This window comes from Lepisosteus oculatus, chromosome 14 (genome assembly GCF_040954835.1).
Source record: "Lepisosteus oculatus isolate fLepOcu1 chromosome 14, fLepOcu1.hap2, whole genome shotgun sequence".
In the NCBI taxonomy this organism is placed as follows: Eukaryota; Metazoa; Chordata; class Actinopteri; order Semionotiformes; family Lepisosteidae; genus Lepisosteus; species Lepisosteus oculatus.
Window position 1 is genome coordinate 42,879,808 of NC_090709.1, and position 66,835 is coordinate 42,946,642.

Consider the following 66,835-nt stretch of genomic DNA (forward strand, 5'->3'; position numbering starts at 1 on the left):
TAAACTGCACAACTGCGACATGCTAAGACTGTATGCCCAGAAAGTCACACCGTCTCTGCAGTAATAAGTTGGCTTTGCAGTTGATTGAGTTGGAAATGTTTTAAACCAAACATGACTGAGCAAAACCTGTCACGGTTGTTATAACGAGCGAATCCATTTCACCCTGCTAGCCATTTATACAGCACCCCTGGGAGCAGTTGGGGTTCAGGGCCTTGCTCAGGGGCCCCAACAGCCACAGGATTTGAACCGGCAACCTTCCAGCCACAGGCACAAATCCTGAGCCACATACTGTACTTTAGTAATCTGTTCAAACTGTTTTTCTTACATACATACGCCATAATCTGGACAATAAATAATATGATGATCCAAATGCATTATTGTCTTAGTTGAAGTTTTTTTTTATGTAGCGTACGATACATAATCCTGTTCCTATACAGTAACATGCTCTCCTCACCTGGTAAAATGAATTAGCTGTCTTCTGTAATACAGAGCAGAGCCCCGATAGAGTTAGACTCCTCACCTGTGAAATCTATGATATTTGTTCTGCGATTGAGACCTCTGCTGAAGACCAGAGCCCTGAGTTATGAGAGGGTGAATGTATGAATGGCCATTCAGTGTGGTCAGGCAGGACTGAGAGAAAACGTGTTACCGTTTCATGCAAAAACATCAGAAATGCACTACGAAAAGTCTCAAATGAAAAACACAGACAACCACACAACACAGATCTGCGACTCAGGTACTGTGACATGGTAAAACTTTACAAACACACGCTGAAAAAGAAAAGAAACACATACATAGACAAACAACTTGCAGAAATTGAGGAGTCACTAAATCAGAATTGTTTCTGGGAGAAGTGGAACAACTTAAACAAATCAAAACCAGAAGAATTGGCCATCCAAAATGGAACAATCTGGCAAACATACTTTGAAAATCTCTATGAAAAGCTCCCAAATACAAATCAATCAGACCAAAACACCATTTATGAAAAACTCAAAATTTTGGAATTGGCTATCAAAGACAACCAAAACCCCTTAGACTCCCCAATCACTGAGCAGGAGCTACTGGACAAACTCCAGGCCCTCAGACCACGCAAAGCCTGTGGCCATGATGGAGTCATAAATGAGATGCTGAGACACAGCAACCCAAAGTTGCAACAAGCCCTGCTCAAACTCCTCAATCTCATCATGACAGCTGGATGTTTCCCCGAGGCCTGGAACCAAGGACTGATCACGCCCATCTATAAGAGTGGAGATAAACTCGATCCCAACAACTACCGGGGCATCTGTGTGAACAGTAACCTGGGGAAGGTATTCTGCAGTATCCTAAATACACGAATACTGGCCTTCCTTACCGAACACAATGTCCTGAGTAAAAGTCAGATTGGCTTCTTGCCAGATCACCGCACATCTGATCACATTTACACCCTACACACACTGATAGACAAACACGTCCACCAAAAACACAAAGGAAAAATTTTTGCCTGCTTTGTCGATTTCAAAAAAGCATTTGACTCGATTTGGCATGAGAGATTGTTTTATAAACTACTCCAAAGTGGCATAGGGGGCAAAGTGTACGACATAATTAAATCAATGTATTCAGAGAGCAAATGTGCAGTGAAAATTGGAAACAAAAGGACTAAATTCTTCACCCAAGGCCGCGGGGTGAGACAGGGCTGCAGCCTGAGCCCAACACTGTTCAATATCTATATCAATGAATTAGCAGGAATGTTGGAGCAGTCTGCAGCTCCTGGTCTTACACTACACGACACAGAAATTAAGTTCCTGCTCTACGCAGATGACCTGGTCCTGCTGTCGCCCACAGAACAGGGGCTGCAGCAGAACCTGGCACTGCTGGAGCAGTACTGTCAGACCTGGGCACTGACAGTCAATCTGGACAAGACCAGAGTTATGGTTTTCCAGAAGAAAGCCAGACCTCAGGGAAACAGGTACAAATTCACACTGAACAACAACACATTGGAGCACACATCCAGCTACACATATCTCGGTCTCACCATCAGCTCTTCCGGGAGTTTTGACCTGGCAGTGAAGGCACTGAGGGAGAAGGCACTCAGGGCTTTCTACGCAATAAGAAGGAGGCTCTTCAACATCAACCCACCAACAAGAACCTGGCTCCAAATATTTGAAAGTGTAATCCAACCCATTGCCCTATACGGCAGTGAAGTTTGGGGTCCCCTCACAGACCAGGATTACACCCAATGGGACAAACACCCCACAGAAACTCTGCACATGGAGATCTGTAGAATCATCCTCCGTGTGCAGAGAAAAACTCCTAACAACGGGTGCAGGGCCGAATTAGGCCAGTACCCACTATTGATAAACATACAGAAAAGAAAATTAAAGTATTGGCTACACCTAAAAAACAGTGACCAAAATTCCTACCACCACAAAGCCCTGCTGAGCCAAGAGCTGAGCCCAAAACAGAGCCCCCTGAGCCAGCTGGTCCTGAGGCTCACCGACCTGAGCCACACCAACACTAACCAGCCTCAGGACAGCACTGCTAGAGCACCACAACCCAGACTCAACCACATCACAGCACAGATCAAACAGCAATATCTCACACACTGGGACACACACACACAAACACAACATAAACTGGAATGCTACAGAACCTTAAACAGACAATACACACTAGCTGAATATTTGACCAAAATAAAAAATAACAAACAGAAACAGACCCTGACGAAGTACAGGCTCAGTGACCACAACCTGGCCATAGAAACTGGGCGACACAGGCAGACCTGGCTGCCCAGAGAGGACAGGCTGTGCTCCCACTGCCAGCGGGGAGAAATAGAGACAGAGGTGCACTTCCTACTGCACTGTGACAGATACTCTGGGATTAGAGAAACATTCTTCCCGAAATTCAGAAATCTAATCCCAGAGTTCCCACACCTGCCAAAACCACAACAGGTCCCAATCCTACTGGGAGAGGGAGGAGGGAACTCAGTTGATCTGGCAGCCCAGTATGTGATCTCCTGTCACAGCCTGAGGAACAGTGAGTCTGTCTCCCAATAATGCTCCAGCCGCCTACAGTATATGTCGATATTATATAATATGTCTTTGTTGTAAATGTCTGTAACATGTCTGTAGATTTTATTTTACTTCTATTTTTTGTTTTGTTCTATGTTAATTTTATTATTTTTATTTGCTTTGGCAACACTGATTGTACCTATCGGTCATGCTAATAAAGCACCTTGAATTGAATTGAAAATTGAAAACGTGTTTGTGATTCATTCTTATGAAGTGGCTGGGGGTAGTATGTAAATCTATTGTGAACAAACTGCAGTAGGCCCACAATTCAGCAGCCAGAATCCTGACCAGGTCTAGTGCAACTGTTGACATTACTCCTATTCTGGAGTCCCTGCACTGGCTTCCGGTCAAATTCCATTTGGACTTTAAAATCCTCCTGCTCACCTATAAGGCTCTGCATGGCTGGGCGCCTCAGTACCTGTCTGAGCTATCATCGCCCTACTCCCCACCTCGCAACCTTCGCTCTTCGAATTCTGCCCTCCTTACTGTACCCCCAAGCCCATCTACACTCTAGGGGTGACAGGGCCTTCTCCTGTTATTCCCCCAAGCTCTGGAACTCTCTGCCCAAGGATATCAGAGAGTCACCTTCTCTAAACTCCTGCCAATCCAGACTCAAAACCTTCTTCTTCAGAAGAGCCTTTACTGAACTGGTTCTGTTCTTCACCCCTCTGCTTCTCCTAGTACCACCATCCACAGTCTCCTCTGTGTATTGTCATTGTGTTTTATCTGGTGTAGTCTTCTTATTTATCAATGTTGTCATCCTGTAAAGCGCTTTGAGAAGCCACCTTTAAAGGCGCTATATAAAATAAAGTTTATTATTATTAGTGCTACAACCGCAGAATGTCCAGCTCGTTTCACACCTGCGGTTTACTTACTTCCTCTTGTCTATAGACCAGATGAAATTACTTCTTAAGAAGGACGTGGTCAATGACAAAGACATCTTTTGTGGAGAGAAAAAACAACTCCTCGTATGGAAATTCAGAATGGGCTTTCCTGTGTGTGTTTACTGTATAAAACTCATTGCATTTGCCATCTCTTTGGAGAGGTTGCTCACAGATCAGTATGAGAGGTTACTCTCAGATCAGTATGAGAGGTTACTCTCAGATCAGTATGAGAGGTTACACTCAGATCAGTATGAGAGGTTACACTCAGATCAGTATGAGAGGCTGCTCTCAGATCAGTATGAGAGGTTACTCTCAGATCAGTATGAGAAGTTACACTCAGATCAGTATGAGAGGTTACTCACAGATCAGTATGAGAGGTTACTCTCAGATCAGTATGAGAGGTTACTCACAGATCAGTATGAGAGGCTGCTCTCAGATCAGTATGAGAGGCTGCTCTCAGATCAGTATGAGAGGTTACTCACAGATCAGTATGAGAGGTTACTCACAGATCAGTATGAGAGGCTGCTCTCAGATCAGTATGAGAGGTTACTCACAGATCAGTATGAGAGGTTACTCTCAGATCAGTATGAGAGGTTACTCTCAGATCAGTATGAGAGGTTACACTCAGATCAGTATGAGAGGTTACTCTCAGATCAGTATGAGAGGTTACTCTCAGATCAGTATGAGAAGTTACACTCAGATCAGTATGAGAGGTTACTCACAGATCAGTATGAGAGGTTACTCTCAGATCAGTATGAGAGGTTACTCACAGATCAGTATGAGAGGCTGCTCTCAGATCAGTATGAGAGGCTGCTCTCAGATCAGTATGAGAGGTTACTCACAGATCAGTATGAGAGGTTACTCACAGATCAGTATGAGAGGCTGCTCTCAGATCAGTATGAGAGGTTACTCACAGATCAGTATGAGAGGTTACTCTCAGATCAGTATGAGAGGTTACACTCAGATCAGTATGAGAGGTTACACTCAGATCAGTATGAGAGGTTACTCTCAGATCAGTATGAGAGGTTACTCTCAGATCAGTATGAGAGGCTGCTCTCAGATCAGTATGAGAGGCTACACTCAGATCAGTATGAGAGGTTACTCACAGATCAGTATGAGAGGTTACTCTCAGATCAGTATGAGAGGTTACTCTCAGATCAGTATGAGAGGTTACTCACAGATCAGTATGAGAGGTTACTCACAGATCAGTATGAGAGGCTGCTCTCAGATCAGTATGAGAGGTTACTCTCAGATCAGTATGAGAGGCTGCTCTCAGATCAGTATGAAAGGTTCCTCTCAGATCAGTATGAGAGGTTACACTCAGATCAGTATGAGAGGTTACTCTCAGATCAGTACGAGAGGTTACACTCAGATCAGTATGAGAGGTTACTCTCAGATCAGTATGAGAGGCTGCTCTCAGATCTGCATGATTTTATCCTCCCCCTGCGCATGAATACAGGACTCTGCTTGACCACCCCTAACCCGAGTGAAGACTTTTCTTCAACACAAGCAGGCGGGAAAAAAAACAACAACATGTGATGTATACTGTGCTCTGATACAGACTTGTTGTTGTGTTGTTGTAGTGTTTCTAACAATATCTTTTTTTTTTAAACAAAAGGGGATTTTGTGATAGAGACCGACAGACGGTTTAATATTATGGCCCCTCTGCCTGTAGGCGATAAAACATGATTTTTCCTGTACTTCCCCAGTCTGCTTCCTGTCCGCTGGGATGAAAGGGGGTCACGCTGTTCGGCGGTGCTTCACAGAAGCGGATGAGACTGGACGGACTGGGCTCTGTCCGTTTAACAGGGGCGCCAGACAGGTAGGTTTTGTGAGGTAGGTCTTCCCTCTGATTTTGAGCTGTACTTTCTCACTTAAACCCAAATTTTGAAAACGGGCCTGATCTACACAATTATCTGTTCCACAACACACTCCTGGACTCTAAAATTTTAAAAAAGCTCTAATTAAATGTTTATAATAATAATAATAATTGCTTACACTTATATAGCGCTTTTCTGGACACTCCACTCAAAGCGCTTTACAGGTCAGGGGGAATCCCACTACCGCCACCAGTGTGCAGCCCCCACCTGGATGATGCGACGGCAGCCATAGTGCGCCAGAACGCTCCCCACACAGCAGCTATGTGGTGACCACAGAGACCACAGAGAGTCAGGACCTCGGTTTGACGTCTCATCCGCAGGACGGCGCCTGTTTACAGTCCAGTGTCCCCCGTCACTATACTGGGGCATTAGGACCCACACGGACCGCAGGGTGAGAGCGCCCCCTGCTGGCCCCACTAACACCTCTCCCAGCAGCAGCCTTAATTTTTCCCAGGAGGTCTCCCCTCCAGGTACTGACCAGGCTCACACCTGCTGGGCTCCAGTGGGGGGGGCTGCCAGCTGGGAGCTGCAGGGTGAGAGGGCTGCTGCTGTAAACAATATGTTGTTTACAGAGTGTTGGCTTCAATGGATGGATGAGACTTGTGTGTCACAGTCCCCACAAAACAAACCCTCTCTCCATTTCCTTACTGCTTTATCCAGTACAGAGTCACGGGGCAACAAAAGCCAGACAGGACACATCCTGGATAAGACGCCAGTCGGTCATGTTGCTCCTCCAGGCCCCCAGCGCTGCGTGAACAACAATGTGATAATGTTTCTTTATTGGCCCGATACAATTTCTTGCACGAGGAATTGGTCTTGTCGCAGACCCCAGCTGGCTCTCCAGGAGACACACAGACAGGGAGAGAGAGAGAAGCTGGGGGTCAGAGCGCAGGGTCGGCCATTGTACAGCGCCACCTGGAGGAGCTGGGGTTCAGGGCCTCGCTCAGGGGGGGCCCCAACGGAGTAGGATTCCTCTGCCGGCCGCGGGATTTGAACCGGCAAACCCTTCCAGCCACAGACACAGATCCTGAGCCACAAAGATTTCGGAACCAATGCCAACTCCTGGGCCACCCCTCTCCCTACCCTCCTGTCCTCTGTTTTAAAACACCCTTCCCGGCGGAATCCATTTATGACTTCTGCTTCGTGTCCCACTGTAATTAGGGAAACAAACTTGGAATTAGGTCATTCCTAATAGGTAATTACCTAATTGGTAATTAGGGAAACAAACGTGGAATTAGGTCATTCCTAATAGGTAATTACCTAATTGGTAATTAGGTAAACAAACGTGGAATTAGGTCATTCCTAATAGGTAATTACCTTATTGGTAATTAGGTAAACAAACTTGGAATTAAGTCATTCCTAATAGGTAATTACCTAATTGGTAATAAGGGAAACAAACGTGGAATTAGGTCATTCCTAATAGGTAATTACCTTATTGGTAATTAGGTAAACAAACTTGGAATTAAGTCATTCCTAATAGGTAATTACCTAATAGGTAATTAGGTAAACAAACGTGGAATTAGGTCATTCCTAATAGGTAATGACCTAATTGGGAATTAGGTAAACAAACTTGGAATTAGGTCATTCCTAATAGGTAATTACCTAATTGGTAATTAGTTAAACAAACTTGGAATTAGGTCATTCCTAATAGGTAATTACCTAATAGGTAATTAGGTAAACAAACATGGAATTAGGTCATTCCTAATAGGTAATTACCTAATTGGTAATTAGGTAAACAAACTTGGAATTAAGTCATTCCTAATAGGTAATTACCTAATTGGTAATTAGGTAAACAAACTTGGAATTAGGTCATTCCTAATAGGTAATTACCTAATAGGTAATTAGGTAAACAAACATGGAATTAGGTCATTCCTAATAGGTAATTACCTAATAGGTAATTAGGTAAACAAACTTGGAATTAAGTCATTCCTAATAGGTAATTACCTAATTGGTAATTAGGTAAACAAACTTGGAATTAAGTCATTCCTAATAGGTAATTACCTAATTGGTAATTAGGTAAACAAACTTGGAATTAGGTCATTCCTAATAGGTAATTACCTAATTGGTAATTAGGTAAACAAACTTGGAATTAGGTCATTCCTAATAGGTAATTACCTAATTGGTAATTAGTTAAACAAACTTGGAATTAGGTCATTCCTAATAGGTAATTACCTAATTGGTAATTAGTTAAACAAACTTGGAATTAGGTCATTCCTAATAGGTAATTACCTAATAGGTAATTAGGTAAACAAACATGGAATTAGGTCATTCCTAATAGGTAATTACCTAATAGGTAATTAGGTAAACAAACTTGGAATTAAGTCATTCCTAATAGGTAATTACCTAATTGGTAATTAGTTAAACAAACATGGAATTAGGTCATTCCTAATAGGTAATTACCTAATTGGTAATTAGGTAAACAAACGTGGAATTAGGTCATTCCTAATAGGTTATTACCTAATTGGTAATTAGTTAAACAAACCTGGAATTAGGTCATTCCTAATAGGTAATTACCTAATTGGTAATTAGGTAAACAAACGTGGAATTAGGTCATTCCTAATAGGTAATCACCTAATAGGTAATTAGGTAAACAAACTTGGAATTAAGTCATTACTAATAGGTAATTACCTAATTGGTAATTAGGTAAACAAACGTGGAATTAGGTCATTCCTAATAGGTAATTACCTAATTGGTAATTAGGGAAACAAACTTGGAATTAAGTCATTCCTAATAGGTAATTACCTAATAGGTAATTAGGTAAACAAACTTGGAATTAAGTCATTCCTAATAGGTAATTACCTAATTGGTAATTAGTTAAACAAACATGGAATTAGGTCATTCCTAATAGGTAATTACCTAATAGGTAATTAGGTAAACAAACATGGAATTAGGTCATTCCTAATAGGTAATTACCTAATAGGTAATTAGGTAAACAAACTTGGAATTAAGTCATTCCTAATAGGTAATTACCTAATTGGTAATTAGGTAAACAAACTTGGAATTAGGTCATTCCTAATAGGTAATTACCTAATTGGTAATTAGGTAAACAAACTTGGAATTAGGTCATTCCTAATAGGTAATTACCTAATAGGTAATTAGGTAAACAAACATGGAATTAGGTCATTCCTAATAGGTAATTACCTAATTGGTAATTAGTTAAACAAACTTGGAATTAGGTCATTCCTAATAGGTAATTACCTAATTGGTAATTAGGTAAACAAACGTGGAATTAGGTCATTCCTAATAGGTAATTACCTAATTGGTAATTAGGTAAACAAACGTGGAATTAGGTCATTCCTAATAGGTTATTACCTAATTGGTAATTAGTTAAACAAACCTGGAATTAAGTCATTCCTAATAGGTAATTACCTAATTGGTAATTAGGTAAACAAACTTGGAATTAGGTCATTCCTAATAGGTAATTACCTAATTGGTAATTAGGTAAACAAACTTGGAATTAAGTCATTCCTAATAGGTAATTACCTAATTGGTAATTAGGGAAACAAACTTGGAATTAGGTCATTCCTAATAGGTAATTACCTAATAGGTAATTAGGTAAACAAACTTGGAATTAGGTCATTCCTAATAGGTAATTACCTAATTGGTAATTAGTTAAACAAACATGGAATTAGGTCATTCCTAATAGGTAATTACCTAATAGGTAATTAGGTAAACAAACATGGAATTAGGTCATTCCTAATAGGTAATTACCTAATAGGTAATTAGGTAAACAAACTTGGAATTAAGTCATTCCTAATAGGTAATTACCTAATTGGTAATTAGGGAAACAAACTTGGAATTAGGTCATTCCTAATAGGTAATTACCTAATTGGTAATTAGGTAAACAAACGTGGAATTAGGTCATTCCTAATAGGTAATTACCTAATTGGTAATTAGGTAAACAAACGTGGAATTAGGTCATTCCTAATAGGTTATTACCTAATTGGTAATTAGTTAAACAAACCTGGAATTAGGTCATTCCTAATAGGTAATTACCTAATTGGTAATTAGGTAAACAAACGTGGAATTAGGTCATTCCTAATAGGTAATCACCTAATAGGTAATTAGGTAAACAAACTTGGAATTAAGTCATTACTAATAGGTAATTACCTAATTGGTAATTAGGTAAACAAACGTGGAATTAGGTCATTCCTAATAGGTAATTACCTAATAGGTAATTAGGTAAACAAACTTGGAATTAGGTCATTCCTAATAGGTAATTACCTAATTGGTAATTAGGTAAACAAACTTGGAATTAGGTCATTCCTAATAGGTAAGTAACTAATAGGTAATTAGGTAAACAAACTTGGAATTAAGTCATTCCTAATAGGTAGTTACCTAATAGGTAATTAGGTAAACAAACTTGGAATTAAGTCATTCCTAATAGGTAAGTAACTAATAGGTAATTAGGTAAACAAACTTGGAATTAAGTCATTCCTAATAGGTAGTTACCTAATAGGTAATTAGGTAAACAAACTTGGAATTAAGTCATTCCTAATAGGTAATTACCTAATAGGTAATTAGGTAAACAAACTTGGAATTAGGTCATTCCTAATAGGTAATTAACTAATAGGTAATTAGGTAAACAAACTTGGAATTAAGTCATTCCTAATAGGTAGTTACCTAATTGGTAATTAGGTAAACAAACTTGGAATTAGGTCATTCCTAATAGGTAATTACCTAATAGGTAATTAGGTAAACAAACGTGGAATTAAGTCATTCCTAATAGGTAATGACCTAATTGGGAATTAGGTAAACAAACGTGGAATTAGGTCATTCCTAATAGGTAATTACCTTATTGGTAATTAGGTAAACAAACTTGGAATTAAGTCATTCCTAATAGGTAGTTACCTAATTGGTAATTAGGGAAACAAACGTGGAATTAGGTCATTCCTAATAGGTAATTACCTTATTGGTAATTAGGTAAACAAACTTGGAATTAAGTCATTCCTAATAGGTAATTACCTAATAGGTAATTAGGTAAACAAACTTGGAATTAGGTCATCCCTAATAGGTAATTACCTAATTGGTAATTAGGTAAACAAACTTGGAATTAAGTCATTCCTAATAGGTAATTACCTAATTGGTAATTAGGTAAACAAACTTGGAATTAGGTCATTCCTAATAGGTAATTACCTAATTGGTAATTAGTTAAACAAACTTGGAATTAGGTCATTCCTAATAGGTAATTACCTAATAGGTAATTAGGTAAACAAACATGGAATTAGGTCATTCCTAATAGGTAATTACCTAATAGGTAATTAGGTAAACAAACTTGGAATTAAGTCATTCCTAATAGGTAATTACCTAATTGGTAATTAGGTAAACAAACTTGGAATTAAGTCATTCCTAATAGGTAATTACCTAATTGGTAATTAGGTAAACAAACTTGGAATTAGGTCATTCCTAATAGGTAATTACCTAATTGGTAATTAGGTAAACAAACTTGGAATTAGGTCATTCCTAATAGGTAATTACCTAATTGGTAATTAGTTAAACAAACTTGGAATTAGGTCATTCCTAATAGGTAATTACCTAATTGGTAATTAGTTAAACAAACTTGGAATTAGGTCATTCCTAATAGGTAATTACCTAATAGGTAATTAGGTAAACAAACATGGAATTAGGTCATTCCTAATAGGTAATTACCTAATAGGTAATTAGGTAAACAAACTTGGAATTAAGTCATTCCTAATAGGTAATTACCTAATTGGTAATTAGTTAAACAAACATGGAATTAGGTCATTCCTAATAGGTAATTACCTAATTGGTAATTAGGTAAACAAACGTGGAATTAGGTCATTCCTAATAGGTTATTACCTAATTGGTAATTAGTTAAACAAACCTGGAATTAGGTCATTCCTAATAGGTAATTACCTAATTGGTAATTAGGTAAACAAACGTGGAATTAGGTCATTCCTAATAGGTAATCACCTAATAGGTAATTAGGTAAACAAACTTGGAATTAAGTCATTACTAATAGGTAATTACCTAATTGGTAATTAGGTAAACAAACGTGGAATTAGGTCATTCCTAATAGGTAATTACCTAATTGGTAATTAGGGAAACAAACTTGGAATTAAGTCATTCCTAATAGGTAATTACCTAATAGGTAATTAGGTAAACAAACTTGGAATTAAGTCATTCCTAATAGGTAATTACCTAATTGGTAATTAGGTAAACAAACTTGGAATTAAGTCATTCCTAATAGGTAATTACCTAATTGGTAATTAGGGAAACAAACTTGGAATTAGGTCATTCCTAATAGGTAATTACCTAATAGGTAATTAGGTAAACAAACATGGAATTAGGTCATTCCTAATAGGTAATTACCTAATTGGTAATTAGTTAAACAAACTTGGAATTAGGTCATTCCTAATAGGTAATTACCTAATTGGTAATTAGGGAAACAAACTTGGAATTAGGTCATTCCTAATAGGTAATTACCTAATTGGTAATTAGGTAAACAAACTTGGAATTAAGTCATTCCTAATAGGTAATTACCTAATTGGTAATTAGTTAAACAAACATGGAATTAGGTCATTCCTAATAGGTAATTACCTAATAGGTAATTAGGTAAACAAACATGGAATTAGGTCATTCCTAATAGGTAATTACCTAATAGGTAATTAGGTAAACAAACTTGGAATTAAGTCATTCCTAATAGGTAATTACCTAATTGGTAATTAGGTAAACAAACTTGGAATTAGGTCATTCCTAATAGGTAATTACCTAATTGGTAATTAGGTAAACAAACTTGGAATTAGGTCATTCCTAATAGGTAATTACCTAATAGGTAATTAGGTAAACAAACATGGAATTAGGTCATTCCTAATAGGTAATTACCTAATTGGTAATTAGTTAAACAAACTTGGAATTAGGTCATTCCTAATAGGTAATTACCTAATTGGTAATTAGGTAAACAAACGTGGAATTAGGTCATTCCTAATAGGTAATTACCTAATTGGTAATTAGGTAAACAAACGTGGAATTAGGTCATTCCTAATAGGTTATTACCTAATTGGTAATTAGTTAAACAAACCTGGAATTAGGTCATTCCTAATAGGTAATTACCTAATTGGTAATTAGGTAAACAAACTTGGAATTAGGTCATTCCTAATAGGTAATTACCTAATTGGTAATTAGGTAAACAAACTTGGAATTAAGTCATTCCTAATAGGTAATTACCTAATTGGTAATTAGGGAAACAAACTTGGAATTAGGTCATTCCTAATAGGTAATTACCTAATTGGTAATTAGGTAAACAAACTTGGAATTAGGTCATTCCTAATAGGTAATCACCTAATAGGTAATTAGGTAAACAAACATGGAATTAGGTCATTCCTAATAGGTAATTACCTAATAGGTAATTAGGTAAACAAACTTGGAATTAAGTCATTCCTAATAGGTAATTACCTAATTGGTAATTAGGGAAACAAACTTGGAATTAGGTCATTCCTAATAGGTAATTACCTAATTGGTAATTAGGTAAACAAACGTGGAATTAGGTCATTCCTAATAGGTAATTACCTAATTGGTAATTAGGTAAACAAACGTGGAATTAGGTCATTCCTAATAGGTTATTACCTAATTGGTAATTAGTTAAACAAACCTGGAATTAGGTCATTCCTAATAGGTAATTACCTAATTGGTAATTAGGTAAACAAACGTGGAATTAGGTCATTCCTAATAGGTAATCACCTAATAGGTAATTAGGTAAACAAACTTGGAATTAAGTCATTACTAATAGGTAATTACCTAATTGGTAATTAGGTAAACAAACGTGGAATTAGGTCATTCCTAATAGGTAATTAGGTAAACAAACTTGGAATTAGGTCATTCCTAATAGGTAATTACCTAATTGGTAATTAGGTAAACAAACTTGGAATTAGGTCATTCCTAATAGGTAAGTAACTAATAGGTAATTAGGTAAACAAACATGGAATTAGGTCATTCCTAATAGGTAATTACCTAATTGGTAATTAGTTAAACAAACTTGGAATTAGGTCATTCCTAATAGGTAATTACCTAATTGGTAATTAGGTAAACAAACGTGGAATTAGGTCATTCCTAATAGGTAATTACCTAATTGGTAATTAGGTAAACAAACGTGGAATTAGGTCATTCCTAATAGGTTATTACCTAATTGGTAATTAGTTAAACAAACCTGGAATTAGGTCATTCCTAATAGGTAATTACCTAATTGGTAATTAGGTAAACAAACTTGGAATTAGGTCATTCCTAATAGGTAATTACCTAATTGGTAATTAGGTAAACAAACTTGGAATTAAGTCATTCCTAATAGGTAATTACCTAATTGGTAATTAGGGAAACAAACTTGGAATTAGGTCATTCCTAATAGGTAATTACCTAATTGGTAATTAGTTAAACAAACATGGAATTAGGTCATTCCTAATAGGTAATTACCTAATAGGTAATTAGGTAAACAAACATGGAATTAGGTCATTCCTAATAGGTAATTACCTAATAGGTAATTAGGTAAACAAACTTGGAATTAAGTCATTCCTAATAGGTAATTACCTAATTGGTAATTAGGGAAACAAACTTGGAATTAGGTCATTCCTAATAGGTAATTACCTAATTGGTAATTAGGTAAACAAACGTGGAATTAGGTCATTCCTAATAGGTAATTACCTAATTGGTAATTAGGTAAACAAACGTGGAATTAGGTCATTCCTAATAGGTTATTACCTAATTGGTAATTAGTTAAACAAACCTGGAATTAGGTCATTCCTAATAGGTAATTACCTAATTGGTAATTAGGTAAACAAACGTGGAATTAGGTCATTCCTAATAGGTAATCACCTAATAGGTAATTAGGTAAACAAACTTGGAATTAAGTCATTACTAATAGGTAATTACCTAATTGGTAATTAGGTAAACAAACGTGGAATTAGGTCATTCCTAATAGGTAATTAGGTAAACAAACTTGGAATTAGGTCATTCCTAATAGGTAATTACCTAATTGGTAATTAGGTAAACAAACTTGGAATTAGGTCATTCCTAATAGGTAAGTAACTAATAGGTAATTAGGTAAACAAACTTGGAATTAAGTCATTCCTAATAGGTAGTTACCTAATAGGTAATTAGGTAAACAAACTTGGAATTAAGTCATTCCTAATAGGTAAGTAACTAATAGGTAATTAGGTAAACAAACTTGGAATTAAGTCATTCCTAATAGGTAGTTACCTAATAGGTAATTAGGTAAACAAACTTGGAATTAAGTCATTCCTAATAGGTAATTACCTAATAGGTAATTAGGTAAACAAACTTGGAATTAGGTCATTCCTAATAGGTAATTAACTAATAGGTAATTAGGTAAACAAACTTGGAATTAAGTCATTCCTAATAGGTAGTTACCTAATTGGTAATTAGGTAAACAAACTTGGAATTAGGTCATTCCTAATAGGTAATTACCTAATAGGTAATTAGGTAAACAAACGTGGAATTAAGTCATTCCTAATAGGTAATGACCTAATTGGGAATTAGGTAAACAAACTTGGAATTAGATCATTCCTAATAGGTAATTACCTAATTGGGAATTAGGTAAACAAACTTGGAATTAGGTCATTCCTAATAGGTAGTTACCTAATAGGTAATTAGGGAGACAAACTTGGAATTAGGTCATTCCTAATAGGTAATTACCTAATAGGTAATTAGGTAAACAAACGTGGAATTAGGTCATTCCTAATAGGTAATGACCTAATTGGGAATTAGGTAAACAAACTTGGAATTAGGTCATTCCTAATAGGTAATTACCTAATTGGTAATTAGGTAAACAAACTTGGAATTAGCTCCAGTCGCACACAACTAGACTCCAAAAGAGCTTCTCACCCCCGAGCCGCCAAGCTGGTGACGCCCCCACTCCTTCCCATCATACTCTCACTTCCTGTACCCCCAATGACTGTACTCCTACACCACCACACCCACGCCAACCGAGTGTAAGCCGAAATTGTACTGTCCTTCCGGTAGCTCAGGAAAACTGTATCAGTCGGAATATTTATAAATCAACGTACTATTTTTGCACTGTTCCAAGAATGACCTTGCACTGTTTTAGTCCCGTTTCTCTGTTGGTGGATTTTGCACAGTTTTGATTACATGTTGTTACGCCGTTATTGTTATTGTGTTACTGTCTACCGTCTCATCTTCTGTCCTATTTATATACTGCGCCCGAGTGACTCATGAGAAACACTTTTCACTCTACCATGCACCTGTGTAAGTATCATGACAAATAAAGATGAATTGAGGCAAACATGTGTATTCAGCGTTCTTCCTGTCCTGTGGCTGTGGAAGTGCTTTTCGCTCATACCTCAGGGTAATCTGCGGCCTTGTTGTTTGAAAATACCTTCTCTATCTCGCTTGTACCATCATGAATGCTTGCAGATTCAGTATACAATTCATACAATACAGTTTCATACAATTCGCTGTTCGTTTAGCACCTGCGTCCCTCACATTCACACAGTTTGGAATGGAAAAACCGGTTCTGTACTATAGCAATGTGAGGGCTTTAATTTACTATAACAATTCATTTGTAACGGTACACTTCAACAGTGCTTTGAAGACTTCGGAATGAAACACACAATAATTTACATACTCCCACACAGATTTCTAAATAATTTATTGATAGTACAGTTAAGCATGCATAACCACAAAAGTAACAGGATATATAAGTCAAATGATGTGCTGGGATAGAAAAGGCCGATCATTCACTCGAGGGTTTACAAAATAAGAATTAAGAGCGTTTGAGATGAAATACATCAACTAGATGTATGTTATGATCTACCTCGTGCGTTTCATATCAGTCTCGCGTAGTTAAATTGCATATTCTCAGATACGAGCAAAACAGCACTTACTTCCAGAAACTAACAAACATGTTCGGAACAATAGCTCAACTCTCGAGAATTATAATGCGAATAATGAAGTTTACTGTTGGAAACACAGAGCTGGCCTGTGCATATCCCAGTGCAGAGAGAAAGGGAGAGGGCTTTGCCTAGCATTTCCAAGGAAACTTCTGCCTGTAGTTAGCTGGAGGAGGGAGTCACCTTGACTATATATTTTTTTGCTGAATATACCTGGATATTCAGGATGTCAGTATCAGGCAAAAATAACGGTGGGCTCATGAACACAAGGTTTTTTCTGCTGCAGAAAGAATATTTTGGGGGCAGAATACTGCTTTTTGACGGACTCATTCTCTCAGCCTGGCAATCTAATAGAAATGTTATGTCTGTTAGAAATGTTACGTAATGTTAGAGAATTATGTCCTCACTGCTGGCAGACACAAGGTTGGTCAAGTATGATTGGTTAGGGTGTAATCAGGTATAATAATATTAATTAATAATTGCTTACACTTATAGAGAGCTTTTCTGGACACTCCACTCAAAGCGCTGCACAGGGAATGGGGAAATCCCACTACCGCCACCAATATGCAGCCCCACCTGGATGATGCGACGGCAGCCATAGTGCGCCAGAACGCTCCCCACACAGCAGCTCTCAGTGGGGAGGAGAGCAGAGGGATGGAGCCAGTTCAGAGAGGGGGGTTATGAGGAGGCCATGATTGGTAAGGGCCAATGGGAAATTTGGCCAGGACGCCGGGGTGACACCCCTACTCTTTTCGAGAAACGCCCTGGGATTGTTAATGACCACAGAGAGTCTGGACCTCGGTTTTACATCTCATCCGAAGGACGGCGCCTGTTTACAGTCCAGTGTCCCCCGTCACTATACTGGGGCATTAGGACCCACATGGACCGCAGGGTGAGCGCCCCCTGCTGGCCCCACTAACACCTCTCCCAGCAGCAGCCTTAGTTTTCCCCAGGAGGTCTCCCCTCCAGGTACTGACCAGGCTCACACCTGCTGAGCTCCAGTGGGGGGGGGCTGCCAGCTGGGAGTTGCAGGGTGATAAGGCTGCTGGTACAACCCTGCAGGTCCCTCATTGGTGGATACCCTTTGAGTGACAGTGAACTTTGGCGGATGGCCTTATCAGAGGGAAACTGCGCCACGCCTCATCAGGATACATTAGGATGATCGCAGCTTTTCTGAAATCCTGATCTGTGTTCCAGACCCCGAACATCTTTCTTAACAAATATGCCTCTTCCTAGCCCCATTCCTCTGACGGCTTTGTCAAAGCAACGGAAAGATCTTTCATAACACTTCATTTTTTTACTTTAAGTGTAATGATATGCCTTACCACCACATAGCCCCCCCGACTTTCTGAAGGCCACACCGTCCCGAGACGTGGGTGTCCTTCAAACCACAAAGAGATTCAAGTGGTGTTCACATCAAGGGCCGACACTCGATATTCACATCGATTCTCGAGAACTCAGGGAGGGCACCGAACAAAACATTTATACAGAGGGGATACACGGTACACTTAGGATACGCAATAGGATACAAGTTACATTTCTATAGGTAGATAACGGTCTATTAATAAGCTTCATTTAGCATATATGGCTAACATATACGTTATATAGAGCCAACCAACGGTATTACAAAGTATCAAGATGTTCAATCATACCTCTAAATCTACTTAGTCCGTCCTGTAAAGTCCTGATGCTTGAGAGTAACATCCAGACTAGCCCACTGGTCATGATGTAACCACCAATGGCAGAGTCAGGCACCTGTCCACCCATGCCCCAAATGATACTTGCATCAGGTCTCTAGGCAGGTGGCTCTGAACCTCGCTCGGCGAAAGGCCACCTCGCCGATATGAGTACCACCCGGCCTCATCTCTTCTTGGGCGACGCGATCCAGTTCAATTTTAAAGGCATTTACCAGTTCCACTTTCTGTAGCATGCTGCTCCGATTTTAGGTGGCTTTAAACTGGATTATCCCCCTTTAAGAGTTCCCTCTGTGAACTCAGGAAAGCATGCTTGACTTTGATTCTGAGGGTTCTGAAAGACGGTTGGGTGGGAGAAACTCCGCGCACCTCGGCCATCGCTTTGAACTGAAACCACCTGGAGATTCAGGATGCCCCATGGCCTTAATTTCATCAGGCAAAACTACCCATTGGTTTGCGAACACGGGATTTCTTCTCTTGCAGGAAAAGTATTCTTTGCTGCTACACTGGTAATGAACAACATCTCCTTGCTACCAAAGTAGGGCGTGTTACATTGATATAATAATTATTGCTGACACTTCTAGAGCGCTTTTCTGGACACTCCACTCAAAGAGCTGTACAGGTCATGGGGGATCCCACTACCACCACCAGTGCGCAGCCCCCACCTGGATGATGCGACGGCAGCTGTAGTGCGCCAGAACGCTCCCCACACAGCAGCTCTCAGTGGGGAGGAGAGCAGAGGGATGGAGCCAGTTCAGAGAGGGGGGTTATTAGGGGCCCATGATGGGTAAGGGCCAATGGGAAATTTGGCCAGGACGCCGGGGTAACACCCCTACTCTTTTCGAGAGACACCCCGGGATTGTTAATGACCACAGAGAGTCAGGACCTCGGTTTTACATCTCGCCGAATCTCTTCCCGCACTGGGTTTTCCAGTATGGAACGTGGTTCCTCTCCCGGGAAGGATGTCATACCGATGTCATAAGGCGTCTGAGCGTCTAAACCCAATTCTGGCGGCTGAAGAAGTTGGTATTTGCGTGCGTGTGTGTGTGTGTTTTCTTTATTAAGATGCCTGAGTGTCCAGATCTCGTCCCGCAGCTGGACGGTCCCGGGTGTGGACGCCCTGGTGTCGCCTCAGCTTGCTCATCTCGCCGAATCTCTTCCCGCACTGGGCGCACCCGAAGGGCCTCTCCCCCGTGTGGGTGCGCTCGTGGGTCTTCAGGCTGCCCGACTTGATGAACCTCTTCCCGCACTGGGCGCAGCCGAAGGGTCTCTCCCCCGTGTGGATGCGCTGGTGGGTCCTCAGGGTGCTGAGCTGGTTGAAGCTCTTCCCGCACTGGGCGCAGCCGAACGGTTTCTCGCCCGTGTGGATGAGCTGGTGGGTCCTCAGGTCGCGGGGGCGGCCGAAACCCTTGCCGCACTGGGCGCAGGTGTGCCGCTCCCCCGTGTGGAGGCGCTGGTGGGTCTTGAGGGTGCAGGCGTGGTTGAAGCCCTTCCCGCACTGGGCGCAGCTGAACGGTTTCTCGCCCGTGTGGACGAGCTGGTGGGCCCTCAGGTCGCCGGGCCGGCTGAAGCTCTTCCCGCACTGGGGGCAGGGGTGCCTCTCGCCGGCGTGGATGCGCTGGTGCCTCTTCAGGTGGCTGGCCGTGCCGAAGCCCCGGCCGCACTGGCCGCAGGGGAAGGGCTTCTCCCCGGCGTGGACGAGGCGGTGGGTCTCGAGGCGGGCCGACCAGCTGAAGGCCCGGCCGCACTGGCCGCAGACGAAGGGGCGCTCGCCCGTGTGGACGCGCTGGTGCTTGCGCAGGTTGCCCCGGTCGCCGAAGCCCTTGCCGCACTGGCGGCAGGCGAAGGGGCGCTCGCCCGTGTGGACGCGCAGGTGGCGCCTCAGGGTGCTCAGGTGGTTGAAGGCCTTCGGGCACTGGCGGCAGGCGAAGGGCCGCTCGCCCGTGTGGACGCGCAGGTGGCTCTTGACCTGGCTCGACGTGTTGAAGCCCCTGCCGCAGTGGCCGCAGGTGAAGGGCCGCTCCCCCGGGCGGCGGGGGGGGGCGGGATGAGGCGACCGCGCGGCCCCCCCGTCCGAGCCGGGCCCCGACTGACGCTGGCCGGTCTCCCGGTTGCGCCGCGCTGGCTCGCCGTGCGTCGGGCCCATCGGCCGAGCCGGGCCCTCATCGTCCCGTCCCTCGGGGGGCCGCTCGGGGGCGTCGATCGCGCGAGGCTCCTCCTCCAGCTTGATGATGTGGAACCCGTCCAGTTCATCCGGCTCCTCTTCTCTAGGCCAGGGAACGGATACGCAATTCAGGTCAGCAACACTGTCGGCAATATCCTCAGCATTTGGATGGTTCATCGCGTCGGTAAAGCCGTCAGATGCTAAGAGCCCAGGTGTCTCGCTCTCGGGCTCGGTCTTCACCACGTGGACAGAGTCCAGATCCCCCACCCTCTGTCTGCTCTCTGTGTGCTGCTGCTCACTGAGTGTCTCTTTCCCGTGTGCGGCGGCGAGCTCTATCTCCTGCATCAGACGGGAGCCCCCCTCCTCCTCCTCCTCCTCCTCGCTGGGCTGCTGTTCAAGAGGAGCCCCGTCCCCAGCGTCAGGGAGAGCGCCGGCCTCCGACCCTGCAAGACACAGGACAAGAGAACAAGACCTTTAACATGGGCTGTAATTCAGCCGAATGAGCGAATTGGTCGAGGGGCTGAATACTTTTGTAAGCCACTGGATGTTATTTATGTATAATAATAATATTATTATTATTATTATTAATTGCTTACACTTATATAGCGCTTTTCTGGACACTCCACTCAAAGCGCGTTACAGGTCATGGGGAATCCCACTACCACCACTAATGTGCAGCCCCCACCTGGATGATGCGACGGCAGCCATAGTGCGCCAGAACGCTCCCCACACACCAGCTCTCAGTGGGGAGGAGAGCAGAGGGATGAAGCCAGTTCAGAGAGGGGGGTTATTAGGAGGCCATGATGGGTGAGGGCCAATGGGAAATTTGGCCAGGATGCCGGGGTTACACCCCTACTCTTTTCGAGAAACACCCCGGGATTTTTAATGACCACAGAGAGTCAGGACCTCGGTTTGACATTGCACTGAGAGAGAGAGAGGGGTTCATACAGACACACTGACTGGACACTCCAGTACATGAACACTGCACTGAGAGAGAGAGGGGTTCATACAGACACACTGACTGGACACTCCAGTACATTAACACTGCATTGAGTGAAAGAGGGGTGCATACAGACACACTGACTGGACACTCCAGTACATTAACACTGTACTGAGAGAGAGAGGGGTTCATACAGACACACTGACTGGACACTCCAGTACATTAACACTGCACTGAGAGAGAGGGGGGTTCATACAGACACACTGACTGGACACTCCAGTACATTAACACTGCACTGAGAGAGAGAGGGGTTCATACAGACACACTGACTGGACACTCCAGTACATGAACACAGCACTGAGAGAGAGAGGGGTTCATACAGACACACTGACTGGACACTCCAGTACATGAACACTGCACTGAGAGAGTGGGAGGTTCATACAGACACACTGACTGAACACTCCAGTACATTAACACTGCACTGAGAGAGAGAGGGGTTCATACAGACACACTGACTGGACACTCCAGTACATGAACACAGCACTGAGAGAGAGAGGGGTTCATACAGACACACTGACTGGACACTCCAGTACATGAACACTGCACTGAGAGAGTGGGAGGTTCATACAGACACACTGACTGAACACTCCAGTACATTAACACTGCACTGAGAGAGAGAGGGGTTCATACAGACACACTGACTGACTGGACACTCCAGTACATGAACACTGCACTGAGAGAGAGGGAGGTTCATATAGACACACTGACTGAACACTCCAGTACATTAACACTACACTGAGAGAGAGAGGGGTTAATACAGACACACTGACTGGACACTCCAGTACATTAACACTGCACTGAGAGAGAGGGGGGTTCATACAGACACACTGACTGGACACTCCAGTACATTAACACTGCACTGAGAGAGAGGGGGGTTCATACAGACACACTGACTGGACACTCCAGTACATTAACACTGCACTGAGAGAGAGAGGGGTTCAAACAGACACACTGACTGGACACTCCAGTACATTAACACTACACTGAGAGAGAGGGGGGTTCATACAGACACACTGACTGACTGGACACTCCAGTACATGAACACTGCACTGAGAGAGAGAGAGGGGTTCATACAGACACACTGACTGGACACTCCAATACATGAACACTGCACTGAGAGAGAGAGAGGGGTTCATACAGACACACTGACTGGACACTCCAATACATGAACACTGCACTGAGAGAGAGGGAGGTTCATACAGACACACTGACTGAACACTCCAGTACATTAACACTGCACTGAGAGAGAGAGAGGGGTTAAAACAGAAACACTGACTGAACACTCCAGTACATTAACAATACACTAAGAGAGAGAGGGGTTAAAACAGAAACACTGACTGGACACTCCAGTACATTAACACCGTAGTGAGAGAGAGGGGTTAATACAGACACACTGACTGGACACTCCAGTACATTAACACTACACTGAGATAGAGAGGGGTTCATACAGACACACTGACTGAACACTCCAGTAAATTAACACTGCACTGAGAGAGAGAGGGGTTCATACAGACACACTGACTGGACACTCCAGTACATTAACACTGCACTGAGAGAGAGAGGGGTTCATACAGACACACTGACTGGACACTCCAGTACATGAACACTGCACTGAGAGAGAGAGGGGTTCATACAGATACACTGACTGGACACTCCAGTACATTAACACTGCACTGAGAGAAAGAGGGGTTCATACAGACACACTGATTGGACACTTCAGTACATTAACACTGCACTGAGAGAGAGAGGGGTTCATACAGACACACTGACTGACTGGACACCTCAGTACATTAACACTGCACTGAGAGAGAGGGTTTAATACAGACACACTGACTGGACACTCCAGTACATTAACACTGCACTGGGAGAGAGAGAGGTTCATACAGACACGCTGACTGGACACTCCAGGACATGAACACTGCACTGAGAGAGAGAGGGGTTCATACACACACACTGACTGGACACTCCAGTACATTAACACTGCACTGAGAGAGAGGGGGGTTCATACAGACACAGTGACTGGACAATCCAGTACATTAACACTACACTGAGAGAGAGGGGTTAATACAGACACACTGACTGGACACTCCTGTACATTAACACTGCACTGAGAGAGAGAGGGGTTCATACAGACACACTGACTGGACACTCCAGTACATTAACACTGCACTGAGAGAGAGGGGGGTTCATACAGACACACTGACTGGACACTCCAGTACATTAACACTGCACTGAGAGAGAGAGGGGTTCATACAGACACACTGACTGGACACTCCAGTACATGAACACAGCACTGAGAGAGAGAGGGGTTCATACAGACACACTGACTGGACACTCCAGTACATGAACACTGCACTGAGAGAGTGGGAGGTTCATACAGACACACTGACTGAACACTCCAGTACATTAACACTGCACTGAGAGAGAGAGGGGTTCATACAGACACACTGACTGACTGGACACTCCAGTACATGAACACTGCACTGAGAGAGAGGGAGGTTCATATAGACACACTGACTGAACACTCCAGTACATTAACACTACACTGAGAGAGAGAGGGGTTAATACAGACACACTGACTGGACACTCCAGTACATTAACACTGCACTGAGAGAGAGGGGGGTTCATACAGACACACTGACTGGACACTCCAGTACATTAACACTGCACTGAGAGAGAGGGGGGTTCATACAGACACACTGACTGGACACTCCAGTACATTAACACTGCACTGAGAGAGAGAGGGGTTCAAACAGACACACTGACTGGACACTCCAGTACATTAACACTACACTGAGAGAGAGGGGGGTTCATACAGACACACTGACTGACTGGACACTCCAGTACATGAACACTGCACTGAGAGAGAGAGAGGGGTTCATACAGACACACTGACTGGACACTCCAATACATGAACACTGCACTGAGAGAGAGAGAGGGGTTCATACAGACACACTGACTGGACACTCCAATACATGAACACTGCACTGAGAGAGAGGGAGGTTCATACAGACACACTGACTGAACACTCCAGTACATTAACACTGCACTGAGAGAGAGAGAGGGGTTAAAACAGAAACACTGACTGAACACTCCAGTACATTAACAATACACTGAGAGAGAGAGGGGTTAAAACAGAAACACTGACTGGACACTCCAGTACATTAACACCGTAGTGAGAGAGAGGGGTTAATACAGACACACTGACTGGACACTCCAGTACATTAACACTACACTGAGATAGAGAGGGGTTCATACAGACACACTGACTGAACACTCCAGTAAATTAACACTGCACTGAGAGAGAGAGGGGTTCATACAGACACACTGACTGGACACTCCAGTACATTAACACTGCACTGAGAGAGAGAGGGGTTCATACAGACACACTGACTGGACACTCCAGTACATGAACACTGCACTGAGAGAGAGAGGGGTTCATACAGATACACTGACTGGACACTCCAGTACATTAACACTGCACTGAGAGAAAGAGGGGTTCATACAGACACACTGATTGGACACTTCAGTACATTAACACTGCACTGAGAGAGAGAGGGGTTCATACAGACACACTGACTGACTGGACACCTCAGTACATTAACACTGCACTGAGAGAGAGGGTTTAATACAGACACACTGACTGGACACTCCAGTACATTAACACTGCACTGGGAGAGAGAGAGGTTCATACAGACACGCTGACTGGACACTCCAGGACATGAACACTGCACTGAGAGAGAGAGGGGTTCATACACACACACTGACTGGACACTCCAGTACATTAACACTGCACTGAGAGAGAGGGGGGTTCATACAGACACAGTGACTGGACAATCCAGTACATTAACACTACACTGAGAGAGAGGGGTTAATACAGACACACTGACTGGACACTCCTGTACATTAACACTGCACTGAGAGAGAGGGAAGTTCATATAGACACACTGACTGAACACTCCAGTACATTAACACTACACTGAGATAGAGAGGGGTTCATACAGACACACTGACTGGACACTACAGTACATGAACACTGCACTGAGAGAGAGAGAGGGGTTAAAACAGAAACACTGACTGAACACTCCAGTACATTAACACTGCACTGAGAGAGAGAGGGGTTCATACAGACACACTGACTGGACACTCCAGTACATTAACACTGCACTGGGAGAGAGAGGGATTCATACAGACACATTGACTGGACACTCCAGTACATGAACACTGCACTAAGAGAGAGAGAGGGGTTCATACAGACACACTGACTGAACACTCCAGTACATTAACAATACACTGAGAGAGAGAGGGGGGTTCATACAGACACACTGACTGGACACTCCAATACATGAACACTGCACTGAGAGAGAGGGAGGTTCATACAGACACACTGACTGAACACTCCAGTACATTAACACTACACTGAGAGAGAGAGGGGTTCATACAGACACACTGACTGGTCACTCCAGTACATTAACACTGCACTGAGAGAGAGAGGGGTTAAAACAGAAACACTGACTGAACACTCCAGTACATTAACAATACACTGAGAGAGAGAGGGGTTAAAACAGAAACACTGACTGGACACTCCAGTACACTAACACTGCACTGAGAGAGAGGGGTTAATACAGACACACTGACTGGACGCTCCAGTACATTAACACCGTAGTGAGAGAGAGGGGTTAATACAGACACACTGACTGGACACTCCAGTACATGAACACTGCACTGAGAGAGAGAGAAGTTCATATAGACACACTGACTGAACACTCCAGTACATTAACACTACACTGAGATAGAGAGGAGTTCATACAGACACACTGACTGAACACTCCAGTACATTAACACTGCACTGAGAGAGAGAGAGGGGTTAAAACAGAAACACTGACTGAAAACTCCAGTACATTAACACTGCACTGAGAGAGAGAGGAGGGTTCATACAAACACACTGACTGGACACTCCAGTACATGAACACTGCACTGAGAGAGAGGGGGGTTCATACAGACACACTGACTGGACACTCCAGTACATGAACACTGCACTGAGAGAGAGAGGGGGGTTCATACAGACACACTGACTGGACACTCCAGTACATTAACACTGCACTGAGAGAGTGGGAGGTTCATACAGACACAGTGACTGAACACTCCAGTACATTAACACTGCACTGAGAGAGAGGGGGGTTCATACAGACACACTGACTGGACACTCCAGTACATGAACACTGCACTGAGAGAGAGGGGTTCATACAGACACACTGACTGGACACTCCAGTACATTAACACTGCACTGAGAGAGAGGGGGGTTCATACAGACACACTGACTGGACACTCCAGTACATGAACACTGCACTGAGAGAGAGAGGGGTTCATACAGACACACTGACTGGACACTCCAGTACATTAACACTGCACTAAGAGAGAGAGGGGTTCATACAGACACACTGACTGGACACTCCAGTACATGAACACTGCACTGAGAGAGTGGGAGGTTCATACAGACACACTGACTGAACACTCCAGTACATTAACACTGCACTGAGAGAGAGAGGGGTTCATACAGACACACTGACTGACTGGACACTCCAGTACATGAACACTGCACTGAGAGAGAGAGGGGTTCATACAGACACACTGACTGGACACTCCAGTACATGAACACTGCACTGAGAGAGAGAGGGGTTCATACAGACACACTGACTGGACACTCCAGGACATGAACACTGCACTGAGAGAGTGGGAGGTTCATACAGACACACTGACTGAACACTCCAGTACATTAACACTGCACTGAGAGAGAGTTCAATCAAACTTTATTTGACAGAAAAAAAACAAAAGTATTAATCAAGGGTCTTAAAACTCTATTTTAAGAACTAAGAGGAAAAAAAAAATAAATAAAAATAAATAAAAATCATAATTGGAATAAAACTCTTTCATTATTTATGATACTGCAGAGGACATTTCCAAAACACCAAAACTTTTCGAATGTTCTGAGGTCATTATGCGATTTGTAAAACAGAAATTCTAACGATATCCTGCTCTTCACCAACCCTTCGAACATCCTCACCAAGTCTACAGACCCGGAACCAGAGATCTTATTTTTCCGAGTCCTGTAGATGGTGAGTTTGGCCTGGCCCAGCAAAAAATTAGCGAGGAGGGTCTGAGTTTTCCGTTTTTTTGTGTGACCTACCCCAAACACGAAGATAACATTGTTGAAGGCCAGGCCAAGGTTGGTGAAGAGCCGGATCAGTACGGCAAACATGGGCGACAGGCGGGGGCAGGCGCTGTAGCAGTGGAACACCGTCTCCCTCTGAGCACAGAAGGGACAGGCGTCAGACACCGCCGGGTCCAGAACCGACACAAACGAGTTGACCCCCAGGATGGTGTGCAGGACCCTCCACTGCAGATCACCAGCCCTCTTGTTGAGGGGAAATCTGTAGAGGCTACCCCAGGCAGGCCGGACGTCATCCGGCACTCCCAGACGAGCCCTCCAGGGGGTGTCAGGGAGCGCGGACAGCTGGGCCTGGTGCCTAGATGTTACGACTAGTCTGTACAGACATTTCCCCCCAACACCAGCTAGAGACCTCTCCTCTGAGGCAAGGGGCTCAAGGAGAGATCCCGTCGGTCCGGGACTGAGCGCAGGAGACACTAGCAGACCAGGGAAAGGAGGCTGTGTGATTGGAATGTGATGGTCCTCAAACAGACCCTGGATCAGCAGCATCTCCTGGAGAGGCAGAGCAGAGCGAAGCTGACTGAGAAACCTGTCTACACACCGCCGCGAGTGTAGTCCCAGCGCGTCACACGCCCACTCCACGCTGCGCCAGCAGCCCTGATCCACGTCCAGCAGGTGGTGGAGCTGTGTAATGTTGGCGTGGACCAGTCTGCTGGTAAAGTCCAAGGAGCGGCCCGGTTCTATGTCCATTCGTAGATTGTGTATTAATGGTTCCCTGAGTGTCCAGTATAGACTGGGCCGCTCCTCTTCCCTCTGCACGCGCAGATGCCGCCAGGCCTCCAGGAGACTGCGCTGGAAAGGCGGCAGTGGAGACAGGTCAACCCTGCTGGTGTCCATTAGGAAGAGCACACAGTCGAGCCCGAGGTGTCCTGCTCGACGCAGCAGGGTGAAGGTCAGCTCCCTCCAGGACAGCGAGGCCGGGCCGAACAGCAGCTTCTGCACTGCCTGCAGGCGAAAGGCGTCCACTCGGCTCCGGATGTCGATAAGTCCTTGCCCTCCGTCCTCTCTGGGCAAATAGAGGACGCCCCTCCGCAGCCAGTGCAGTCCGTCCCAGAAGAAGTCGAGGAGCGTGGCCTGCAGCTCCTCGACCAGTCCGGCTGGTGGCTCCAGACACACCAAGCGATGCCACAACATCGAAGCCACCAGGGTGTTGACAATCAGAACCCGGCCTCTGTAGGAGATCTGGGGGAGCAGCCAGCGCCAGCGGTCCAGACGACCTTTCACTTTTTCAAGGAGCCCCTCCCAGTTCTTTTTCACGCTGGCCTCATCCCCCAGGTGCACCCCCAGGTATTTGAGTCCCCCTCTGGTCCAGCTGAGCCTCTCTGGCAAGGCTGGGGGACCCATCTCGCTCCACTCCCCCAGGAGTAGGGCGCTACTCTTGGCCCAGTTCACTTTGGCTGATGATAGCCGCTGGAAATCACTCAAAGTTGTCTGTAGCGCCCTGACATCCTGTTCTCCACTGACCACGACCATGATGTCATCAGCGTACGCCGAGATCTTGACAGTGGAGTCGGGGCAGCCCGGGATGGACAGGCCCCTGATGACCCGGCGCAGCTGATGTAGCAGAGGCTCGATGGCAAGGGAGTAGAGCATTCCTGAGAGTGCACAGCCCTGCCTGACTCCCCTCCGCACTGGAAACGGAGCACTCAGCCCTCCATTGACCTTTAGCACACTGAAGATGTCACTGTACAGCACCTGAATCATGGCAACAAAGACAGGGCTGAACCCGAAGGACCTCATGGTCCTCCACAAATACTGATGTTCAACCCTATCGAAGGCCTTTTCCTGGTCTAACGAAATGAGACCAGTGTCTAAACCCAATAGTCTGGAGGTGGCCAAAACATCTCGAATCAGAAATATGTTATCAAAGATTGACCTTCCGGGCACGCAGTACGATTGGTCGGAGTGCACCACAGACCCCAGCACCACCTTCAGCCTGTTGGCCAGAGCCTTGGACAGGATTTTATAATCCACACACAGCAGGGCAACAGGTCTCCAGTTCTTAATGTCACACAGGTCCCCTTTCTTGGGCAGCAGGGTGACAACAGCTCTCCTGCAACTCAGTGGCAGATCCCCCTGCTCCAGACTTTCCAAATATACATCGAGCAGGTCAGGACCCAGCACAGCCCAGAAGGCACGATAGAACTCGGCTGGCAGGCCATCGAGACCAGGGGTCTTGCCATTGCTCAAGCCACTGAGTGCGGTGGAGAGCTCCTCCAGGGAGAGAGGCCTCTCCAGCCCTGCCCTTTCCTCTTCGGGGACCTGTGGAAGGTCTTCAAGGAACCTGCGTGTGCGGACCGAGTCCTCACTAGCCTCGCTGGAGAAGAGCGCTTTATAGAACTGCACGGTCCTCTCCTGGATCTGCCCGGCCTCGTGCAGCTCCTGCCCTGTCTCCGAGCGCAGGCAGTGGATCTGCCGGCTCTGGCCCGGTTTCTTCTCTAGGCCGAAGAAATAGCGAGTCGGGGCGTCTACCTGTGATGCACTCTGAACCCTAGAATTTATTAGAGCTCCTTGTACTTTTGTGTCCAGAAGGCCAATGAGTGATTCTTTTTGGGTGTGGAGGTCATCAATTAGCCTCCTGTCTGCACGACACTCCAGAGCCTGGTGGAGCTCCAGAATGTCTCTCTCCAGAGCCTTCATGGACTCACGGATACCTCTCGTGACACTTCCAGTGTACTGCTGGCAGAACTGGCGAATCTGCACCTTGCCAATATCCCACCACTGCCTCAGGGAGACAAAGAGGGCTTTCTGACTCCTCCACTGCTGCCAGAAGAACACGAGGCAGTCGCAGAAGTGAGCATCGTCAAGCAGCTGGGTATTAAAGTGCCAGTAGGCACTGCGGGCCCTCACTGATGGCACAGCGACTGTGCAGACAGTGAGACAGTGGTCCGACAGGCCCACTGGACAGATGGAGCACTGCTTGACGATGCTGTAATGATGTTTACGGCAGTAAAGTCGGTCTAGCCTGGCCAGAGAGAGGGTATTCCCCCTGACCTGGGCCCAGGTGTACTGCCTCGTGTCCCCATGACATCTCCTCCAGATGTCAGTGAGGTCAGACTTGACGAGGATCCTGCGCAACTCCCTGGCCGACGGGCCATGTGGCTCTGCGTGATTCCTGTCCAGTGTGCTGCTCTCTGTGCAGTTGAAATCCCCCCCCAGGAAGACCAGCTCTTCAGGCTGGCAGGTCGCCAGTGCAGTCTCAAGCTCCCTGAAGAGGGTGACCCTCTCCCCGCCGTCGGTGGGTGCATAAACGTTAATAAAAACAAAGGTTTTCTTTCCGATAACTACTCGCACGAGTAGCAGGCGACCCTTCACCACCTCCTGGACGGCGATAGAGAGGGGCTTGAACCCCACAGAGAACAGCACCGCGACCCCCGCGCTCACAGGGGACCCGTGACTGTACACGATGTCCCCCTGCCACTCCCGCTGCCAGGCGACGATGTTGGAGCTGTCGGTGTGGGTCTCCTGCAGGAAAGTCACCTGCAGGTTCTTTTCTTTGATAATCTCCAACACCGCAGCTCGCTTCAAAGCCCTCCTGCACCCATTGGTGTTCAAACTCCCTATCCTAATGTCGCCCATGTTTGCGGAAAAGAAAAAAAGAAAAAACATAAAACACGAACAGACACGTAGCACGCAGACGGATAGTGATGTGACGTGAGAGACAGGACTCATTCGTGCTGTGGTGCGTTCCGCGGTCCTGCCTTGATCTTACCTAAAAGGCTCTTCAGGCGCCATCTCTCCTGATCGCTGAAGTCATTCGCACCCGAGCCCCTCTTCAGATGGCGCGTCGCGGAGAGGACAAAGAGCTCGGTGTCGGGAAAAAAATCCTCGACCACAGTTCCCCTCTTACCCTTAGTCTTCTCTAAGAACTCCCTAATGCTCTGGAAACTGTAGCCTCCTCTGCAGCTCCGCCGGGCCGAGGAGCCCGAGGCGAGAGAGGAGTCGGTGAAGCCGCCCTCGTCGTCGCTCCCGGACTCCGAGGAGCTCCGGGCGGCGGCGGCGGTGGCGGCGAGGACACTCCAGCGCGTCCTCACTCTCCCGGTGTCGGAGTCACTCGCGGCCCCCGGGCCGGCGACAGAGCCGCCCTCCACCGAGCTCTCTGTGCTGCGCTTCTTCTGCACCGCACTCTGCACAGATTTTTTCGTGCGCTTTCTCCGCGGCGTCTTAAAACCATCATCTATTTTTTCAGATGATAACTCATTTCCTCCCCACACCGTGTCTGCAATTTTCGCTGGCGCTTGAGACGCGTTTTCCCCTGTCGGTGTCACTACCTGCTCTCTCTCTCCCTGACTCTCCTGAGCAGCGCTCATCTCTCCGCCAGCGCTCATCTCTTGCTCTCCGGTGTGGGGGGCTCCCTGCTCTTCTGAGGGCTGCGGTGGTCCACTCTTTACTATCTGCTCTCCTGATTGGGACGCCACCGGCTCGGGCTCACCTGCTCCCTCCAGCGATCTCCTCTCCTGCACCCCGGCCGTGGGCTCTGACTCCCCGCTGCCTCCCTGTGCTGCTCCGCTCCCCGCTGCCTGACGCTGTCGGCTAGCCTCCTGTGCGCCCTGGGGCTGAGGCTCCCTGCCTGTCTCTTCCTCCACCTCCGGGCAGTTCTTCACCACATGCCCCTCGCTCCCGCACCTGAAGCACTTCATCGATTCCGAAGTCACGAATACAACATAGTCGCAGCTGTCAATACGAAATTTAAGGGCCACATTGATCTCTTCCGTGGGGTTTTTTAGGATGACGTAGACCTGTCTCCGGAAAGAGACGACGTGCTTCAGCTGCGGAGCCCTGCAGCCCAGAGGGACCCTCCTGATCGGAGAGACCACCTGTCCGTATCGGGACAGTTCCCTCTCCAGCAGCTCGTTCCTCATGAACGGAGGCACGTTGGAGAGGGTGATCTTTCGAGCCGGGGCCGCGAGAGGCAGTACCGGGGTGAAGGTGCCGTCCAGGACAACTCCCTTCTCCACCAGGGTGTTTGCCAAATCGGTAGACTGCAAGAAAATGACTATACCTCCACTCATGCGGGAAGCGGACCTGATGTTCCTGCAGCCCACGACCTCCCCGACCGCAAGAACGCACCTCTCAAGCGGACAGAACTCCGCAGGGGAGATTTTCACACCATGGCGACGAGTTAGTTTCTCAAAGGAGAGGTCTGGAGGATCAGAGCCTCCAGAACCGGCCATAATGAGAAAATAAACCCCGCTTTTCCCCAAAAAAGACAGAAAAACACAAACCCAGTGAAGAAAACACCGCCACACGATCAAACCCACCGAAGCTCCGCCCACTCACTCACTCAGTCTCGCGAGAAACACACAGAGAGAGAGAGAGGGGTTCATACAGACACACTGACTGGACATTCCAGTACATGAACACTGCACTGAGAGAGAGGGAGGTTCATATAGACACACTGACTGAACACTCCAGTACATTAACACTACACTGAGATAGAGAGGGGTTCATACAGACACACTGACTGGACACTGCAGTACATTAACACCGTAGTGAGAGAAAGGGGTTAATACAGACACACTGACTGGACACTCCAGTACATTAACACTGCACTGAGAGAGAGAGGGGTTCATACAGACACACTGACTGGACACTCCAGTACATTAACACCGTAGTGAGAGAGAGGGGTTAATACAGACACACTGACTGGACACTCCAGTACATTAACACTGCACTGAGAGAGAGAGGGGTTCATACAGACACACTGACTGGAAACTCCAGTACATGAACACTGCACTGAGAGAGAGAGGGGTTCATACAGACACACTGACTGGTCACTCCAGTACATTAACAATACACTGAGAGAGAGAGGGGTTAAAACAGAAACACTGACTGAACACTCCAGTACATTAACAATACACTGAGAGAGAGAGGGGTTAAAACAGAAACACTGACTGGACACTCCAGTACATTAACACTGCACTGAGAGAGAGGGGGGTTCATACAGACACACTGACTGACTGGACACTACAGTACATTAACACTGCACTGAGAGAGAGGGGTTAATACAGACACACTGACTGGACACTGCAGTACATTAACACCGTAGTGAGAGAGAGGGGTTAATACAGACACACTGACTGGACACTCCAGTACATTAACACTGCACTGAGAGAGAGGGGGGTTCATACAGACACAACGACTGGACACTCAAGGACATGAACACTGCACTGAGAGAGAGAGAGGGGTTCATACAGACACACTGACTGGACACTCCAGTATATTAACACTGTAGTGAGAGAGAGAGGAGGGTTAATACAGACACACAGACTGACTGGACACCTCAGTACATTACCACTGCACTGAGAGAGAGAGGGGTTAATACAGACACAATGACTGGACACTCCAGTAAATTAACACTGCACTGGGAGAGACAGAGGTTCATACAGACACACTGAGTGACTGGACACCTCAGTACATTAACAATACACTGAGAGAGAGAGGGGTTAAAACAGAAACACTGACTGAACACTCCAGTACATTAACACTGCACTGAGAGAGAGGGGTTAATACAGACACACTGACTGGACACTGCAGTACATTAACACCGTAGTGAGAGAGAGGGGTTAATACAGACACACTGACTGGACACTCCAGTACATTAACACTGCACTGAGAGAGAGGGGGGTTCATACAGACACACTGACTGGAAACTCCAGTATATTAACACTGTAGTGAGAGAGAGAGAGGAGGGTTAATACAGACACACAGACTGACTGGACACCTCAGTACATTACCACTGCACTGAGAGAGAGAGGGGTTAATACAGACACAATGACTGGACACTCCAGTACCTTAACACTGCACTGAGAGAGAGGGGTTAAAACAGAAACACTGACTGGACACTCCAGTACATGAACACTGCACTGAGAGAGAGAGGGGTTAATACAGACACACTGACTGGACACTCCAGTGCATTAACACTGCACTGAGAGAGAGAGGGGTTCATACAGACACACTGACTGGACACTCCAGTACATGAACACTGCACTGAGAGAGAGAGGGGTTAATACAGACACACTGACTGGACACTCCAGTGCATTAACACTGCACTGAGAGAGAGAGGGGTTCATACAGACACACTGACTGGACACTCCAGTACATGAACACTGCACTGGGAGAGAGAGGGGTTCATACAGACACACTGACTGGACACTCCAGTACATGAACACTGCACTGGGAGAGAGAGGGGTTCATACAGACACACTGACTGGACACTCCAGTACATTAACACTGCACTGAGAGAGAGGGAGGTTCATACAGACTCACTGACTGAACACTGCAGTACATTAACACTACACTGAGAGAGAGAGGGGTTCATACAGACACACTGACTGGTCACTCCAGTACATTAACAATACACTGAGAGAGAGAGGGGTTAAAACAGAAACACTGACTGAACACTCCAGTACATTAACACTGCACTGAGAGAGAGAGGGGTTAAAACAGAAACACTGACTGAACACTCCAGTACACTAACACTGCACTGAGAGAGAGGGGGGTTCATAGAGACACACTGACTGACTGGACACTACAGTACATTAACACTGCACTGAGAGAGAGGGGTTAATACAGACACACTGACTGGACACTGCAGTACATTAACACTACACTGAGAGAGAGAGGGGTTAATACAGACACACTGACTGGACACTCCAGTACATTAACACTGCACTGAGAGAGAGGGGTTAATACAGACACACTGACTGGACACTCCAGTACATTAACACTGCACTGAGAGAGAGAGGGGTTCATACAGACACAACGACTGGACACTCAAGGACATGAACACTGCACTGAGAGAGAGAGAGGGGTTCATACAGACACACTGACTGGACACTCCAGTACATTAACACTGCACTGAGAGAGAGAGGGATTCATACAGACACACTGACTGGTCACTCCAGTACATTAACACTGCACTGAGAGAGAGAGGGGTTCATACAGACACACTGACTGGACACTCCAGTACATTAACACTACACTGAGATAGAGAGGGGTTCATACAGACACACTGACTGGTCACTCCAGTACATTAACACTGCACTGAGAGAGAGAGGGGTTCATACAGACACACTGGCTGGACACTCCAGTACATTAACACTGCACTGAGAGAGAGGGGGGTTCATACAGACACACTGACTGGACACTCCAGTATATTAACACTGTAGTGAGAGAGAGAGGAGGGTTAATACAGACACACAGACTGACTGGACACCTCAGTACATTACCACTGCACTGAGAGAGAGAGGGGTTAATACAGACACAATGACTGGACACTCCAGTACATTAACACTGCACTGAGAGAGAGGGGGGTTCATACAGACACACTGACTGGACACTCCAGTACATTAACACCGTAGTGAGAGAGAGGGGTTCATACAGACACACTGACTGGACACTCCAGTACATTAACACTGCACTGAGAGAGAGAGGGGTTCATACAGACACACTGACTGGACACTCCAGTACATGAACACTGCACTGAGAGAGAGAGGGGTTCATACAGACACACTGACTGGACACTCCAGTACATTAACACTGCACTGAGAGAGAGGGGGGTTCATACAGACACACTGACTGGACACTCCAGTACATTAACACTGAACTGAGAGAGAGAGGAGGGTTAATACAGACACACAGACTGACTGGACACCTCAGTACATTACCACTGCACTGAGAGAGAGAGGGGTTAATACAGACACAATGACTGGACACTCCAGTAAATTAACACTGCACTGGGAGAGACAGAGGTTCATACAGACACACTGACTGACTGGACACCTCAGTACATTAACACTACACTGAGAGAGAGAGGGGTTCATACAGACACACTGACTGGTCACTCCAGTACATTAACACTGCACTGAGAGAGAGGGGTTAAAACAGAAACACTGACTGGACACTCCAGTACCTTAACACTGCACTGAGAGAGGGGGGTTCATACAGACACACTGACTGAACACTCCAGTACATGAACACTGCACTGAGAGAGAGAGAGGGGTTCATACAGACACACTGACTGGACATTCCAGTACATTAACACTGCACTGAGAGAGAGAGGGGTTCATACAGACACACTGACTGGACACTCCAGTACATTAACACCGTAGTGAGAGAGAGGGGTTAATACAGACACACTGACTGGACACTCCAGTACATGAACACTGCACTGAGAGAGAGGAAGGTTCATATAGACACACTGACTGAACACTCCAGTATATTAACACTGTAGTGAGAGAGAGAGGAGGGTTAATACAGACACACACACTGACTGGACACTCCAGTACATTAACACTGCACTGGGAGAGAGAGAGGGGGGTTAATACAGACACAATGACTGGACACTCCAGTAAATTAACACTGCACTGAGAGAGAGAGGGGTTCATACAGACACACTGACAGGACACTTCAGTACATTAACACTGCACTGAGAGAGAGAGGGGTTCATACAGACACACTGACTGGACACTCCAGTACATGAACACTGCACTGAGAGAGAGGGGGTTCATACAGACACACTGACTGGACACTCCAGTACATTAACACTGCACTGAGAGAGAGAGAGGGGTTAATACAGACACACTGACTGGACACTCCAGTACATTAACACTGCACTGAGAGAGAGAGAGGGGTTAATACAGACACACTGACTGGACACTCCAGTACATTAACACTGCACTGAGAGAGAGAGAGGGGTTAATACAGACACACTGACTGACTGGACACCTCAGTACATTAACACTGCACTGAGAGAGAGGGGGGTTCATACAGACACACTGACTGGACACTCCAGTACATTAACACTGCACTGGGAGAGAGAGGGGTTAATACAGACACACTGACTGGACACTCCAGTACATTAACACTGCACTGAGACAGAGAGGGGTAATACAGACATATTGACTGGACACTCCAGTACATTAACACTGCACTGAGAGAGAGAGGGGTTCATACAGACACACTGACTGACTGGACACCTCAGTACATTAACACTGCACTGAGAGAGAGAGGGGTTCATACAGACACACTGACTGGTCACTCCAGTACATTAACACTACACTGAGAGAGAGAGGGGTTAATATAGACACACTGACTGGACACTCCAGTACATTAACACTGCACTGGGAGAGACAGAGGTTCATACAGACACACTGACTGACTGGACACTCCAGTACATTAACAATGCACTGAGAGAGAGAGGGGTTCATACAGACACACTGACTGAACACTCCAGTAAATTAACACTGCACTGAGAGAGAGAGGGGGGGGTTCATACAGACACACTGACTGGACACTCCAGTACATGAACACTGCACTGAGAGAGAGAGGGGTTCATACAGACACACTGACTGGACACTCCAGTACATGAACACTGCACTGAGAGAGAGAGGGGTTCATACAGACACACTGACTGGACACTCCAGTACATGAACACTGCACTGAGAGAGAGGGGGAGGTTAATACAGACAGTGACTGAAAACTTCTGTACTGTAACACTGCACTGAGAGTGAGAAGCATCAATACAAACACAAAGACTGAGTGAAGACAGGTATATTAATAGTGCACTGAGAGAAAGTTTAATACAAACATACAGACTGACTGGTCTCTAAAATACATTAACACTGCATTGAGAGTGCTTTATAAAATTATTAAGTGCTACAGTGGATTAGCACTGCACTGAGAAATAGATGGGTTAATACACACAGCGACTTGATTACTAAAGTACATTAACACTGCACTAAGAGTGAGGTATTAATACAGACAGTGAACAACTAGATGTTACAATACATTCAAAATAAACCATGAGAGGGGTTTATACAAACACAGTGACTGGATACGACAGTGCATGATCACTGCAAAGAGAGAGAGGGGTTAATTCAGACACAGTGACTGACTGGACACTATACTATATTGTACTACAAGTACAACAGCACTGCAATGAGAGTAAATGGTTAATATAGGCAGTGGCTAACTAGATCGTACAGTATATCAGCACTGCACTGAGAAATAGAGGGGTTAATACAGAAATAGTGACTGAGCAGACCCTACAGTACGTTAAAAATGTACATTTTTAGGGAATTAATACAGACATTGACTGGACGGTACAATACATTAACACCGAACTGGGGGAGAGACAGCTGACTAGCTAGATACTACAGCACATTGAGAGTGTACTGTTCATTATTAATCAGGGGTCATAACGCAGGTTACTAATTACTGTTACTACGCTATTCTGAGAGGGAGAGGTGGGGAGAAAAGTAGTGCTACCTTTGTGCATTAAAGCGTTTCTCTGCTGTGGGGAGAAAATGAAGTTTCATATTGAATGAGCACCAATGCATCAGATGGAGAAATTAACCGGATACGGACACAGACAAATGTAATGTAAATATTATGTTCCACCTGTCCGTTTCCGAACCGCTTCTTCCATTTCAGATTCGCAGGGGAGAGCAGTCACACAGACAAGCACATCAGGGCTGGTTTTCCCAGATGTTAATATATGTCACAGGGTGAGTCCTTTTAAAACAGAGTGATGGCTCATCAGGACAGTGCCAATGACCACAGAGAGTCAGGACCTCGGTTTGACGTCTCATCCGCAGGACAGCGCCTGTTTACAGTCCAGTGTCCCCCGTCACTATACTGGGGCATCAGGACCCACACGGACCGCAGGGTGAGCGCCCCCTGCTGGCCCCACTAACACCTCTCCCAGCAGCAACCTTAGTTTTTCCCAGGAGTCTCCCCTCCAGGTACTGACCAGGCTGGGGGGCTGCCAGCTGGGAGCTGCAGAGTGACTCGAAAAGAGTAAGGGTGTAACCCCGGCGTCCTGGCCAAATTTCCCATGGGCCCTTACCAATCATGGCCTCCTAATAACCCCCCCTCTCTGAACTGGCTTCATCACTCTCTTCTCCTCCCCACTGAGAGCTGCTGTGTGGGGAGCGTTCTGGCGCACTATGGCTGCCGTCGCATCATCCAGGTGGGGGCTGCACACTGGTGGTGGTAGTGGGATTCCCCATTACCTGTAAAGCGCTTTGAGTGGAGTGTCCAGAAAAGCGCTATATAAGTGTAAGCAATTATTATTAATTACATGTACTACACACAAGAAACAGCATGTTTCTGGACCGGAACACCCGTAGGAAACCAGTGTGTCCATAACATACCAAAGGCACGCAGATCGCACACCAGGTCCGCAATTGAACCAAGAGCAAATCAAATTACTGACAAGTATTTGTAAGTATAAGCATACACGACGACGCCACATGACACAAAATTGATTCAGGTCCACAATAACTGAAGGCTGAACAGTCTTCAGCCCTGTTGCTGTATTACAGATGTTTCCAGCACCACAACCGGAGGGAAAACAAAAGCTGTGGTTTCCGGTCCAGAATCCTGTCGCTACATCACACAGATCTCTCCCACTTCACTCTGCATCTCTGCACTGGATTGTCACCAGTGATTGACGTTCAAGATACTGGTTTTAAACACACAAGGCACTGTTATTTCACAGAAGTCACCCCACTGACCTGACAGCTCCGGTTCTGTGTCCGTTTCTTCCTTTATCCCTGCAGGGGCTTCACAGGGAAGCGTGTGTCCAACACGATCTGTCTGTCCCCGATCTCCTCCTGCTCCTGGCTCCTTCTCCCAGAACCGCAATCTCACCTTCAGCCTCTCGTTTTCCCTCTTCATCTGCGCGATTTCGCCCCCGACACTGTCCTCGACGAACTGGGTGATCTTCACCACCGCCCGTCTCACCAGGACCTGCGAGATGCCCCGGAGTTTGCTCTGAAACTTGTCCTCGGCGTCGGCCATCCCGTTCCGGAAAACTTCCGACACCTCGTACACGATCGATCGCAGCAGCACCTCCATGAAGGCGTGGAGCTCGCTCTCCAGACCCAACGGGCCATCCGCCATCTCGTCTCCGGAGACGGCGCGGAAAGAAAGAGCCGATTACCGCCGAGGCTCAAACCCGGGATTGGGAAAACACAGCGGAGCTGAGACCCGCTCCTGCTGCTCGGAACAGGAACAGAGCGTCGCTCTTGTAAACTGGTTCCGGGTCAGGCGGCGCTTCCTTAGTGACTGTTGCTACGCGCCGTCGTTAAAGAGGCGCTTAACTATTCAGCATGTAAATTTAAGCATGAGCAGGATGATCTGTGTATTTTTTGTCCGGCGGAAAAGCAATCTTTGGGGCATTTATTTGTTAGGTGTAGGTTTTGGCCGGATTTACAGAGTTTTGTTTGCAGGCAGTTAAAGGTGTTTTTTAGATTGAAGGATTTTGACATTTTATTGTACTGTTTAGTAGAAAATTTGGGAAAAGAGCATTTATTTATAGTCAATTTATTAATCATTCTTGGTAAATTTCACATCCATAAATCCAAATGGTCTAATAATACTCCCCTTTTTAGTTCTTTTGAGGTGGAGCTGAAACACTATTTAAATTCTATTAAAAATGTGAGAAATAATAAAGCACGGAAAACATACGATATATGTAAAAAATACAATTTAATCATATAACTTACTTATTACCTCTGGCGGTTAACTGTTTATTTTTCTGTTTGTGTTTGTTCTCTTGTACCTAATTTGATCCTCTGTATTTGTATTTGTAAATTCTTTACACATTTAATAAAAAAATATTTTAAAAAAACTATTCAGCATGTGTTTTGGTTATGTCCCAGAGTAAAAAAAATAATAATTCTGGACTAAGTTGCAGACTTCTATTAAAAAAAGAAAACAACAGTGCTATTTGTTTTGATGAAAACAAATGTTATGTTAAGTCTCAGCCCCATCGAAAACAACATTAAAATTTCGTTTGTCATACATTGAAAGATTATAACGGCACGTTATTATAGACATAAAATGAAGTGGTCTGGGAAGTACCCTGTGTTTGAGCATTTTAAAGTGTAAGGGGGGGTATTTGCGGACTATTTCGAAGTGCAAAAATATGAAAGCGATGCGGACATCATTTTTTTTTTATTTAATGTGTTTAATCTTTTTCATATGTTGTTATTCTGTTAAGCATAAATAAAAATAAAAAATAAAGAGACGCGTGTATTATCGTCGCTGTTACTGTAATCTCCGATGGATTCGAACCGTTAGATTGATTAAAAAAAAAGAGATTTTATGAAGTAAAAAAAATAGATCATTTACAAACGTATAAAACCCGTTTTTCCTGATTAGGTTAGTGGGTATTCTTGCAATTAAAATGCGTTCAAAATCGGTGCAAATTTGTACAATTACGTGGTGTGTACCTTGCGAGATGACCCTTCTGTGTGGAGTCTGCGTGTTCTCTCCAGCGGGTCGTTTCCTCCACCGCAGGAGGAATGTACAGCACACAGCAGCTCTCAGTGGGGAGGAGAACAGAGGGATAGAGCCAGTTCAGAGAGGGGGGGGTGATTAGGAGGCCATGATAGGTAAAGACCAGGGGGGGGATATTAGGCCAGGACACTGGGGTAACACCCCTACTCTTCTCCAGAGACACCCCGGGATTGTTAATGACCACAGAGAGTCAGGACCTCGGTTTTACGTCTCATCCAAAGGACGGCGCCTGTTTACAGTCCAGTGTCCCCCGTCACTATACTGGGGCATCAGGACCCACACAGACCGCAGGGTAAGCACCCCCTGCTGGCCCTACTAACACCTCTCCCAGCAGCCACCTTAGTTATTATTGTCAAGAAGGAAAGACTATTAGGAACATGAAAAGGCTGAATGTCTTAAATGCATTTTTTATACTGAAACGGAGAGGCACACACACGTCATTACAAACGCACACCCGCACAGAGACGTCCTCAAGCGCCTTGTTCACAATTATGGGCTCCAACAGGAACAAAAACCGCCAGCCTGACAACTCGAGCGTTCAAACCAAGAACCCAACACGTACTCACGTTGGCAGCCTGTGGAAAAAAGCATAAAGAACCACAAGCCTTCTCTATTGGGAGGAAAAACACACTCTCCCTCTCTCACACTCCTGATTTCCTTAAATAGCTCATTCTTCATCTCTGGCTCCTACATACAGTATAGCAGCGCTCAGTCTGCTTTGAATAAGTCATAAGTCCAAGATTTGTTTAATCTGTTCCTCTTGTCTAGGCCTAGAGCTGCTTTTCATAAAAGAGCTGTTTGCATAAATAGCTAGGGTTACAGCTGAAGACACCAGCTTCATCCCCCAGTGTGTTATATATCGGGAGCAAGAGAAGAGGGCCAGGCCGTGCCTTTTCATAGATTTTTCTTCTGAAAAGTCGGGCTCTCGGAGGCAGATTTAGCCCCTCATGCAGTGTAGAGAGATAGACAGGCCAGCGCGCACAGTTAGAGCTGCACCCTCACACAGAGTCAGACCCGAACAGACACTTCCTCTTGTTTAAACAAATACACAAACCTGACGGCGCTCACAATGATCCAGACACACACACACACACACACACACGTGACATCAGCAGTCACTCTCGCACCCTGGACCCCAGCTCAGTCCTCACCTCCAGCTCCTGTGAACCGCTTCGAACAAACTGCATGAAGAAAATTAGGTTGCGTTCCGGTAGCAGGCCATCCTGGGCACCAGTGTGAGTTACACACTCATTTGTAAAAGCCCTTCCGCATCGTCGGGCATGCTTCACAGTGCCGGACCTGGGGTGTGGGTGCTGTCTGTGTGGAGTTTGCATGTTCTCTCCCTGGTCTGTGGGGGTTTCCTCCAGGTGCTCCAGTTTCCACCCACAGTCCAGGGAGAGGCTGCCACTTTCACTGGGCAGTGCACCGTCGCCGTGGCAGCATGGTGGGTCGGATCTGATTTCGGTCTTCATTTCCTTTTTTAGAGATCCTGTAACCAGTACCTGTTCACTGCCACGACGGACAGGGAAGCACGTCATCACTGGACATCCTCTTACCTCCTGTGGCAAAGGGCAGCTGATGAAGCTTTGTGCTCGCCGGATCATGGCAATCGCCGCTCCACCCTGATCCTGGCTCAGCACAGGGCACCTGGGTTCACTCCCTTCAGACTAAAGAGACTCAGTTTCTTCAATCTGTCAGTGTGAGACACTCTCTTCAGACTAAAGAGACTCAGTTCCTCTGGCCTGTCAGTGTGAGGCACTCCCTTCAGACTAAAGAGACTCAGTTCCTCCGGCCTGTCAGTGTGAGACACTCCCTTCAGACTAAAGAGACTCAGTTCCTCCGGCCTGTCAGTTTGAAACACTCCCTTCAGACTAAAGAGACTCAGTTTCTTCAATCTGTCAGTGTGGGACGCCCCCTTCAGACTAAAGAGACTCAGTTCCTCCGGCCTGTCAGTGTGAAACACTCCCTTCAGACTAAAGAGACTCAGTTTCTTCAATCTGTCAGTGTGAGACACTCCCTTCAGACTAAAAAGACTCAGTTTCTTCAATCTGTCAGTGTGGGACGCCTACACCAGCTTCGAACGCCTGTACACAATACCGCGGACCGCCTGCCAGACCAAATTCTGGGCTTACAGCAAACCACCCATTACATACACCGGTGTCTTCCCCGGGCCAGAGGAATTCAGGAACTCACGTTTACTCCGTCATCTCGGGCGATTCTCGCAGGGAGCAGAGATTTCCCAATCGATCAGAGAGAGTCGGGACTTTTTTTTTAATAAAAGAGGAGTCCATACCTCTTAGTAATGTGAGCGCTGACCGTCTCTCCTACCGATGGGAAGTTCTGCGCCTTCTGGAGCATCCGCCGACTAAGCCAAATTTGTTGTAACAGAAAGAATAAGGTTCTGGATCCCGAGATGAAGTAAAACAGATGAGTGTATTGCATGCAAGGAACAATAAAGCCGAAGTCTTGTTTCCCGCAAGAAACAACAAAACCGAAGTATTGTTCGATGTGCCGGTACAAACTTTTAGGTTATATAGTCCTTCCTTGCTGCTTCAGACGTCATTCGGTGTTATGGTGAGGGGGGTCATGGTATTTGGCCAGTTAAGAGACCCTGGCCAAATGGTCAGTTTAAGATTATGCCCCCTCGCATCTGGAATCCTTATCAGTTAACCCCCTTTCCTGCCATAAACCCCTGTTGCTTAGAAGTCTAATTTTCAGGCAGAACTGACTTAAGTTAACCCTTTTTACATCTTGTCTCTTAATTCAGCCCTCTTCCATTTGCTAGTTCAAAGTTGTACAACCCATTTGTATCTGCTAGGCGGCGCAGTCATCGTGCACAAAGAACACTTTGAAAAGCGTCAAAGGCAAGTCATTCCGAGTTGGTCGTTTGTGTTTTCCGTTCAGACGCGAAATGCTGAAATGATCTCTCGGCTCCTTGGTTGTCATTTCTGCTCCGTAAAGGAATCACAGCACGCGTCGGCTTCCAGCACGGTGGGTCGGGACACGAAGCCGGGGGTCGGAGAGAGCGATGTCTTCCTCGTTAGTATAGGACCTGTCACCTGTCCCCACCTGTCACGCGGGAGACTGGGGTACATCAGGACGCGCCTTGAAGTGAAAGCAGGATGCGCTGTGACATGCACTGTGCAGATCCCGCCACACTAAGAGGTGGGTCCAGTGGGTCTGTTCGATCACAGCGCTAGGCGAATCCCCAATCCCCTTTTGTGCCTGGCGACAAAAGATGTCTGTTTCCGCCCGGTTTCGAACCGGGGACCTTTCGCGTGTGAGGCGAACGTGATAACCACTACACTACGGAAACGGTGGTAAGACATGCCCAGCGGCCCAGCGCTGAGCTTCGCCAATGCGATTCAGCTGCTTCCAGTGCCTTTATTGGAGTGCGCTGATGGACCGTGCTCTCTCTCCAGAGACCAGCACGCCTGTCATGGACGGAGCAGGAAAGGCGGCGCCACATTCTACAGCCCTCTCCACGCAATCGACGAAATCGGGCTACTGAAGTGGAGAAAATCGCCTCTCCAGAAAGTGCAAATATCATCTTGGAGACTATAAATCCTATTGCCGAAGGTCAGCCCTGTCTACCAGAGTAACCCTCCCACAGCGATGATCAGCTCGTCTCACACGCGAGAAGTTTCGGTTGGAAACAAGCGCCCCCTCTTCTCGCACGTTTTGCACGTTCGAGTAGTTTTAATGCGGCTCTTTCGTACACGGTGCTGATCTTTTGGAAAGCAGGAGGCAAAACCGAGTCGAACCGCCTGGGTGAAAACCAGGAGCCCTAACCGCTAGACTATATGGCAGCGAACAACCATGCTGTTCACGGCATCAAGCAAGCAAACTACATAAATATGAGAAAACACGCAAGAGAGTTGTCACTCAGAGTGTCGAAGGGTCGATGTATACTGGGGCTCAGTTGAAATGCAACGTCAGGACTTTTCCGAATTATGTCACACGAAGAGAGCACAGCCCTTTCCGCCATGCCGCGTGTGTCTCGGTAACTCGCTGTGATCGTATAGTGGTCAGTACTTTGCGTTGTGGCCGCAACAACCCCGGTTCGAATCCGGGTGACGGCAGAATAGGGGCGTCTGCTTTTACTACTCGCACGAATGAAGGCAAAAAAAAGCCAATCGACGTGAACGAACGGCGCTTTACAGAGGAGTACTGCCTGACTGGATCGTTGATGAACGACAGAGGCCACTCCGACCTCTTCTCGGTTTTCTTCAATGACTTACTAAGGATCTTCTTCACATTCGCCCATGCAGGGGAAGCCAGTTACACCAAAGCAAACGCAGGAAAGTGCATTTCAAGCAGAGACCAGGAGGGACTTGTTTACACCGAGAGTGGGCGGAGAATGGAACAATGCGCCCAGCCCTGTTGCTGGAGCCGATTCTTGATGAGCTCTTGGGCTCACTAAGAGGCCCCCGCTGGATGCTAATCTTTCTGTTGTTCTTGCAGGTCCTGCGCTGCTTTTGAGCCGACAGAGCTCGACCTGGTCTGTCGGCACAGCCCAATTGCAAATGATCGGCTCCGCGTACAGAAGGAACGTGCGTTTGGTACAAGAGTGCACGAAGGCACCGGAAATACATTGGGAACAAATAACCGGTCGCTCAAGACCTCTGTGAAGTACAGGAGCGTGCAAAACGAGGCTGTTTCCGCCTGGTCTCGAACCGGGGACCTTTCGCGTGTTAGGCGAACGTGATAGCCGCTACACTACGGAAACCTGCAGGGACTGCTGCTGGTGTCTCGCTTGCGTTTCGGGCTGAGAAAGGGACGCGTCACTTTAGGCAGGGGGCGCTGGAGAGAGGAACAAAGGGCGCGATGAAACAAAATGCCGAAACCCGGGATCGAACCAGGGACCTTTAGATCTTCAGTCTAACGCTCTCCCAACTGAGCTATTTCGGCGGTGCGCCAAGCCCACAGCCACCTGCTCCAGCCTTCCTGTGTTGTGGCATGAGCGCACCAAGAGTAGCGGGAGAGTGTTGCAAGAACGTCACTCAGAAGGAAAGCCACCCAGCTGCGCCCTCTGAGCTCTGTCCAGCGCATCTTCCTCGCATGGACTCCTGCCTGCGACGGGCAGGAAACAATTAGCAAGAACAGAACGACACCCCATGGGTGTCTCATGACCGCACCTTAGGTTGTGACACGTGCAGGTGTGAGGGGTTGCCGGGCTACTTTGGAGCAGAGCTTGGGCGGAGGGGGGGCGGGAAAGCAGACAAAGAGGTGACACCTCAAGGTCTGCACGATCACAGCTCTCCGCCGCCCCAGGCTTCCGCTCGATAAGCTACTGGACACACCCGCCCCTCCTCACACAGACCGTGGAAAAGCCCCCGAGTGGGAGGGCTCGCTCTTCCTCCCAGGAGCTCTTGGACACGACGCCCAGACAGGGCGCGGGGAGCCGCCGCCTGCAAACACGGCTCCAGGCAGGACTCCACTCCGCAGGAGCCGCAGAGCAGAGGAGATGAGGGCAGCTTAGCTCCTGTGCAGAGACCTGAGCTGTTGTTGCTGTGGATGCTGTCTTTTCTGCACTTGGGGTAGGAGTGAATGTTGAGTTGCCCTTAGAAATGAAGCAGAGCACTTCAACGGCACGGGTGTGTGTGTGTGTGCGCCCTGGTGATTCTGGGAGACAGATCGAACCTGGGCTGTGGTTTAAATGCTATTGGTTTTTGAACAGAATACCCTTATCCCAGTGCATTGTGCCACATTAAATAAACGCACGAGAAAAAGAGATTCAGAAATCAAAGCTGTGTCGGTGTTCTGTGTAAAAAATCGGTTTGAACATCACGGGAGCTGTTTTTAATAAGCTGTTGAGTAAAGAATATTGTAGCATTTACAGGTTCTTTTCAGAACAAAGGACGAGTGGAGACGCAATTAACAAACAAGCTCTTTGTTATTAATACTTACACTTTGTTATGAACACTACCATTAAAACTACCAGTTGTACTCTCACTAATGTTAAAATGAATACACTAGTAGTAGTATTAGTTGCTGCCCGTGACGTCACATACACTCTCTGTGACGAATGCAAGACACCTAGACACATACAGTGACGTGCCGGCTGTTGCCGTGGTTACCATACTTATGATTTATAAACACTGGAAAAAATGCATTTAAACGGTTACTTACATACATTTATCAACTTGGAATATAATTTTCTAGCTCTAGGATAGAGTTACCTAAATAATAATATGAATAATCATTGTTTAATTTCAGATTGAACATTATTAACACTAAACGCACTATGGTAATTGATCGATACTGTCTTTATTGACTGTTTTCTAGATATTTAAACAGGGTCAAGAAAAGAATCAGTATTCGCCAATCAGTGAAGTTAATCGATTATTCTATGGTCCTTCAGTTGAATAAATTGGTTGTCGATACATAAGTGATCAATAATTCTCCTCTGTGCGCTCCTCGCGCCTTCCACGTTCTCGCTCTCTGATCCCGGCGCTCTGGCTGGTGTCTGTGACGTCACAGCGCTCTTTCTGACAAAGCAGAGCTGGAGGAAACTCCTGTCCGGAGCCCGGGGGGCTTTTCTTACAGATATAAAATCTCCCCCCCCCAAAAAAAACACACCAGACTGTGAAGAGAAGCGAATCATCACAGTTGGAGAAGGAGAGCGACAAACCTAGGAATAAAATTCATTAAACAGAAAAAAAAAGTTTACATCGCAGATTATTGCGTTACAAAGCGTACCCGTGTGGAGCAGTAGAGGACAAGCACGAGTCCCTGAAATAAGCGCTTTTAAGAGTTTTACACGAATCTTCAGAGTAAAGAAGCCAGGAGGATCAGACTCCTGATCCTGGAGGTTAAAATGTGTATCCTGGTTTTATTTCCACCCAGCTCTCAGTTCCATTAGTGGTCTGATGATTTAATTTAACTGTAAAACTGTTACCAGACTTAATCTAAATTGTAAATTTATAAGACTGGCTACTAATAATAAATATACTGATCAAAGTGTCAATACTGGTGTTTATAAAATAAATACTGTAGCATTTGCAGGTTCAAACACAGGATATACACACACATGAGGAGACTGACGGAACACGTACACATAGTTAGGGTGGTAATTACCTAACAACACACTATACTTTTACAAGACTACACAGGGCACTAGAACTACTAGGACATTATTTACACAGGTAGGGTCAGCCGCTGGTCATCGTGCTGACCCTCAGACTCTCCCCGGCTACCACTCCCAGCAGAGTTACACTCAGACTAAAAGCAGGGCTATTTACCCATGCCAATAAACCTAAATAATCACCTCTATCAAAGGGGATTACTCCCATGAGCATCTTTTATAGCAATACAATCCCAACAGGAGCTCTGATTATTATTTGTGGCTGACTGATAAAGTATTGATTCCATATCCCCATTTATAAAAGTAAAACTCCTTACACTTAACAGGTATATATATAATAATGTTCACTTAGTCTCTGGTGCAGTGGTTCGGTGTCAGCGCAATGCGTAGATCCAGCAAGCTCATCCTGTCACTCAGATGGCAGAGTCGGTAGTCAGTTGCACTTGATATGGTCCTTCCCAGCAGGGTTGCAACATCTGGCAGGGTATATCTTCCTCACCCACACCCACTCGCCAGGTATCAGGTCGTGTCTTCCCTCTACTGGAGGTCTCCAAGCGTCCAGCACCTGTTCACCAGCCCCGTGCACCACTTCAATTAACAATCTACAATACTACAATAGAGAATTAGCAAATTCAACAATCCATTAGCCAAATTCATCCCTCCAGGAAGTTTCGTTGATTGTGCTGTGATGATATCAAACAGGCTCTATTACACAGTTCTGTTTGATCCAGCCCGCATCCCATGGTGTTCCTTCAGTCTGATGTCTAGTCAATCTTTTCTGTTCCTTCATTCCACTGTTCCAGCAGACTGAGGGTGATCTCAGTCCATCTCACCCCGAATAATCCAGCCACAGCCTGTCCCTTGATCATAATACATGCGGTAGGGCAGTGCCCACCAAGGGCTTATCTCCATCATCAAGTGTTTGGTAGACACAGAGGCAGTGACAGCAACCCACTGGGAAAACAGATTATAAGAGCCAAGGTTGTAAACATTCGCTACTGCATGAAAGGAACTACTGCAGCTTGCTGTTCTTTAGTTTCAAGACTAGTCTTTTTTTAAGCTTCCCATTATTTCTGTGATTCCTCTTCCCATTAGATAAGTTTACCAATTCACTTTCTTTCCTTTCTTCTCCTTCTCTTCTAAGTTTCCCCTTCTTCGGGAAACTTCTTTTTCCTAATCAACTTTCCTCTGTCCATTCTGATTCACTTACAAAGATCCTTCATAGTTATGGGCCCCTAATTATCATATATAAATTATGTGCAAGTTCCCTTACACCTATTACCCTAGCTTTACAGTTCATGAACATAAAACATTTTTTTTACTCTAACCCAGGCTATAATTGTTTCTCTGAATTTGTCGTACATGTACTTTTGCTGGACTGCTCGGCCCCATTTTCATCTTTGAATTTTAATTTCCCATTTTTACTGATCGGTGCCTTACTTAGAACCTTATCACATCAACTACTCCGCAGAGCAAAAACCACACGTCTGTGTTAAGATAAGTTCTTTATATGAGTCCCAGATTCATCAAACCCGCGTGAGAACACCCCTGTGGCTCGCTTCTCAAACTATTAATTTTTAAGGATCACTTACTGGCGTCAGACAGCTGCCAATTCTCCAGACGCGTCTCTGGAAGGATAAACAATTTATCCTCCGAGGTTTGTCCAATTTTGCTAAAATTGTCAGGGTCCGGATGGAGTTTTAGCAGCCTCAAATTGTCATGGAACTCTCAAGGAAGCCACAAGAGAGAGTTCTCACCTGAGTAAGGTCTTTATTTCAATATTGCAAGCCCTGCTGCCACTTCGCAAAGTGCAACCAGAGACTCAATTTGTTACAAGCAGTACAGGGTTTTTAAAAGATGTTGCGCTGTAAAAAAGCTCAGCGCTTTGTCCCTTCTAAAAGTTCCCCTTTCCCTAAGAGAAAACAGATTACATCAAAAAGCGAGAGAAGAAGCACTATATTTTGTTATTCAAAGCTTATCAGTTACTTTCAGCTAATTCTAACAACCCAGACAGCATATATTGTTTTGGTACCTTGTCTTCTAAAGTAACCTAAACAGTATACTTTGTTGATGCACTGTTTTCTAAAATTCTGCACGTACTGTAGCACAGCATTTACAGTGCCTTGCGAAAGTATTCGGCCCCCTTGAACTTTTCAACCTTTTGCCACATTTCAGGCTTCAAACATAAAGATATAATTTTTTTATTTTATGTGAAGAATCACCAACAAGTGGGACACAATTGTGAAGTGGAACAAAATCTATTGGATTTTTGAAACTTTTTTAACTAATAAAAAAATGAAAAGTGGGGCGTGCAAAATTATTCGGCCCCCTTGCGTTAATACTTTGTAGAGCCACCTTTTGCTGCGATTACAGCTGCAAGTCGCTTGGGGGTATGTCTCTATCAGTTTTGCACATCGAGAGACTGAAATTCTTGCCCATTCTTCCCTGCAAAACAGCTCGAGCTCAGTGAGGTTGGATGAACAGCAGCGTTTGTGAACAGCAGTTTTCAGCTCTTTCCACAGATTCTCGATTGGATTCAGGTCTGGACTTTGACTTGGCCATTCAAACACCTGGATATGTTTATTTGTGAACCATTCCTTTGTAGATTTTGCTGTATGTTTGGGATCATTGTCTTGTTGGAAGATAAATCTCCGTCCCAGTTTCAGGTCTTTTGCAGACTCCAACAGGTTTTCATCCAGAATGGTCCTGTATTTGGCTGCATCCATCTTCCCCTCAATTTTAACCATCTTCCCTGTCCCTGCTGAAGAAAAGCAGGCCCAAACCATGATGCTGCCACCACCATGTTTGACAGTGAGGGTGATGAGCTGTGTTGCTTTTACGCCAAATATATCGTTTTGCATTGTGGCCAAAAAGTTCGATTTTGGTTTCATCTGACCAGAGCACCTTCTTCCACATGTTGGGGTGTCTCCCAGGTGGCTTGTGGCAAACTTTAGACGAGACTTTTTATGGATATCTTTGAGAAATGGCTTTCTTCTTGCCACTCTTCCATAAAGGCCAGATTTGTGCAGTGTAAGACTGATTGTTGTCCTATGGACAGACTCTCCCACCTCAGCTGTAGTTCTCTGCAGTTCATCCAGAGTGATCATGGGCCTCTTGGCTGCATCTCTGATCAGTCTTCTCCTTGTCTGAGCTGAAAGTTTAGAGGGACGGCCAGGTCTTGGTAGATTTGCAGTGGTCTGATACTCCTTCCATTTCAAGATGATCGCTTGCACAGTGCTCCTTGGGATGTTTGAAGCTTGGGAAATCTTTTTGTATCCAAATCCGGCTTTAAACTTTTCCACAACAGTATTACGGACCTGCCTGGTGTGTTCCTTGGTCTTCATGATGCTCTCTGCGCTTTCAACAGAACCTTGAGACTATCACAGAGCAGGTGCATTTATACAGAGACTTGATTACACACAGGTGGATTCTATTTATCACCATCAGTCATTTAGGACAACATTGGATCATTCAGAGATCCTCGCTGAACTTCTGGAGTGAGTTTGCTGCACTGAAAGTAAAGGGGCCGAATAATTTTGCACGCCCCACTTTTCATTTTTTTATTAGTTAAAAAAGTTTCAAAAATCCAATAGATTTCGTTCCACTTCACAATTGTGTCCCACTTGTTGGTGATTCTTCACATAAAATAAAAAAATATATATCTTTATGTTTGAAGCCTGAAATGTGGCAAAAGGTTGAAAAGTTCAAGGGGGCCGAATACTTTCGCAAGGCACTGTAGATCCTTGAAATATATTATCTTAAAGCACCAATATATTTTTTGCAAAGCTTTCTACATTTTAAGAAACAATTTACTTATTAGATTTCCACTTCAAGACTTGTTCGGCTGGCGTTCGGGGAGTCGCGTTTTTCAGAATTGTATTGAGATCGTTTTCCACAGAGCTCAGATGTCAAAGCACAGCAGCAGCTCTCCACAGCGATCCTCTATAGCGCCCTTTCTCCCGCAGCTCCGTCCTCATTGGAAGGAAGCAAGAGTGAAAGGCTGAAGTGAAATAGAGCGGGGACGAAGGCAGTGAAGAGAGAGAACGTGGGAAGAAGAGAAAAACGCAAGGGAAAAAAAGCAGCGTCGTAAAAGAGGTGACGGAGCTGTCCTCTCAATAAGAAGGGTGCCAGCGAGCCTTGCTCTCGCTTACGGCCACACCCCCTTGAGCACGCCTGATCTCGTCTGATCTCGGAAGCTAAACAGGGATGGGCCTGGTTAGTACTTGGATGGGAGACCGCCTGGGAATACCAGGTGCTGTAAGCTTTTAAGCGCAGGAGGCGCCCTATCCCCGCTCGCTCGCTCATTCCCCTGTTCACACATGCAGTGCAGCTTGTCCGTCTGTTTATTTGTCAGCTTTGGCGAGACACGGGTGCTTGTGTATTAGCGTGAGCGTTTTTTATTCTGATCATGAACAGTTTTACAAGTCCGCAAAGGATCGAGGAAAGGTTTATCGCCAGCTGAAAAGAGATACAGCGCTTCGGCTGTGGAGACTTTATTAATAAGGCCCCTCAGTAGTTGAGATCTCTGTTATACCCATCTAGAAACATGCAATCAGCATGTTATTGCTGAAGCAATAGTCACAACATTATTCCACACCTGGGTGAGAGGCGGGTTATGATGACAGTCATGCTTTCTACACCTTATACTGAGCTCAGAAATGGACCAAGCGGACATCTCACGAGCAGATCCCTCCGCGTATAAGAAAGGCAACTTGTCTCAGCAAAAATACCACGGATTCACATCCAAAATATGATAAAAAGGCAAAAACCCCACACTTGGAATGCAAACGTACCCTAAAAAGGAAACACGGTTTTAAAATGAACTTGATTTTCCCCTGGAGAAACCTTTTTATGGACACACATCGCATCTATTACACATGTAGAACTAAATATAAAGATAAAACTTAATATAAGAAGTCATGACATATCACACATGACGAAGTCTGGTCCAGAATAAACAGTTTACACTGACCCACCTTTATTTACCCTGGTCACTCACTTCTATTAACTGTTTAACTGGGTAACAAATTAATATTTGTTTCAATTTGGGATCTACACCTGGGAGCCCTGAAATGTTGGCCAGAGGGCAGAAGCTGATATTCAGACGTGAGAATATATTAAAAACAAGGATTTGATGTTGTTTTTCACCTGTCTAATCAAAGCTTGTTCAAAAATGATCTGATTATAGGACACACGAGTTTATAATCATACTCATTCCACTTTTTAACCCCGTATATATGCACAATATGAAACGTATATACACTAAATCTCACGTGTGACTCCCATAATATACATTTCTTTACGAAAATTAGGAACACTTATTACAATTATCAACCCCCCATGACGAGGCAATATTTCATACCTTTGTTTCTTTGTGGGTTCAAAGTTCTGTCCTGTCGTTTCACACGTAACGTTTTGGTAGTTATCTCAATTTTCCTTTGCAATTATCTCCAAGATCATCATCAACTTTTTGTAAAACGCTATGCACAACTGATATTTAAAGAAAGTCCTGTACCAAAACGTCTTCGTAGGGAAAGACAACTTTTTTTTCCTTACGTTAGTCGCTACACGGTTACTCAGAAAATCCATTCACCGCCTTTAAAAAAAAAGTTTCGTTTTTTATTGTGGTTCACTGACATTTCTGTCACAATTCTGAGGGACCCCACATAAAATTCACTTGCCGGTATAAAGACGCCGGCGAGGATAAGACAGGTATCGAGCCACCTGCGTATCTAGCGGACGTTTAAAATAAAAAAAATGGCGTGTAATGTTGCGAAGGGCTACTGTTTTGTTTTAATAGTTTGTCGATTGTAAGGGACGTGGGCCGCGACAGAAATACTGGACGGGGTGGGAAAAGGTTTATTGATGGTTTATTGTACCGCAACGGTCACAATTGACTCACCAGCAAAGATGGCGCCGAGGCCACATCGACTCCCTCCCGCCCTGCCTCGCACCGAAGCTCGAGCTGCGGAGCTCGACGCCAAACCGCCGGTCCACGGTCGCGGGCGCCGGACATAGACGTCATAAACCCTTCCGAGGCGCAGGAATTATAGATCACTGTAGTTTCTTCTGGACCCGGGTTAGGGACAGTGTGCCCTCCGTGAGAATCTTCTGAGGAAGCCAGTGTCTCATGGGTGTCCAGGCTTGGTACCATCTGTCCATCACAGGACACACAGACACACACACTCACACACCCTGGACAGGACACCAGTCCTTCACAGGACACACACACACTCACTCACACACCCTGGACAGGACACCAGTCCATCACAGGACATACACACACCCTAGATAGGACACCAGTCCATCACAGGACACACACACACACTCACACACCCTGAACAGGACACCAGTCCTTCACAGGACACACACACACAACCTGGATAGGACACCAGTCCCTCACAGGACACTCAGACACACACACTCACACACCCTGGACAGGAACCAGTCCATCACATGACAAACACACACTCACTCACACACCCTGGACAGGACAGCACTCCATCACAGGACACACACACACCAGGGCCAGTTTTCCCAGAAGCCAATTAGCCCAAAAGCCTGTCTTTAGACCCGGAGAACACAGGGAGAACATGCAGACTCCACACAGACAGTCTCCCCCCCCTCCGGGTCCAGACCCGAGCCCGGAGCCCCGCCGCGCTGAAACCCTCCGTACAGACGGCCGCACACAGCTCCGTTGTTCCCGATTCCCGAGGTGATCTGTTAAAAGAAGCCGGTGTGTTGCCTCCAGGTGACATTTCCTACTGGAGTCAGGACAGGAGGCTCTTCTGTACACAGAAGGGGGTGGGGGTGGGGAACAAGCCGCCCAGCCCTGTGGTTGAAGCCGATACCCCGACTTCTCTCCAGACACAGCTGGGTGAGCTCCTCCAGTCAGTACAGGGGGCTCTACTGTACACAGAGGGTGGCGGGGGTGTGGAACAACTCCTTTGTTCGGGGCCTTGGGGCATTCTTGTTGTGAAAGGTGCTATATAAAAAAACTGAATTGAAATTGAATTTTACAGGTTTTTACAGATCTTGTCTGACGTGCCATTTCAAAAACGTAACGACACTCCTCACGTCCGAGCGCCGCCGGTCTGTGACGTAACGTATGCTTACACAACCATGACGGTTTCATCATGGACAGCACGAAAGCCCGAAAAGTGGTTGACGTTTTAATTTGGCAATGCCACGATGGATCCCAGTTTTTTTTTTTATTTTGGAGGCCAAAGAGGACAAAAAAGGAAACGTCTGGAGGTGGATCGATGGTCATCTCTGCGGTTGTTCTGATGTTCTGGAAAAAACAAAACAAAAAAAAAACGGCTCGCTTGCCCGGTCGTGTAGTGTTTCCACACCCCACGCAAATCAACTTCTCTTCACCCCCGGGGGCTCGTCGCCCACCGCACCCCTCTCACGTGATAGGGGCTTCCCCCGGCTGTGACGCACTTACCCTACCCCCTTTTCCGCCAACGTCATACCGAAGGTCGCGTTTTGGGCCGCGGTGATGTTGACGAACTGTCTTGTAGCGTGAGAAGGGTTTAAATTTCGACTTATGGAGTTGGCCATCGTTATATTTCGCGAGGTATAATACGGGGGGAAAAAGAACATTTATATTTATCAACCTACTAGTAATACTGGGTGGATGTCACGTTCCCCAAAGTTCAGTGCCTCTCTCTAATAAAGTAGAAACGCGACATTAAACTCCGTTCGAAACGGGAGAAATCACCAGGACACGATCCAACCGACGTCCGGAAAAGAAAAAAAGAACTCCTATTCCCATTTGTAATGACCCAGTCGTGTTTTTCCCGGTGTGCGCTTATCTTTCGGAGACCGTTTCTCTCTGGTGTTGTTTTGCTGTTGGAATAAATGCCGAGGTGACCCTTCTGTGTGGAGTCTGCGTGTTCTCTCCAGCGGGTCGTTTCCTCCACCGTGGGGGCTGGTCGAACCGGGGTCTCCCAATCATCACAGAAGTGTGTGTCGTTTTGGGTGGTGGTGGGGGGGTGCATCGGGGATACTGCGCCCCGAGGGGGTGACCTCTCACCTTACTCCGGATGAAGGGAGAAGACCTGTACCTTCACGAGTCCGGGTTGTGAAAACTTCTTCTGGCAGTTCAAAACGTTTCGAAGGGACTCCAGCGCTACCCTGTTTTCCATTTCTATCGTGTATTATTAGACAGTCATAAGTACAGTGCCTTGCGAAAGTATTCGGCCCCCTTGAACTTTTCAACCTTTTGCCACATTTCAGGCTTCAAACATAAAGATATAAATTTTTTATTTTATGTGAAGAATCACCAACAAGTGGGACACAATTGTGAAGTGGAACGAAATCTATTGGATTTTTGAAACTTTTTTAACTAATAAAAAAATGAAAAGTGGGGCAGCAAAATTATTCGGCCCCCTTGCGTTAATACTTTGTAGAGCCACCTTTTGCTGCGATTACAGCTGCAAGTCGCTTGGGGTATGTCTCTATCAGTTTTGCACATCGAGAGACTGAAATTCTTGCCCATTCTTCCTTGCAAAACAGCTCGAGCTCAGTGAGGTTGGATGGAGAGCGTTTGTGAACAGCAGTTTTCAGCTCTTTCCACAGATTCTCGATTGGATTCAGGTCTGGACTTTGACTTGGCCATTCAAACACCTGGATACGTTTATTTGTGAACCATTCCTTTGTAGATTTTGCTGTATGTTTGGGATCATTGTCTTGTTGGAAGATAAATCTCCGTCCCAGTTTCAGGTCTTTTGCAGACTCCAACAGGTTTTCATCCAGAATGGTCCTGTATTTGGCTGCATCCATCTTCCCCTCAATTTTAACCATCTTCCCTGTCCCTGCTGAAGAAAAGCAGGCCCAAACCATGATGCTGCCACCACCATGTTTGACAGTGGGGATGGTGTGTTGAGGGTGATGAGCTGTGTTGCTTTTACGCCAAACATATCGTTTTGCATTGTGGCCAAAAAGTTCGATTTTGGTTTCATCTGACCAGAGCACCTTCTTCCACATGTTTGGGGTGTCTCCCAGGTGGCTTGTGGCAAACTTTAGACGAGACTTTTTATGGATATCTTTGAGAAATGGCTTTCTTCTTGCCACTCTTCCATAAAGGCCAGATTTGTGCAGTGTAAGACTGATTGTTGTCCTATGGACAGACTCTCCCACCTCAGCTGTAGTTCTCTGCAGTTCATCCAGAGTGATCATGGGCCTCTTGGCTGCATCTCTGATCAGTCTTCTCCTTGTCTGAGCTGAAAGTTTAGAGGGACGGCCAGGTCTTGGTAGATTTGCAGTGGTCTGATACTCCTTCCATTTCAAGATGATCGCTTGCACAGTGCTCCTTGGGATGTTTGAAGCTTGGGAAATCTTTTTGTATCCAAATCCAGCTTTAAACTTCTCCACAACAGTATTACGGACCTGCCTGGTGTGTTCCTTGGTCTTCATGATGCTCTCTGCGCTTTCAACAGAACCTTGAGACTATCACAGAGCAGGTGCATTTATACAGAGACTTGATTACACACAGGTGGATTCTATTTATCACCATCAGTCATTTAGGACAACATTGGATCATTCAGAGATCCTCGCTGAACTTCTGGAGTGAGTTTGCTGCACTGAAAGTAAAGGGGCCGAATAATTTTGCACGCCCCACTTTTCATTTTTTTATTAGTTAAAAAAGTTTCAAAAATCCAATAGATTTCGTTCCACTTCACAATTGTGTCCCACTTGTTGGTGATTCTTCACATAAAATAAAAAAATTATATCTTTATGTTTGAAGCCTGAAATGTGGCAAAAGGTTGAAAAGTTCAAGGGGGCCGAATACTTTCGCAAGGCACTGTATCTGTACTGATCACAGAGTCCCCCTCTCACTGCCAGGACTGAAGACCAGTGCAGCACGAATAATAATAATAATTAATAAGTCTGGACTCTCCACTCAGAGCTCCTCCCAGGTCAGGGGGATCCCCTCCAGCCCCCCCAGTGTGCAGCCCCTACCTGGATGATGCTCCAGTCCGCTCAGCACACAGCAGCTCTCAGTGGGGAGGAGAGCAGAGGGATGGAGCCAGTTCAGAGAGGGGGGTGATAAGGAGGCCATGATGGGTCAAGACCAGGGGGGGAATCAGGCCAGGACACTGGGGTAACACCCCTACTCTTCTCCAGAAACACCCCGGGATTGTTAACGAGCACAGAGAGTCAGGACCTCGGTTTTACGTCTCATCCGAAGGACGGCGCCCGTTTACAGTCCATTGTCCCCCGTCACTATACTGGGGCATCAGGACCCACACAGACTGCAGGGTGAGAGCTTCCCCTGCTGGCCCCACTCACACCTCTCCCAGCAGGAACCTTGGGGGGGGGGGGGGGAGAGGGAAAAAACCAAAAGCTAAACAGATTTTTTTTAAAAAAGTTTTATTGATGCTTAAAAAAAGGTCATCAGTCCAGTCTGGGGCCCCTCAGCTTCAGTCCAGACCAGTCTGGGGCCCCTCAGCTTCAGTCCAGACTGGGGTCCCTCAGCATCGGTCCAGCACAGACTGGGGTCCCTCAGCTTCGGTCCAGTCTGGGGTCCCTCAGCTTCGGTCCAGCACAGACTGGGGTCCCTCAGCTTCGGTCCAGTCTGGGGTCCCTCAGCTTCGGTCCAGCACAGACTGGGGTCCCTCAGCTTCGGTTCAGACTGGGGTCCCTAAGCTTCGGTACAGCACAGTCTGGGGTCCCTCAGCTTCGGTACAGCACAGCCTGAGGTCCCTCAGCTTTGGTCCAGTCCAGTCTGGGGCCTCTCAGCTCCAGTCTAGTCCAGTCTGGGGCCCCTCAGCTCCAGTCCAGTCCAGTCTGGTGTCCCTCAGCTCCAGTGCTGTCCAGTCTGGGGTCCCTCAGCTTCAGACCAGCACAGTCACAAATTTTAGCTGACAGTGTAACGGGAGTATAAATGAATTTTCCTGCTAGCCATTCAAAGACTAAATTCCTTGGGTGAACATGATTTTCTCTGACCTTGCCGGTATTGGACTTTGCCGGTGATATTGAATTATGTCTACAACTGTTGTAGTAGTTCGTACTTGAAGTTCGACATGTGCAAAGCACTCGCAATTCCTGCTAAAATCATAGGTGTTCAGAACTCCAGAACTCTTTGTACTGCTGAGCCCGGGCTAACCCCCGTTCCTGTTGCTTCCCATAGGGTCTTTTCGCTCTCCTGCCTCTCCACGGTATGTCCCTTCCGACATCCGTGACAGAATGCTGACCCATCTACAACCCCGCCAGCAGTGCTTTTTTATCTTGCCGCAGTTTTTTCTTTTTCTCTGGGCTTTTTTTTCAGTTCTCCTATTCTAATCTCGGGATGCTACTCGTGACTTCCGTGTCTGTGAGCGGGTCATTCTGTGTTATGCCATTCCGACATACACTCCTGAATACCTGGCTTTCCTCGGGTTGTCTCTCCTGGGATCCGTGATTGGATGTTGATCTGGCCCTCCTGTCATCATCGCTGGATATCATTCCATTCTTCTGTGCCTGTGAGTGGGCCCTGTGCCTGGCTCTCCTCAGGTAGATCACTTTTATATCAGTGATAGAATGTTGAGCTTTTTTCCTGCTTTCCTGTTCTCATTGCTGGATATCACTCTGAGCATTCATGTCTGTGAACGGGTTTCGTGCCTGGCTCTCCTCGGGTTGTTCATTCCGATATCAGTGATAGAATGTTGAACGTGTTTTGCCTAGTTTGTGGTATTTTTCCCAGGTTTTTGTCTTTTTATTTTTTGTTTTTGTGTTTTGATTTTTCATTTCCTGGTTTCCCCTCCTATTTGGTCCCCTTTTTGGTTCCTACCTGTTTTTTGTTGTCACCCCGGTCTCCCAGGTTTATGTTTGTTGTGGTTTGTGCTTGTGTACTTGTCTTTTTTTTTGTTTTAAGCCTCCGGAGCTCTACCTGACCCCCCCCCTTCCTCTACCCAATAAAGGTTTATACCCTGGAGGAGTGGGCAGCTCTCAGCCGTGGACTTCCGCTGGTTTCCTTTCAGTTAAATGAGGTTTTTCCTCCCCCCAGTGCTGTGCAGCTCATTTATTCGTTGGGTGTCTGGAGCCGCCCATGAAGGGGGGGGTACTGTCATGCCCTCTGTAGCTTCTCTGTCCTGTCCCAAGCTTCCTGTGCTTTGCTCTCCTTCCGGTGTCTCTCTCTCTGGGATATATTTCCGGGTCACTTATTCTGCTTCACTCAGCATTGACGTTCGGATGTTCTGAGACCCGCCTAGCACCAGGTCGTGGCTCCATCCATGACCTGAGGGCATAGGTTTCTTTACGTCACTCCAGAACTCTTTGCACGGCTGAGCCCGGGCTATCCCCCATTCCACTGCTTCGCATGGGGTATTTTTCACTCTCCTGCCTCTCCACGGTTTGTCCCTTCTGACTTCTGTGACAATAGTTAGTTTAAATAACAAATATGTTTAGAAACAGCTGGGTGAGACTAAAATGTTACTGTTATTCCTCTCAAACTTCATTTAATAATACAATTAGTCAGCATGTGTAGGCTGCAAAGGAACAATTAAAGGTTTATTTCAATGCTGAAAAGAGAAGAAACTAAACACAAAGTTTCAACTGTGGAGCCTTCTTCGGGTGTAAGAAAGATAGGGCAGTCAGCCAAAACGTTGTGTTTCCACAGCTGGCATTGTGTTTGTTTTCTTTTGAGTATGGAATAAAAGTTTACATGTTTGGTTAATAATTTTAGTTTTTTTCTCGAACAACCTAATTTGGAATCAATTTGCCTGTGAAAATGTTCTAGATTTATTTTGAACCATTCACTTCCTGAACTTTGTTTCTGTGCTCCAAACTTACTTACTGAGAGACTTAGACTAGCAGACAAACAGATTGCTGCTTCTAAAATTCATAAAACTTTTCATCTAAAGCAACTTCTAATATCTGAGTAATGCGAGTACAGTACCTTTCTCATTAGTACAACAGCAATGACTGTTCTGTAAATTGATCATTTCTGGTTACTGTCTAACTTTCATAATCAAAGGACTGCTGCAAATAAGAAATAATTTTCTAGCACAGTTACAATGACATTTTGCTACCAAGGCATACACTGGCACAAATCTACCAGACCACAGACAAAGAAAAAGAGTTGCTTATTTTTAATCATTCCCACACAAAGTTCCAAACAAATCTATTTTCCTATCCTCATCTAGTTAATATAGTAGCACTTTTAACCCTTAACCCTTCAATATGATTCACTTGTTAAAATGAGGCGATCAAAGTGTCCTGGTACACCACCCCTGTCCATGTTAACTGCACATGGATTAAATGCTTAAATTCTGTGGTAAAAATGCTAAATATACAGTGCTAATGAACTAGCACAGCACTGTTGATTTTTCCATCACGGATCAAAAACAGCTATGATTACTGATACTTGTCAATTGTCTTACCTCAGCTAATAACCTTTTATGGCAATCTCAAATTTAACTTTCTGTAAATACTCTTCAATGTTAATAACTTACCAGGCTCCACTTTATTTTTCAAATCCGAAGCAGTTGGGTTTTCATTAAGTTCATTAAAACCTTCACTGGAGAGATCACTTAAACATGTAAGCGGATCTTCTGTTTTAAAGGTGTCTAAATCCATTTTGGACAATGTTTATTTCTGCAATTGTGTTCTTAAATTTAGTTGACTCTTCATCCACCCAGTTGAGAGTGTTAACTTTAGGATGCTTTATCGTTGTTTCTAAGTGAGCTTGTTCCGTTCACTTAGAGCAGATAAAAAATTAACATCCTTTTATTTCCTCCTAATAAACACCTGCTCACTGCCCACTAGCACATCATCCAATCAGTTTTAATGAGATTAAATAACCTTTTTTGGTTAGCATTGGCATTACCTCCGCCTCTTCTTTCTTCTTTCTTTCACTTTGTTTTTATCTGCCCTACTCTGCACAGTATAAAACATGGGACATTCCCACAGATGAATAATTCATGAGTTTCTCAGTTTCGGTTGTCGGTTTCACTTTCTATTTGTCGTGTATCCATCCTCAAATAACATGATACAGACTGTATTTTGCTTTTTAAGATAATCAATGTAACGGTCATTTTAAGTAACATACTGTACTGCTGTTGACAAGAACAACAAACATCAACAAAAACACAAAAGAAAACCCTGCATATTCTGTCTCAGTTTAGCTAATAGACTTTCGGGACTGCTGTCCAATCACCAACAATTTCTAAGGTGACCTTTAACTACAGTAATGTCCAATAGGTCTCTGTTTTATATTTTTTGTAGGATTCAGTTATAAAATCTTATTTCCTGTGGCAACCTATATCCTGTGGTGGTTCCCTGTGGTGTGTGTGACTTTGTCATTTTAAAAAAAAATCTTTAAAATATATGAAAAATGGGTGAATACCTCTTCTCTAACTCAAGTGTTTTCCTGACAGAATCCTTTATTTCTCAGGTAAGAAATAATGGGATTAAACCACTTAAGAGACATTCCAGGAGAAATTTCTATTAGATGTTACGAAGACACAGATCCTCTTCTCCACTCAGTCTGCCTGAGCTGTTAAATCGCCATTGCCGCATAAATAGCAAGAAGTAATCGGAGCAGAATGATGGCAGGGCCACTCATAATAGGAGAAAGAAATATACAACTGCTCTATTAAACAACTACATCTCTCTTTCCCTTAAATGTTGTGCAAGAAACAATTAGAAACAAAAAGGAAGAAAAACATGCTTGTGAAAAGCTTCCAACTGAAAATGTTGTTTTTATTGACCAGAGCAAAATGTATTTTCTATTTTGGTTTTGTTTTGCTTATGCGTGCATATTTACCATTTTAGATATATAATGCTGTAAAGGTTTATACTGTATGTGTTTGTTCTGTATTTGAACTTAAAAGTTGGAAAAAAAATTCTCACTGCTCAATCCAGGAATGAGAAAATCTCTGAATCTCAGGGAACATTTAGGGTACAAGAAGTGACCATTTCATAGACAATAACAATGGGAAACAACCCCTTTAGATAATAGACAGTGTATATCTGGAAAAACAAAAATTTACATAACATTTTTTACAGCTAAGAAAGACTGGAATAACACCTGTGTGATATGTAAGAGGACACGGGGAAGGGTCATCTCTAACAGGTACTTCCGAAATGAAACGCTGAAAATGCTAGAGATGGACCTTAGCGAGATGGCGGACAAAAAGAATCGGCTGACCAGTAGATGGAAAGTAGATGGAAGTAGATGGAAAGGGTCTACCTTAAGAGACAACGAGACAACGAGACACAGCTGACACAGCTGAGACGAGGGTGGAAGCCGGTAAGGTGAATGCGTTTTGGAGGAAAAGAGTGGAAAGAGGTGGATGTTAAGGATCGGGCTAACGAACGACTGCAAGGAGAAAGGTTTATGATTCTGGATTACGGACACTGGTTTAGGATACATCGCGGATTGTCTTTATTACGAACTTTTGGAACTCGGAACGAATCAGGACTAAGGGAACGGATTACGGACTGTATTAGGAAGACAGTTGTTGGAAGAAACGCCACGGATCTGAGGACAGTAAAGTGTGGTGTAAGTACGACCTTCGTTTACATAAACTATTCCCCCGGAGACACCACAGATAGCAATGTGGAACAATTGTACAGTGTTTCATCAGTACCGCAGAAATTGCATCTCTGTCTCTGCTTCTCCCTGCTAGCAGTGGGAGCACAATTTGTGCTCTCTGGACAGTCAGGTCTGTCTGTGACCAGTTTCTGTGTCCAGACTGTGGTCACTGAGCCTATCCTGTCTGAGCAGTCAGGTTTGTGTGTGTCCAGTTTCCATGGCTAGGCTGTGGTCACTGGTTCTGTGTTCTCTGGGTAGCCAGGTCTGCCCGAATACATGTCAATCATCATATTTAATTTTTTTTCTCTTTAGTTTTTGCAGACATTTTCTATAGCATATCTTAACCTCAGATATTAAGTTTAATAAAATTTTGGAATATTAATATTAAATGTCCAAATAGTTTTGCAAGGCACCATATTCACAAAATTTCCTACACAACCTAAATAAATGTCTGCTACAGTACATTTTTTCAGTCCTTTGTAAAACAACTCTACAGTACACAGGTCTCCTATCGCAAATGATAGACAATTAGCAGCAAAGGGGAATTTTAATTTCACTTTCCATTTCCTGTAAGCAATGTGTTGTCAGCAATATTCTGAGAACAAAATGAACTGGAGTGAAAAGGTCTTTATTTACAGGTTACAGGTTGCAATTAGTCCTCTTACGGAAGGAAGATTCTTTAACAAAGTGAAAACAGACTAATCCAAGGTTATTAGCACTATCAAAATTCTTTCTGGAGACAGATGAGAAGAAAACTGAAAATCTCTATATTGTTATATAACAGCAGAAATTATTGGCTAAGTTATAATGAGAGAGCTGAATCCCCCCTAACTGACTATCAAGGCGTCCAGTTGCTGTTCATTTTCACTTTCAAAGTGACTCTAAAGTGTCCCATTTGATCCCCACAGATCAATACTAGCAGCCAGCCTGATTCCAGCCAGGATTCAGTCACTGTCTCCCAGACATGCTCCCTCATTGTTTCCACCAGCAATGGATTTCATTACTTCAGCAAATCATTTTCACTAGTAGATAACTCAATTCATTGGCGCATCCAGGTCCCGCGCTCGCATGATGCAGGAATCAATGCAGAGACCCAAACTGAGTGGGTGTCTGGCTTTTAAGGGGGGCTGGAAGAAAGCTGAAACAGGGGGCAGGTGCACAAAATCAAATCTGACGTGAAAGAACCGGAGCACCCTTAAGGGGGAGGGACTACAATCGTGACAGCATGAATACTAATACACGACAATACATTTATTAATACATAAAATGTGCATATAAACATAACAGATCTTATAGTGAGGGTTAGCAGAATACAAAAGGTATATATTCAATAACGAAGAGTTACAAACCAATAGGGACATACATTCAGTATACCATTCAAGTGTACCGTTTTGTAAATGAGCTTTGATTACAACTTCTACACTAGATACTCGCAAGCAAGTACATCACTGATAGGAATTAAATTGATATAAACTCAGGTTGAGGTAACAATTGAATTCTCGAGCTGTAATGCAGAATGTTGAATACTCATCAAATCTGTGTGGATTCAGATCTCCCACGGACACAAGGGAACAGTGACAGGCTGTTGCTGCATCCGATTGGTGTCCTCCTGCCTGGTGCCAGCCAGTCCTGTTCAGTGTGGGAGAAGGAAGGAGAGATTCTTCCTGCTGTGCACAGGCAGTGGGCTCTCTGAAGACCTAGTTAGTCCCGGCTGAACTAGCAGAGCTTGTGCACATGGAAAGTGACTGCGAGTCCAAGCAAGTCACACTCTTTAGATGGGAAGAAGACCAGTTCGTTCCTGATGTAGCGCTAGTCCTGAATCCTGAGATTCAGCTGTCGACAGTTCCGACCGTAGCTCACTCGTTGATCAGGCAAGCTTTGGAGGTGGAGTACCGGTGGTTCACGAGGCTTGCTGCTGGGCTAACCTCGGGCGGATCCTTTTGTTACGCCCGGGCAACCTCCATTCTCGACTCTTAGAACAAAGTCAAGTCCTGGCACTCGGACACACTGGCCGTCACGTGATTGTCCGAGCTGAGTCTGAGAGCATCCTGGAGTGGCCTTTTCGGGGTGTTGTGCTGCCTGTTTTATCTGGAGGAACTACAGTAGTTCATTGGCTTAAAGTTCCGCGGGCATTCGA

The 66,835-nt window shown here is 45.4% G+C and overlaps 1 protein-coding gene and 4 non-coding genes across 5 annotated transcripts; 1 reads left to right on the forward strand and 4 right to left on the reverse strand.

The window, feature by feature from the left end:
• Positions 1 to 16,433: 16,433 nt before the first annotated feature.
• On the reverse strand, positions 16,434 to 40,823 carry LOC102693059 (zinc finger protein 497-like). The gene is made up of 2 exons (XM_069198796.1): positions 40,300 to 40,823; positions 16,434 to 20,992 (listed from the first exon to the last, which is right to left on the reverse strand). Exons 1-2 carry the CDS (start codon positions 40,685 to 40,687, stop codon positions 19,446 to 19,448), a joined length of 1,935 nt encoding a protein of 644 aa, XP_069054897.1. The 5' UTR covers positions 40,688 to 40,823; the 3' UTR covers positions 16,434 to 19,445.
• Positions 40,824 to 45,331: 4,508 nt separating this feature from the next.
• Positions 45,332 to 45,404, reverse strand: trnav-cac (transfer RNA valine (anticodon CAC)). Its single transcript has one exon. It is a non-coding gene; the product is annotated as a tRNA-Val (tRNA).
• A 1,340-nt stretch (positions 45,405 to 46,744) lies between these two features.
• Positions 46,745 to 46,817, reverse strand: trnav-aac (transfer RNA valine (anticodon AAC)). Its single transcript has one exon. It is a non-coding gene; the product is annotated as a tRNA-Val (tRNA).
• A 109-nt stretch (positions 46,818 to 46,926) lies between these two features.
• Positions 46,927 to 46,999, reverse strand: trnaf-gaa (transfer RNA phenylalanine (anticodon GAA)). The gene has a single exon. It is a non-coding gene; the product is annotated as a tRNA-Phe (tRNA).
• A 6,321-nt stretch (positions 47,000 to 53,320) lies between these two features.
• Positions 53,321 to 53,439, forward strand: LOC138244726 (5S ribosomal RNA). Its single transcript, XR_011193341.1, has one exon. It is a non-coding gene; the product is annotated as a 5S ribosomal RNA (ribosomal RNA).
• Positions 53,440 to 66,835: the final 13,396 nt, after the last annotated feature.

Coding starts and splice junctions, on each gene's coding strand:
- LOC102693059 (XM_069198796.1), bottom strand. CDS start 40,687: ATGGCGGATGGCCCGTTGGGTCTGGAGAGCGAGCTCCACGCCTTCATG. Junction 20,993..40,299: donor CACAGAACCGGAGCTGTCAG/GTCAGTGGGGTG, acceptor TGTGTCTTGCAG/GGTCGGAGGCCGGCGCTCTC.